Source organism: Danaus plexippus, chromosome 19 (assembly GCF_018135715.1).
Source record: "Danaus plexippus chromosome 19, MEX_DaPlex, whole genome shotgun sequence".
In the NCBI taxonomy this organism is placed as follows: domain Eukaryota; kingdom Metazoa; phylum Arthropoda; class Insecta; order Lepidoptera; family Nymphalidae; genus Danaus; species Danaus plexippus.
This window is the reverse complement of record NC_083549.1, coordinates 2,694,938-2,757,219: the sequence shown is the minus strand read 5'-3', so window position 1 is coordinate 2,757,219 and position 62,282 is coordinate 2,694,938. Positions and strand designations below refer to the sequence as shown.

General features: G+C 29.6%; 1 protein-coding gene across 5 annotated transcripts; it reads right to left on the bottom strand.

Moving 5' to 3' along the window:
* Positions 1 to 4,407: 4,407 nt before the first annotated feature.
* LOC116768150 (uncharacterized) lies at positions 4,408 to 29,310 on the bottom strand. 5 transcript variants are annotated; one of them, XM_032658803.2, is made up of 5 exons: positions 29,159 to 29,303; positions 28,880 to 28,975; positions 28,619 to 28,809; positions 28,421 to 28,521; positions 4,408 to 4,562 (listed from the first exon to the last, which is right to left on the bottom strand). In XM_032658803.2, the coding sequence occupies exons 1-5, from the start codon at positions 29,235 to 29,237 to the stop codon at positions 4,526 to 4,528; spliced, it is 504 nt and encodes a 167-aa protein (XP_032514694.2). In that variant the 5' UTR covers positions 29,238 to 29,303; the 3' UTR covers positions 4,408 to 4,525. The 5 variants fall into 5 exon arrangements, with proteins under 5 accessions (XP_032514694.2, XP_032514698.2, XP_032514699.2 ...); XM_032658807.2 differs by lacking the exon at positions 4,408 to 4,562 and adding an exon at positions 25,510 to 25,969 and having other exon boundaries at positions 29,159 to 29,301; XM_032658804.2 differs by lacking the exon at positions 4,408 to 4,562 and having other exon boundaries at positions 28,270 to 28,521; positions 28,916 to 28,975; positions 29,159 to 29,309.
* Positions 29,311 to 62,282: the final 32,972 nt, after the last annotated feature.

Sequence of the window (62,282 nt, the reverse complement as noted above, 5' to 3'; positions counted from 1 at the left end):
TTGATAAATATACAACACCAGCATATTGCCCTCCTTGATAAATATACAACACTAGCATATAGCCTTCTTTGATAAATATACAACATTAGCATATAGCCCCCCTTGATAAATATACAACACCAGCATATTGCCCTCCTTGATAAATATACAACACCAGCATATTGCCCTCCTTGATAAATATACAACACTAGCATATAGCCTTCTTTGATAAATATACAACATTAGCATATAGCCCCCCTTGATAAATATACAACACCAGCATATTGCCCTCCTTGATAAATATACAACACTAGCATATAGCCTTCTTTGATAAATATACAACATTAGCATATAGCCCCCCTTGATAAATATACAACACCAGCATATTGCCCTCCTTGATAAATATACAACACCAGCATATTGCCCTCCTTGATAAATATACAACACTAGCATACAGCCTTCCTTGATAAATATACAACACTAGCATATAGCCTTCTTTGATAAATATACAACATTAGCATATAGCCCCCCTTGATAAATATACAACACCAGCATATTGCCCTCCTTGATAAATATACAACACCAGCATATTGCCCTCCTTGATAAATATACAACACTAGCATATAGCCCCCCTTGATAAATATACAACACCAGCATATTGCCCTCCTTGATAAATATACAACACCAGCATATTGCCCTCCTTGATAAATATACAACACTAGCATATAGCCTTCTTTGATAAATATACAACATTAGCATATAGCCCCCCTTGATAAATATACAACACCAGCATATTGCCCTCCTTGATAAATATACAACACTAGCATATTGCCCTCCTTGATAAATATACAACACCAGCATATTGCCCTCCTTGATAAATATACAACACCAGCATATAGCCCTCCTTGATAAATATACAACACTAGCATATAGCCTTCCTTGATAAATATACAACACTAGCATATAGCCTTCCTTGATAAATATACAACATTAGCATATAGCCCTCCTTGATAAATATACAACACTAGCATATAGCCCTCCTTGATAAATATACAACACTAGCACATAGCCCTCCTTGATAAATATACAACCCTGGAAGAATTTTCCGAATTGGACCTGCAGTTCCTTAGATAAGTGCTTTCAAACAAACACACAAACAAACTCTTCAGATTTATGATATAAGTAGAGATTCCATAACTTGAGCATATATTTAATGTTCGTATTTGTATATTACATACTATATGGTTTACATTATATATGTATATAATAATTTTTATTATTATTTAAGTCGTATTTAGTGTTTTTTTATAATTTGTTTTTTGTATTTATTAGACACTATTTAGATATTCAATACCTAAACTGTATCAAAGTAGAATGTAGTTGTACTTATTCCTATTTTTCTTAGTACCATATACTTTGTATTTTTTACAGATTATGTACCAGAAATGTGTACTTAATAATTTGATATTGATGTAAGATTGTACCAATTTTCACTTGGCACCGACTAAAGTAGCAGATACGTCGCCGACCATGATTGCGGGAGAAGGAGAAGAAAAGATGGGAAAAAGGAAAGGACAGGAAAGGGTGAGAAAAAGGAAAGGACAGGAAAGGGTGAGAAAAAGGAAAGGGTAACCGGCTCTTTCACTCATTAATTCTGAATTATCTCTTACGTACACGTAAATTTCATACTTATATTATTATATTCTTAATACGTACATTGTATATTAATAATAACTTAAATTATCAAAGTAAAAAAACAGACTTGTAAGATAGCTAACAAAATAACAATAAATTGTGTAAGTAACACATAGATAAATTAATATTGGTATCAAAAATCATCTTTAAGTCGATAAGATAGAACGACACACAGTATATAAATAAAAATAACTAATCAATTTACCACTACTCTTGATAAAATCGATCGTAGATTGACCGCTCTCGGACAGTTTTCGGCAACGGGATGGACATTATCTGCTCTTAACGCAGCGTGCGGTTTATGTAGCCATGAGATAAATACATATCCGATATAAATTTAACATTTGACAGTAATGATGTATGTGAAATAGGCTGTTTTAGGAATTTTCATATTATTAAAAGCGATTCTCATGGATTTTACATTAAGACCTGTTCGGTCTTGTTGACTTAAAAAAAACTAAATTCAATAAATAAGAAAAGGAATAAAAGAAAATCTCATAATCTTTTTTTCCTGAACTACAAATGATTAAAAAAAATACTAGGTATTTAGTAAGATGGGCCAAAGGTATCGAAAAAACTTGCTTCATCTGGGGGGAGGCAGTTGGAACTGCTAAGCATTTGCTGGTGGGATGTAGGGTACTCCTAGATAGCGGTCAATACTCTCGTCGTCGCGATAGGATTTTAGAAATCTTACGTGAAGCGGTTAGTCTATCGGTAGCAAGAGCGCAAAAAGAAATAACCACGAACTGACGATCAATATGTTTTGTAAGAGAAGGCACTAGGACTACAAAATAAAAGTTCAAACCTTACTCAATTATTAATGCGGCTTCAGATTGGACTTTAATGATGGACACGTATGAGATGCAATATAAGATACCAGAGGATATTTGTGCGTCGGCCTCCAGACCGGACATATTCTATATTCGTGGATTTTAAAGCACGTTGTATTAATAGAGCTCTCGGTTGGGCTTGGGAAACCACCATATCCAAAGACCATGCCATCAAGGTCAATAAGTATTACGAGCTCACTAACTAACTCACTAAGAATATGTTCGTTGTAAACTTGTACGCGGTAGAAATAGGAGCCAAATCTCTCTACAACCTGCTAAGAAACTAAGGCCTGCAAAAAACTAACATCAGTTTATTCTTGGAAGGTGCGACGAAGGCAGTCCTAGCAGGTTCGTTTCATATTTGGTTAGGTAGAGGGAGGAGCTCGGACAGTGGAGGTGAGTGATAACGCGCGTTAGGTAGGGGCTCCTTAAACCTACACCTGGGTCGCAAGTCCCAGGCACTGTTGAAGCTCCTCTCCCTGCAACGCGATGGACCCGGCACCCTCACGGCGAATCCATGGAATGCTGAGAGGTTTCATATTTTTGAGTTTATACATACAGACGGTGAAGGAAAACATCGTGAGAAAACCTGGTCTTATAATTTCAAATTATTGCTTTGAAATTGCCAATCCGCTTTGAGCAGGCGTAGTGATTAATGCTCTAACCTTTTCCATATGAGGCCTTTGCTCAACAGTGGGATAGGCTGATGATGATGATGATAATGAGTTTATAACAAATAGAGCAAACCACTTGTTTTATGTTTTAGTGGTTAATGTTCAAATGTACAATGATTAACGTCTTATGTATAATTATTCTTCACTATAGTGTTTCGTCATTATATGACTATTATATTTTTTAACATCAATTAATTTATAATATCTGTTTGAATATGCTTGAACTATTTTGGGTATTATAAAAAGAAAAGACGAATATTCTCTTACTGTTATAAAAGAGGCTTTTACTTTGTCATTGTAAATAGCACAAAGTAAAACGATCTTGAGAATGATTTATTCGAGAGGCTGTCGACCCACAAGACTGACCTTTATTACATAAAATTTGAATTTCATATTATACGGCTCTGTCCGAATACCGGGTCATCATTATTTATGTTCAGGTTATATTTAAAAGCCCTGAGATCAAGGACTGTGACAAATATACGAAAAAACATATTTTTATTACGCTTACAAACTTTATGAATTGTATTCTTTGCGTAAGTTATAAATGTAATATAAGAAAGTTCTTAAAATATATGATATAGTTGAAAACAGGAAATTTTATTTTTTTCTATAGTTTGGACTAACTTAAATTTAAATTAAAAAAATAGAAATCAACTTTGCAGCAGAATCTGTTGTTAATTAACCTAAATCTATATTGGGACCTATTTAAAACAAATAAATGTACTGTTCTAATAGCCTTATTTTATTTAGTTTTATGAAGTCTAGGCTTACTGTAACAGAATTGGGGACAATTTTGAAAAATATTCTTATGTTTGTTTAAGACGTTTTAATACCTTGAAAATGAACAATGTCTTACAAAAGGGTTGTGCAAATATCTATCTGTCCAAACTGTCTTGGCAGCACTCCAATGAATTGTTCTTGCAATTTATGTGTCACAAAATAAAACACATTACCACTTGCGAAACCGAAATCTTCTCAATATTTTTATGTAGCAATCGTTTTGTAACTTATAACAGTATAGTTCTTTGTAATTTAACTTAAAAAATAGCCCTAAATTATTCAATAACACACTGTTATAAAATGCATTAAGTAAACTTCCAAATAACAAAACAATTTAGTTAATCGGAAGTTGTTCCATTTTTATTCAATTTATTATAGAAATATTGTACAATACTTAATTATATTACACTAAATTATAAATCAAAGTTAATAATTCATTGAGATTTAATTTAAAGAAATCAAAATAAACATGTCTCAAAAACTTAGCCATAATTTAAGTAGTTTGAGGCGGAGACTTTCCTATCTTATTGCAACTGCAATACTCTTAGGGTATAGCGGTCGCAGTTAAGCTCTCATGCAGGATTGTAGGGTTATTTTATGACTGAAACAAAGATACAGTTCTTAAATAGTTATATAGTATTGTTATTATTTTATCATTTATTCCGTTATATTAAACATTTATTTATTATGTAATAGAAAAATTGCTGCAAAATAGGGCGGTACCCCATTTCATGCTTATGAAATATTTACCCAGCTATATAAATTCCAAAATTAGCAGCAATTAAGTGTAGCAGCAATAATTGCAGACCAATTTTCACTACATTAATTTAGTAGGAACTGAAGGTTAAGAAGAGTTGGAATTAAATTTTAAATAAAAGTGTTTTCATCGAAATGGCATTGTTATGAGGTAGTTTCTCTGTCATTAAATCAGGATGTGATGAAGGGATCTTCTAGAAATTGGAAGAAGCCTCATAAGGATGATAATGTGTATCTTAAAGTAAGTTTAGCGTGATGGAAAAGCCGCCGGCAACAGTTAGTTGAAAATATCAATGCTATCTGTTGCAAAGACTTTTTAATTTCATGTAAGTAATTAACATTCCTTATCTGGATAAGCGTGATTATTTTTGAACATGTTGTTATTCCTGATAATTAGTTGTATGTAATAAAAATAATATTCAATATACAAGTGGAAGTGAAAGTGCCAGCAGAAGTAGAGTAATATTAAAATTTCGTAATATTCATACATATATAGAAAAATATTTTTTTGAACTTAGTTTCCTTATCTTTTAAAAAATACTATTATAAAACGAGCATATAACTTACCTTAACATCTTATGATTCCATAGTAGTTAAAACAATTTTCATAACATCCCGACTAACCGCTACATGTAATTTCAGACGATAAATTGCTATGGATTATATAACTACAGTCCATTGGGATTCAGGACATTTTACACAAATGAATTTGATATTACGAAAATATTAGATATATTCTTAAATTTAAATAGCAACGAATAGTGGCGGGATCTCCTATGATACGTATACATAAATTATTATTAACATTAAAAAATAATTTTTCATGAGGGTACATAAAAACAAGGGAAAATGAAATTAAACACAAAGTTTCCTAAATACCGACAAAATCCTCAAGTAGCGGGTCAAACAAAAAAGTCCTTTATTTCAACATAATGAAAATCATAATGGGAACACTCCTCTGACAATAACTTACTTTCTTCCCTTGAGAACCATTCTTTTTGTTGGATGACAGATACCCTTTATCAATTTGTTTACAATTGATATTATGAATTTTAAAAAAAGCTTTATACGATCATATAAATCCCAAATAAATATGACACAGTTACGTAGAAATTCGGGTTCATATTTTTTTTATTGATTGAATAAAGATTAAAATACAGAAGTATTACAAGTCTGTATCGGTACGTATTGGGTTATTGATTTGAACTAATTTATTTTATCTGTGTACATTTATTTTGTTAATTTACACAGGGCTAAGTCAAAAAAGAAAATTTTCTTCACTGTTTTGATTTAATTAATCGATTAAGAAATTACATAAAGAGGATCGTTATAAATATATTGAGTATATTTCATTTAATTATCGTTATATTTTACAACAAGTGTCATAAGATCATGGCATAACCAAATTATTATTGATTATTAATGGTTGGCCACTAATTAAAATGAATCTGGGACTGACCAATGTTGAGCAACTGTTATCACATTTCCATAGCCAAGGCAGGGAAATTTTTAATATGTTACCAGTTTTCAATATATTTGAAAACCCTTACTTCCCAATAAATAAAAACAGATATTGATGGCACTGGGTGTATAAAAGAGATACAGGCAAATAATATTTTCCTATAATTACACACGTAACTACGGAAAGTTGAGGAAAAGTAAAGAAATACTAGACTGAATAGTGCTTGATTTTTTTAGTTAAAATGAAATAGATGCAAGAAAAATATTTGAATCGTTTGCTCTGCACATTAATACGGAGGAAGGTTATTACTTCGTCAGAATGAGAAAAAAGTTTGCAATGAAAGGATAGAGGCTCCAACGTGTTTCTTGTAGAGGCTAGCTACTTTTCATGTGTGTTCAAGGCTGTCTAGATTGGTTTAACCTAAGTTTTAGTTTCCCTCTCTCCACGGAGTCCTAGCCAGTAAGGTAATATTTGGCAGCTCCAGCCCGTATGTGACAAAAGTATTCCACACAGACCGGATCTGTACTTGGTATAAATAAAGACCCTCTCTTGACGTGAAGTACTACCACACTTTTGCACCTCCTCCACCTCCCAAAGTTATGGTTCGAAGATATATCGGTACCTAATAATAGAAGGCGGTCCAGGTATTCCAAAGATGTATTGTGAAAAATTGAAGTCTAGGTGAACGAACACCTTTTACGGGAAAAAGACAAGCAGGTCGTGTTATTGCAGCAAAGATAGAGTAAAACCAGACACAACGAATGTGATGACGTTTTGGACTTAGCTCAAATCATAAGGCTTCGTAAGACGAATTAGTTGCCTGCATGAATTTTCTGATGGGTCGTAAATAAGCCAGACGATGTTGTGGCCTCCCAGCGAGAAAAAGCTTAAAACTAGGAGTAAGTTGTGTAATATGGAAAAAATGTTTAAAGAAACCTACTCCTTTTTTTGTCATTACACAACAACACACTTTCATATACGTTAGTAAGGATTTCAATCTTTATATATAAACCTATTAGGTAAAACCAAATAAATTCTTTAAATAGTAGTAATTTTCTTATGATCGGTTTGCGTTTAAATAATCCATGGTCACTTATGTAAAATATTTAATACCCTTGTATTTACTGACTACTAAAAGGCTTAAAGTTTCTGTATGATGTTTTTTAGGTGTATCTCATTTATGTTTCCAAAATTTAAACGAAATTATTTTAAACTACATATTAATATACATAAAACAACTTATAAAATTGTCCAAATATTTACATTTTTTTAGTTTTCTTTTCTTCCATATTAATGATTTCGCTAGTTTTTGGTATGTTAATACAGAAAAAGTTAATGTTTTTTTTTAGATTATATCTTACTTCACATTTTGACTTATAATTTTCGGTCACCTGTAAAAGTGCGAAGTTACTTTATAGTCAAGAGTAAAAAAGGAAAACTAAACGGATGCCCCGTAAAATTGCTTACAAAATATTTTTGTAAACATTGGACAAGGCAATTAGTAATACGAATGTGTAGTCTTGTGGAAGATCTAATTTGAGTTAAGGATAACTTTCGGAGTTTCATAATAAGCCAATCAATGATAATTCCTTAGGAAGTTAGAGCCTTATTAATAATATTCATCATTTATTACCATAAGAATTGTAAGCATAAGTTTAATTAATCTAATTTATTGTTATTACTATAATTTTTCTAAAAAAATTATTTAATATTCATATAACCTCTAAATAAAATTAAATGTAAAGAAACAAGCGTTCTTGTTAGAAAAACTCTTAAATTTAACAACTCCGACCCCGTTTTCTTCATTCCTTATTTTATTTTTCATTAAAAATAAATACACTTTCCCGTTTTAAGTTCTCGAGAAAATATTTCATATTTTGTTATATATTCTACAAGAAATATATTTACATAGTAGCAATTTTGAAATTATTAAATATACATTATTACGTTATTACTTACGTTTTCATCTTTTAATTCGTTGGAAAGAAAACAGTTCTTTTTAAATTATATATCATTAGATCTTTGAATTTTTTATTTTAAAAAGTTCTAACAAAAATCTCTGAAATCTCTAAAAAATCTGAAGTCGTATTCGAAGAAATATTTTTGACTAAAAAATAACGACAGCGACAGTGTTGAAAAAAAAAACATTTTCTATCTTAAAGAGGTTTTTTTTTCAACACTTTAAGAAGACTTAGAACAAGATATGGATATTAAGTGATAAAAAAAATCCAAGAATAGCTGCAATAAAATTTAAAAATGTTCCAATCAATAAAATATATATATATATATATATATATGTAAGTTACCAAAGTTGTCTAAAGTATTAGTCAATGTCCCTGTTAATAAGACATTAATTTTCAAAGTCTTAGAGTAAAGGAACCAAAAGCCAACTTATAAATAATCAATTTATGATTTTAACAGTTATTCTAAAAGAAATGCTATTATGACTTACGTAAACCAAAAATTCAGGACATCAGTTTTTCTTTTCATCTTTACTTCATCATTAATCGCAATTTATAAAGACAATATGATCACATTTTTCTAAACTATAAGAACAGAAAAATGTAAAAGTTATTTACCTAATTAGATAATTGTATGTTACACCAGATAAATTATTAATTTACCTCAACCGTAAACACAGACATTCGAGAGTGGTACGATCCAAATAAATAATAATTCCTTGAATTTATTGACTTATGCCCATGTTCCATCATTCGTCATGGAAGCTTTTCTGAAATAACTAATTTGGAGTTAATTTTATCTACATGTAATTTATAATTAGGTCAATAAAATGTTCTCAAACATTCCTAAAATGCATGTTAAAGTAATAAAAATGAACACTTAAAAAGGGACAAGCTTTTATGTATTGGTGCTGAAAAATAATGTACTCGTATGTTAAAGTTTATTTGTCTGTGGAGATTTCAACTACTATAAAATAAAACAATTATAACCGTTTGCCTTATAATGAATACGATACAATTTCAAGCAACAAATTATATTTCATTGCAGCAATTCAGATTCTATTTTAAAATGAAAATATAATAAAATCTCGAATATGAAAGTTTTATATTACAATTTCATTAATCTTTTCCTATCGAAGCCCTTTCAATATTTCAATAAAATGTTAGATAATAGTTATTGGCTTTATTACAACGTAGTTTCAAGACTGGCTAATTAAGCAACAATGAAACTTGAACAAGATACTCTTAAGAAAACTTGATGTTGTTGAAACATCGTCGTAAGATTTCGATATCAAAATAACCAACTGTGATATTTAGTGACTCGTATTGTTTTACTATTATGCAATAAAATAGCTTTTTTTCAGCTAAGTTAGGAAACAACGAACTATGTAACATACAATTTAAACTTCAAAAAATAATTGAAAACAAATAATTCGTAAACACGGAAATAGAAACTTTCCTTCAGCGAGGCATTTGTTTCGAATCCTTTTCTTTTTGCAGACATACTCTGGGTTCTTGCTTTACCTTTTAATCGAGTTTAAGGCGAAACTACTTTACTGAGAGTTTGGAAATACAATGCCAACGTTTTAGTTTCTAACTTTGTATTTGTTTTGTAAGTACATTCTTGTTCTTTTCATTTTATAGTAATATAACAAATCAAAAAAAAATACTGTGTAATGAATCTCCCGTGACCTGCCACTTTATTATATAATTTACTATTTTATTAATCTTAATTTTATCATATGATTTTTTGACTAGCCTTATACTAAAAAAATATATCACTCTCAGTGGGTTTTTTATGAATCTTAAAAATATCCCATATAAATCTGTTACCTCAATTTATATCGACTGCTACAATAAATATAAATGGAATACATACCGTTTGTATTATTAAATTATAATTACAAATACACGAAGACGTGACTAATACATGAGAACACAAAAAGGTGGAACCCAAATTATAGGTCTCTGAACCAAAGGTAGGGTTTAAATTAAAGAGGGTTGACATAATTAAATTTGAAAACTTTTAGCTTGTTTCTAGCCATTAATGAACAAACTCATTGCTAACAAGACTATGTGAATATCAATATTTATCCTATTAGTTTTTCCACAAAAGTCATTTGACACAATGTACGTATATAAGAAAAGCCAATGAACAAAAAGTCTTATGTATACTATTTAATATTTGAAAAATATATAATAGTAGCCGAAATACAAAACCTGGTGTAACATATGACGTCCTTCATATCAGATCGCCGATAAAATATTTATAAATTGCTATCAAAATTGAGAAAATTACATTTTTGGTTTAAAAATAATCTTTACAATTCTGGAAGCCTGAAATAATTTGTCACGGTTTCAGTGATGACAACAAATAGTAATTTAATATTCGACTAATTAAAAAAGAATAATAAATTATTTCTGAATTAAAAAATATATAGTGCGTTAAAAGAAATAGTTTTATAATAATGAATATCGGTTTATCGACCAGTTCGACTTATTGACAAAATACAATACTTATATTGTACTTGAATTTCATGCACAAATAAATAATTATCTGTCAAAGATACTCAAGTCGCTTTTTTTTTAAACTTATGTAGAAAAAGCATTCGAACGATTAAAGTTCTTGAAGTATATTGTATAAATATTAATATTTATGATAGTAGTAATAATTTAATGGATTTTTTTCGATACATATCAGTAATAAAAAAAAATTCAAGATAGGATAATATTTCTAACCTGAAATGTTTGATAGTACTGGAAATTATTTTTGTGTTTAACAAAAAAATTGGTCATGTTTTAGCATTTAGGACGTTACGTGAAAAACATCGAAGGATGTATCTATGTTTCACTAATAATAATAAATGGTTTTTTTTCTATTCCGAGATAAATAAATACAAAAAGAGATATAATATATTATATTTCTTTAAAAAAATAGATTACTGCATCAAATTATACCGATAACAACTTGGGCCAGAAACAAAATAAATTTTTCCATATTAACTTTGTTTGTAATTATACAACAAAAATTTTAATTGAACTTCGAACGTTTAAATTGAAAGATTATTTGATTCATTTCCTAAAAAACTCTAAGCAATCTTCTTTTTTATCAAATATCCAAAATTAATATGATGATAACTAATATTACTTTAGTTTAGGGGCTTTCACCTACAAGGCTACAATGAACTAGTGTAGTAATGTATACAGGGTGTCCCAAAATCACCACGTCCCAGTGACGCAGGAGTTAGACGAGCTCGAGATCAATCATAAAATCACAATTTGACCTCAGTAAAAATATCACGGTTTTCGAGATATTCGCACTTTTTAATTTTTTTAAAAATCGCTACCTTGAGCCGGATTTTCTGCTATTGTTGCCTAGAATAGCTTCGGATTGTAATTTTTTTTTATTGTTCTGACATCTTAAATAGCTTATCCAAATATTAAAATTATTATTGTGCCGAGAAAAACTTAAATTTCACAAAAAAAAAATTGTTTTACTGTGACTCGTGACCTTGTGAAAAGACAAACTGGTGTGAAAAAAAATGTATGACACCGAGTTTGCAAATAATTTTAAAAAGTCTACTTAATGTTGATTCAAGAATGATAGAACACTAGTGAGTTTTTGTCAAAAACTTTGACATAGGCAAAAATGTATATTGAATTGATTAGATATGATTGGAATTAAGCAGGAAGGATACTAATGACTGAGTTAAGTCTTTGGCTTATTTCCAACAGCTAATGAAGAAAGTCGTTACATTCATTTAATTTACATATTTAAGTTACTCTTATATAAAAGTCTACCTTAGTTTGTTGACAGTTTTTGAATCAAAAAAGCCTTTTTAATAGTCTTATCTACATTTAAGTGTGGTTTTATATAAATTAAGCTTATAGTCATTAATTAGCAATTACAGCTAGTACGGTATGATTTAAAATGAAGAATTTAATTGTAAAGATAGAAAGAATCCAATATTATATAAGTGTATTCTGAAGGAAAAAAAGTCATTAAAAATTTAAAAAAAAAATAATAACAAACAAAGATTAAATTCTGGAAACGTAAATATTTCAGTTATCAATACTATAGATTTACTTTTCCAACTTTGGAGTAAAACTATATTGTAAAAGGGAGACACTCCTTATATTCATATATAATACTACAAACATGTATCATATAATACATTAATATGTACGTATATTACCACGCTTTCCCACATTGCAGTACAAATGGAAAAAAAAGTATATACATTTTTAAATATTATAACGGTTCTAATGTTTTTTTTAAATATTCATGAGAGTACAGAATTTAATCTAGCTTTGTTGTTTGACAGCGAAAATATTTCATAGTTTAATATTATAAACAGTTGTAATACAATGAACGAATAAGAAAATTTAAAATAATATAAGATGTATTGCAATATGAACGAGTTCTAAAATATATATTTGTTCATACTACGATATTAATTATAATTTCTTTTAAATAGTAATACCAATAATATATTAATATTATTTCTCTAGATATAATATAAAGATATTTACCTTAACGCTACATCTCATTATCATCACATATAACAAATCCTAACATCAATAGACTACATCAAATAAGGAATATTCAAGAAGCTCTAAAACGAAACTTATATAACAAAATTCTCAGGCGTGACCTTAAGTTTCAAGAATATAATCAGGGATAGGATCAGTTCGAAGCATTAATGAAGAATTGAAATGTAAAAACAAAAGTGATATTGGCTGTCAAGGTCAATACAACACTATTTCTCCTTGACAGCTGTCGCCTAAAGAAAAAAGTCCAGATGTGAAATTTCTAACAGAGGTCTAGAACTAATAGGACTAAAGCAATGGGGCTTGTCAAGAAAAACGCCACTGCAAAAGCCCGATGAAATGAACATTCTACCTTAGCAGAGCACTCATTCTAATCAACAAACACCGGACGCATCAATGACGTAGAGGTTTAATGAAAAGCAACTACATGATGTGAGAGATATTCCACTTTGCTATGAAAATTATGAAGACAGGTCCATGACTGCACTTATAAAATAACATCTGACTCTAAATTTTAAAATAAAAATTAAATTTTCATAACATAAGGTTGATGTAAATACATGTTCTTAACATAAGTGCTTTATAATGTATGCAATTTCAAACACTTTAACTCACAGTAGATCATTCATGCACAATTACCTCGCACACTGTTCAAAGGAACGTAGTCTAGAACAGAGTATTATTGATTATATCTATGCACTTGTCAAATGGTGGTTATTGTTAATTTTCTATTTAAAACTATGTTAACAAAATTTCTTATTCGTCCCAATAGAGAAAAGCCCACAATAAACTAACTGAGCGTGATATTAATTTGATTACAACCGTTTCACAATGTCCCGTAAAAGTAATTAACCCAGTTTAATAAGAGCTATTCGTTATCACCCGTTCTCCTTAGGCTTTTTATCAATTAATTTATGACTTACTTTTATCTTCTTTTGACAGTTAAAATTTTATATTTAATATCAGCCTGTCATCGTTAAAAGTTTATTTTTTTATCTCAATGATTTTAGAAACCGTTTTGTTTTGTTACAACAAAGCAACCGTTATATCACGAAAAATACGAAAATTTGTGATTTATTAATGTTTTTACTATTTCTAAGGAAATCTACAGGTTAGTTTTCAACAATTTTGTGAAATTGTTGTTAATTCATGTCATGTATAAATATTTAAATAAGTCAAAGATAAATTCCCAAGATTATAAGTTTAATGAGATAATCTAAACTCACGAGAGAAGATGAGGTTGTACAAATTTATAATTACAGTATAACAATATGTCAATAAAGTAATACTGGAAATATAGATACGCTGTTATAGTTACATACTATATTAAAATTAATATTTTAATATCATATTTCGACTATAATGTTTTCGTTATCAAGAGTACGCTTTGTTTTATTAAAACAATTTTTATTTAATATCAAAAATATAGTTTATTTATCTACATCATACACAGACTTACTGAGTATCCTGCATACGATTTGTAACTGTCATAATTTTAAGTAATAAACTTCTTTATAATGGAATTTACATTTTTTTCCTTTATATAACTCACTCTCAATTTAACTGCTGATATCAGAAAGAATAAAGATTTTATCGTTTTTGTTAGAAGATATCAGTATTTCTACCCTTGGGTATATGAACACAGATATCAGGACAATTGGATTTGTATTTAAAACATTAACATAACAAATAGGAAATCCCTTTTATTTACGTTATGAGTATTGGTTTAATTTGAATAACTCTCTTCGTATAATAATCAAGCTTTAAGTAAATTACATGAATTTTTTTGTTATACATATAGGTATGTATATGACTTTGTATATATATATATATATATATATATATATATATGCATCCATCGTATATACCTATTTATAGTTACGTTATTTTACAATATATTCTATATTATTTAATTTTTCATACTTTACATAGAGGACTGTATTAAAACCCAAGTTCGTACAGTATCCTAAATATGTTTTGCACCATATGGCTACTGACCGTTAGCCCCACTGGCTACATTTTTAATTGCTTTTTGCGTCATTAACTTTACGCATGCTGGACACCGATCATATAAGCGAGTACCTGCCGCTGTTTACATATATGATACGTATTTTTATTTTTCCTTTGGATATAAATTTCTGTTAAGCATAATTATTAATAACATTACAATCCAAGAATTGTTAATTTCTGTTATTTCGTCAAAACTTTTTTTTTTATTTTAGTTTTAAATATCATTAATCTATAATCTCACATATATATATATTTGAGACGAAACCTCTCAGCATTCCATGGATTCACCGTGCGGGTGCTGGGTCCATCGCGTTGCAGGGAGAGGAGCTTCAACAGTGCCTGGGACTTGCGACCCAGGTATAGGTTTAAGGGGCCCCTATCAAACGCGCGTTAAACGCTCACCTCCACTGTCCAAGCTCCTCTCTTTACCTAACCAAATTTGAAACGAACTTGCTAGATCTACCTTCGACGCACGTTCCAAGAATGAACTGATGTTAGTTATTGACAGGCCTAAGTCTTTTCGCAGGTTGTAGAGAGATTTGGCTGTTATACCTCTCGCTCCTACTTCTACCGAGTACAAATTTACAACGAACGTATACTTAGTGAGTTCGTTAGTGAGCTCGTCATACTTGTGGACCTTGATAGTATGGTCTTTGGGGATGTTGGTTTCCATAGGATCCGTGAGCTCTATTAGTACAACGCGCTTTAAAATTCGCGAATATAAAATCATGTCCGGTCTGGAGGCCGACGCACAAATATCCTCTGGGATTTTATATTATTTCTCACTCGCTCGTTTAATAATTGTTATATATATATATAATATAATATATACAACAATTATTAAACGACCTAACTAGTACAACAGCTATTAAATGGCAGAAGTCCCAAGACTTCCGTTTCGTTCAAATTTATTTAAATCTCCATTTCCTTTCCTTCCAAATCCTGCAAGTTCCTAGAGAGTCACAATATCTATATATTTAAAAAATACCTACCCAACTGCCTCTGTATGCGTGACTGTAACCCCGGAATGGTTAATCGTCTGCTCACTTTTTCAATGAAAAGAGAAAAAATAAAATTAAAGGACTTAATGTAATGAAGCATTAAAATGTCGTCTAATAAAAGAGGCGATTACAATCACAGGAAAGATGGAAAAGTCAGCAACTCTACGACGCTTTTAAACCTATTTAAAGTATGTAAATACATTCAACAATGATAACTTTAAAAAGTGTCTAGAGAGAAATCTAATGAAAACTTGAAAAAGTTAAATATAGATAGAGGTTAATAACAAGTCAGTGACGGACTTGAAATTCTTATATAAAATTTTACATTATTCAAAAGGAAATAAATTACACAGTGGTATAATAAAATTAACTATAATGTAATCAAATGTGCTCGATTCGAAGCGCTTGTAATGAGCTTAAATTTATTTCATACTCAAATCTCCCCAGTAATTACATTGTTAAGAACAGCGGTGTTTCAATATATTGTTGTTACCCTGAATATACAGTCTTAAAATTAGTTTTGCTACATAATCAAACCTTTGATGATTACGTTTCAATCAAACAAATCCCCGAGGTTCTACAAACATTAATCCCAAGTATTCAAGATTGGACTTAATGATAAGGACATGACACGGGTATAATATAAGGATGTAAATTGTAATTAATATGTTTATTTAGGAGCCTTGTTAGATTTATGTATACTGCATAATTTTATTAATTACGTCGAAGTCATTACTTCATGAATAATATAAAATCCACTGCAATATTTGTTGAATAATCTCGTAACACGTAATGCAATTAATGTCTTTGAGTATCTTTATTAACGTAAATAATATTTTTGCTGATCCATAAGTTGGGGGATAACTTTTGTAACTGATTTATTAAATAAAGTTTTATTACACATTGAGCACATTGAGTATTTTATAATTATATATACATGTTATTATAAAGAAAAAAAAATTATCAACCTCTTATATGATTATGTATATAGGTATATATGGTGAGCACACAATTTTACATAATCATTACTATTAACAAAGTTGAAATGTATTTTTTCACTGATAAAATACTTACTAGTTTTAAATAAAATATTTTACGATTCCTGATTAGCGTAAAACTTAAAGCTTATAATAAACGAAATATATAAAAATAAAGTAGAATTCTTGATTCCATACTACAATGCAAACGTTCTGATATTACTATTATAATAAAATAAGCCGCTGCGGGCACGTCGCCACATCGAACAGATTTCTATTTTACTATTTCCATTCTCAAATTTTCGCCTCTCTCTATTTCGATTTGGACCATCTGTGACTTATATCCCTCTTATATCAGACTTTATAACAATGATTCTTTGCGAAAGACAGTCTGAGCAGAATCTGAATTATAAGAGGCTTATTAGGAATTGGGTTATAAATTCGAAGAGATGCGATTCTGTTGAAATTTTGTTCAATTTAAGGTTATATTAAATTTATTATTACTTTGTTGTGCTGATTTCTATTGCTACATTAAACGGCAGCTGTAACAAATTTATTTTAAAATATCTAAAAAGATATTCAAGTACTATTTGTAATAATATATTCCAGACTCAAATACAGTGCGCTATAATACAATGCGTGTTCATGGTTTTAAAAGTTCTAATAAGAAATGATCAAGTGTAAAAACTTAAAGCAATAAAAAATTAAACGATATTAAATTACACACGTACGCATTTTCAAAACGCTCATAAGCGAAACATTATAGCAAAATGAAATTAATCTGAAAGTCTTCTTTTACACTGTATGCTTTTTAAGATTTGATTGATAAAACAATTAATCAAAAAGAAATATCAGTTATGGTTGAAAAAAAATCCAATAATAATCAAAATTACAATAAAAAAACCAAAATTGGTCTGAAAGTGAGTTATCAAATCGACTTTAAATAATATTATAATCGACCAATTGCAATTTCAGAACAAGTAGAATTCTCAGGGGTATTCGCAAAATTATTCAATACTATTTTATATAGTCTTATACTACTACATATACTCGTATACATTATGCATGACATTTGTGTGGATTATTTTAGTCTCTACAATACCACAATATACACGTGGGAGGCATAGATAACAAAGAATGGTTGAAAATATAAAATCTTAGTTTTATTTGGCCAACACAACAGTCGTCTTCACATCGTCCTTTATTCTCTATTGACATTTCTTTAGTGTTGCCATAGCAAAACTCTGGGTTAACTTACAAAAATACAAAGTGGTAGAAAATAATTTAAAAAAAAACTTAAAAATAAAATCCTCTTCCCATATAAATAATAATAATTACAAATCTACTGTCAATAGTAACAAGCAATATCTATTGCCTTTATTTTACTGTTCTGTCTATTTTAACAAACTAACTCTTCAATTTCAAGATCAGGAGTGATTAAATATCATCCAATATGTTTCTTTTCATGCTTGCTTTATATATTTGATGTATTTGTTATATAATGTCTTAATATGCTAATCTGTAACAATTCATAATAAATGATTAACCTTCCTTTAGTTTCATAAGACTATATGTCGGATTTATTTCGTCTCCGGCTTTTGAAGGATACCACGTAAATCTTTTGACGAATCCTTTCTTTCGAAGAGGTCTGAGCCCTGCAACGGCTGGAGCGTGAATGTATATAATGCTTTTTTTAGTTTTGACTCGACTGTAACTAACAAGCCCTAATGGCTTTGACACCGTCACCCGAACGAGTGGGTTGTTCGATGGGACCTATCCGTTAAATTCGGGCCTAAAGAGCCCGGGGGGTAATGCCCATCCCAAGGCTGCCTGTTAGAGGCCAGAACTCGGCTTAGGACTTCGTTGAAGGAGCGGGTGGCACAGGGTGATGAAACTGCATGACGCCCCCGACGGCAGAACGCCAGGGCGACTTGTATGAAGCCTGATTTCGTCTTCACCGGCGAAGACGGTGTGTGTTGATGTAGTAATTTGGTGTAATGGTGGTATTTGTGTCTGTATTGTCGGTTGTTATTTTGTTATCAGGGTCTAAGAATACGTCTTTAGGACGTCTCTTGCCTATCGGGGAGTTTGGAGAAGGGAAAAGGGAAATAGTCGCACGCTTTGCACGCACGGCACGCACGCTAGAGTTCTTGGCTCTGAAGCCGAACTGTTCATTTAGAAGAAGTTTTATATTCTCCACTGCCTGCTTTAGCCTGTTCGATATGATCCTTTCGTAAATCTTTCCGAGAGTGTTGACCAGACTAATCGGCGGGTAGATTTTTCTGTTTACTCGATTTCGGAATTCCTATTACCATGGGCTCTTTCCATTCGTCGGGGTAGGCACATCCATTCAGAAGGGCGTTGAAGATGAGGACTAATAGGTATATTATTTGCGCCGAAAGGATTGTCAGGACCTTGTTCATGATGCAATCTGCCCCGAAACTTTTTTGCGTTTCACGCGTGGAATATGTCTGTCACTTCCGAAGTGACGTTTGTTTTATTGCATCGTCTACGTGTGGTTGTGCAAGTCTTTGAGCTACGTACTCATCAGCTTTATCTACGTGACCCCGGTCACACGGTTGCAGATTTGAAATACATTGCCTCTCTAGACTGTTTGCTAGACATTCGACTTTCTCTCTATCATCGAAAGCGGGTGGTCAGTTCGGTCTAACCAATGGAAACATTACTGAGACAGTATCGCTCTTTATCGCTTTCTGCAGCATCCAGAATGACTGGTGCACTGGAGAGAGAAATCAGAGTTTTTTGCCCCAGCCGTCATCTCGAGAGAAAGAAATTGCATCTCACACTTGCTTTTGGATACTAGTGACTTGGGACATGGGGATCTTCGCATCTGCTCAGACTATGTAGTCAGGGATTTGGGTTAGATGCGAAGAGTCTGACTGTAACTGCTGTTTCAGGAGCTTCAAATCGATAATATTTTTAGTTTGGATTGCTGCGGTTTGGGGGTGGGGGGTCCAAGCTGGATTAGTACTGGTCTTGGTTTGAATCTAGCTCAGATAGTACCTCGATCGAATGCAACTGGAGTATTACGTTCTTCAGGAGGACTATGTTGAGCACGCCAGGTCTGTTCTTTGAGACGTCATGGAAGGGTTATCACGTCGGATTAAGAGGAGCGGTGATCTCTATAGATTACCGCTCCTCTTAATCAACCAACTGACCAACTGACAGATAATTTAATCATAGGATTAAATTATCTGTCAGTTGGTCAAAATCGCGTTCTCTAGCGTTTGCTCGTCATGAGTTCCAGCAGGGTTGCTTGCAGTAAAGTCCCGGCCAGAATAACCAAGTTCCCTAATAAGAGGACTGACTGAAGATCGGCTGATCGGCTGATAGAAGGCCATACTCACCTGACAGATTGATGCTTCTATGTTTTGTAGTTGAGGAGAAGAGCCCGTCTGTAGTTAATAACTGTACCCCCTCTGGCGGAAAGGCGGTTTTTTCTTATTACGTTATAGTTCTCAGTTCGTGGGTTATATTTACATGTTTTCAAGAAAGACTCTTGCCCTAAAAGTATATTTGTCTGATGATTTACTACGAAGTACCGCAACAGATCTATCTGAGGAGAGAGGCCGTACGCATTGTACGTAGCGACAGTTAGAGAACATGGCTTTAGTCTGCTAGTAGCCATTGGCTCGGTACGCACCGACGGAACTCTACATGCCCGCGTGCTGACACGTTGCCAGCAAGCGAGCCTGAGGGTTGCCGTCGGGAGTCTTTGACTTGGCGCCGAAGGTCTGCACCTCTGCGGGCTGTATGAGACGCACAAAGTTGCAGACAAATTGTAGATCGGCAGCTAGCCCAACTGCCGGTGGTTGCGCGGGTACCTTGGCGGCCTTTGGTATCTGAAGAGCAAGGGGCACCTAAAGGGCTTCCGAGCCTAATATAACGCTGGGCCATAGCCAAGCGTTGGTTATCGCAGGTGCAACAGGGGTGGGAGCTGGCTCAGGAGCTTTATTGGGGCGTCATCCAACTTTCGCCCAGTGCGGGGCCTTGAGGCATTCTCATTGGCCTTGGTTATGCAAGTGACCCCAGATTATTTTATCCATCCATAATTATTAATTAAGTACTCGTATATAAAAGATATTCTTTCCGATTTAAATGTGCTATTTTATTTTCATCTTTGAAATGTAGATTATAAATTTGTACACAGCATTGTATATATACATATACATATATATATATATACATATATATACATATATATATATACATATATATATATACATATACATATATATATATATGTATATACATATATAAGTGTGTAACAGCTCCCAAACTCTAAACTAGTATCCGTTGACATATGAAACTAAAACGATAGGGAATTATTTAATCCGAAACGGAGTTAAGGTTACATAATATATTTAATATTAATTGCCTTTTACAAAACAATAATTATTAGGTTAGGGAATAAGTTCTGAGTGTTTGTTTATTTAGTCTTAATTTTTTTTGTCACATTGACAGTTTTGCTGCTTACCATTGAATATGCTTTTTATTCCACAGAATAATTTTTATTTTAAACAACTTGCCAAATGGGACTTTTTTTATGAAGTATAATTTTTTTTTATTAAGCTCGAAACTTCAAATAGATATTTAAAGTAATAAAAATCAACTTTACTAAAACCTCCTTTTCTCCGCTTTTATCGACACTTTGTATTAATTGAATTATTGACAACAAAGAATAATGACTAAAAATGCAGCAAATTACCGAATTTGGAAGATGTCAGCAAAAAAGTTTACATTGAGAAATTACTGTGATCGTAAAACAATTTGATTACATAAAAAAAAAAAAAACATTTTTCAAGCATTGAAATTTCATAAACAGAACAGAAATTCTTGAACAGACTATACATCAGAACATAAACCAAAATCAAGAAACAAACGTCAACCCTCAAAGCCTCAACCTCACCCACACATATTTTTTTTGTTATAATTATGAATTTTTGTTAAAAATAAATCTGATAAAAGCTATTTTGACCGTAGCCTTTTAAGTGAGGAATCATTACATTTCCATATTTAATTGTTTATTTTTGTATTAAAATGGTTTTATATTTAAATGTTTATATTTATTTAAAGTACTTTTAATACTGCCCTTTAAATATAGCAAAAAATAAAGTATTTGCTTAAGAATATAATCAATCATTTAAATATCGATCATTACTTTTACATTTTGAACGATTTTACTGAAGATGTCCACTATTGATTTAATAGCATTTTAGGTAGTATATCAGATTTCGATTCGTACAAATTGAATTCGTTCCTATAACTTTTAAAAAACAAGTGCGAGACGGACTCGTCCATGAAGGGTTCCGTAGCAGCAGGTAGATAACATAATATAATGATATAATATAAATATAAAAGCTATTGTAGTGCAGTGTAACTTTGAACGATGTTTTATACAAAAAATAGCTTGGTTTTACATAGTGTTTGTATGAACGACAAAGTTGCATATGCGTTTTTTCAAAATATATTATTTCTTAAAAACTAATAATGATATCTCATTCAAACAAATTTTCGTTGAATGTTTCTATTGAAATCTACAGCATATATTTTTTTTACCATAGTTTTCTCACTCTCTTATTTTAAAAGTTGGAGTGGGGGACACTCATTTTTCCACTTTGGAAGCGTCTATCATTCTAACAATTGATTTTGAGGAAACATGGTTGTTGTAACCTTAATGTTTTTTTTTTTTAAAGCTCTATCCATCGACACCCATCACGTATAGGTTAACTAGAAATTTTTTTTTTTTGAATCTGTTCCATGTATGGAATGCCCGCCTTTAATTTTTAAATTTATTAATTGTTATTCAAAATTCAAATAGCGATTACCAGAATACATCACCCTACAAAGTTTCAAATGTTCAGGCTCCACAGTTTCGGAAATAAATGGCTGTGACATACGGACGGACAGACAGACATGACGAAACTATAAGGGTTCCGTTTTTTGCCATTTGGCTACGGAACCCTAAAAAGCAACAAGAAGAATGTTTCTTTAATGAACATAAAATTTAAATATAAAAATTTTCTCATGTCAGAGCAGTTCCTGAAACTTTCAAACCCAGATTGCAATATAAGCAATAAAAGATTGCGTCACCACGCTTTTTTAAATTTTCTATCAAAACTGACCGGCAAAATCTTCCTAGTATCATATAATCTAATTCAAAGAGAGACTTCTCTTGAAACTTTGTCTCACAAGTCGAAAACTGTATTCGGTTATTGAACGGACGTTATCCGTTGCAGTAAGATACTACACAAACTTTGTTCGGTAAGAAAATTAAAGCAAGCCATACATATCAAGACCTGTTTGAACAAGATAACAGTAAAATAATAAGCTACTCACTACATATTTTAAACGTATATAAAATTTAAGCAAGTGATAAAAAACCTTCGTATCCAATTACCGGGCTATCTCCTTTTTTCATATATGTGTGTACATTCTCTTTGAATAATCACTCTGAAAAACTATTTCCGCAAAAAAGGCATTATTTTTAGGTTAAATATTCGAATTCAATTTAATTATTAAATTTCATTTCGTTATAAATCCTTTTGGTTGAATTACACATGTACCTCATTATATTAAAGCTCATTAAACTAAGCCTGATATCTGACGTATATGATCTTCAAAGCGGGATATCTTGTTGTGGTATTAGCAGACCAAAAACGGACTAAATACACATCACTGAAACACTACTATTTTCATTATTACAAATGGACGAACTTTCGGGACTCCATTATTTTGAAGTAAAACCTTTAACCCAGATATTTTATTAGCTTATCTTCAATGCATTTCCACGATAAAATAGGTTAAAACAAGTACAACTTGAGATTGTAGGTTTTATTGAAGACACCGAAATTGTGATTGGAAGAAGACAAACACGAGCAAACCGTTCCAACCCTTAACTGCGCATGGGGAAGATAATAACGGATTGCTTCATCTGGATGTAAGGACGTCGACAACAACAAATGAAGAGTACATTGGTTTTAACTAAGTTGTAGTCATGAACTTTTATGCACTTCTCTCCACAGAGTCGATATCAGCGAGGTGATATTTGGAAGAGCCTATCTAAATGTAACACTAGAATTTCGCTCTTGACCATACCAATTTTATTTAATCCAGCTGGCTTTGGCGAGCTATGGGTTGTATAATAATATGGGTTTTTTAGATGTTCTCCGTGGTGTCATTGACCATAGCACATATAGTCAGTGGTCTATGAAAATAAACTTCTATTCTTCTTATTCCATTTTTTGCTGTGGTCGTAAAAAGTTATTCGATGAGTAATTTCTTGAATATGAGATTTGATCGGAATTAAAAAAAAAATATCCTGTCTTTCAAAATCAGTTCTAACAAAGAGCACTATTGTTTAAGATTAACCCAGACAAGATATGTAGATAGCAAACATTTTTTAAGAAAAATAAACTCTTTTCTACTCGTATATTAAAACGTATACGATATCACTTCTATATTTTTTTAATTTTTCGATACTATTTAAAACATTCTCATTATGAAAACAGATCAATATCTTGAAATTGTAAAAAGTCACTTTAGGCTCTAAATGCGCAATTTTTTTTAATACTATCACATACATTTTAGAATAAAATACAAATAAACTTGAAACCATGCTGAGTAACTCAGCATTTAATAAAATTATATCTGCTTCAGTTAAAAGGCTGATATTATTCCGAAAAACTAACATTCCAGTGTATAAAATAAATAAACGTAAAAACTACTCCATACACTAAATATACAGATATATATAATCTTCATTTCAGTCAACACGAACTGAAATAACAACTGAACATCAAAAAGAATGGATATTTTACTACTATTATACAATTATGAGAACACTATTCCGTGAGGCAGAATGGCTTACGTTAACGAAGTTCAAATGATTTTATAGCTAGCTAACGTTAGCGACATCTTATTGGATATCTGCCAAACACGATACGGATCACTCAAGTTTCATATACATAATATATGTATGTTCCATTCATATAAAATATACACAATACCTTTGTGAAAGTGTCAGATTTGGTATTTTTTTTTGTTGTTTATCTATATTTTGTGAATAATATAGTAAAATCTAAGTTTAATGTCTAAATAAAATAACCGTATTAATTGCACATGACACAATGAATATAATTAATATAGAGAATTCCCTTTATAAAATAAAATCAAATTTATTAATATAACTGTATACATAATTTATCAATATAATATTGAGGAACTTACAAGGGTCACTAGGATTAACGTTGCAAGTTTGAGAATACATCCCACATCCCATAGAAAGATAAAAGCAAGATTTCAAGAATCGGGTAGCTTTTTCTTTCTGAAGAAAAGTGCATAAGTGAAAGGAAATGGCTATACACACATAGTAAGGTTATTTTGTGCTACCAACAAAATAAGACATCATTACTTCCAAAATTTAAGAACCAAAATATAAAATGTGGAGAATGTGGGTTTTCAATTAGGATCCCCTTCGATTGAGTGTGAAACATCTTACAAGGTTGTATAACCAAAGATCCAATAAAGAACAAGCATACAAGTTTATATACTCTCAATTTTACTTAAACCGCAAAAGCGTTTAGTAAACAAAATAAATTTTATGAATTCAATAGTGTTCAACCAGTGCACCCTTACAGAAATTACAAATGGTACGGAATAAACAGTCTAGAAACTTAAACGCCACCTTGTGGGACACCGGTCTCACTTGTTTATCGAAGAGTCATTCTAGTAACGGACGTTCACTACTCCTGGTGACATATATATATATATATATATATATATAGGTTAGTTTAAAGAAGTTTATAGTAAACAATTTTAACACATCCCCATGTACAATTCGTGGTTGATAGAATTATATTGCATTGTGTGGTTTCATGAATAACATGCATTAAAATTAACATTAAAATTAAATTCTTTTATAAAAGAGCTATTTCGTTTAATTATTACTGTAGTTGTAGTGCCTTTAATTGTGTCGGTATACAAAAAGAAGCCTTTTTATTTTATTTTCACTAAACAGAAAAGTATATCATAGAATTACATTTTGTTTCTTTACTGGGTACAAAAATATTGAATAAACATTGAGTGTCAAAGATACTTTCAAATTTGAATTACTCTCGATCACATAATTACCAAAGCATTCACATAAACATGAATATCTGTAGATTGAGGCACAAAAGAAGTGGGCCAGCTTCAGGAGGCTCTTACCATTACAGAGCCCTTTTGGTCTTGTCGAGAGCTCTTGATTCTTCACAAGACCGGAATCTTACCTTTGAAACCTTTTAGTATTACTATTATAAAATATTTGTTACAATATTTAAGATTAAAAATGTCAAACATGTTTTAATACTTTTTTTTCTAAAATAGTCAATGTCATATAGTAAATAGTCGAGTCCACAAATTTTTATATCTTTTTAGTAATTTGTTTTCTTGTTAATTATTTAAAGGATTAATCCTGTTTATTTATAGAACTTTTTTTTTTCAGAATATAATTATAAAAATATATATTTTTTTACTTAGGAGAGTTGAAAGTATCTTGCCTGTGAATTAGTGTATCCACGTTGAATATAGAACGGGTGAATTAAAATAATTAAAGTAATATGCACTGTCTCGGGCACGTCGCCAGTTTAAACACATTTGTGTCTTAATTTCTTTGTACAATCACACGGCAACTAGAGTATATGAGGACAAAGTATACACTGTTTAAATAAGACTGGGAAAGTATAAACTAATCCTAAATATCGTTATTATAACCCGCAAAAATTATAATAACAGTTGAAGGTTTTATGTTCTGTTAATATTAATATTAAATGTACTTAATTGTTAATAAAGTAATTTAAATGTTGTTGACATAAAATATAATATTTCTAGATAATTAATAATTACTATTTTTCACGTTCCTTCATTTTTTTTTTATTTACGCATTTCTAAATCCTAAATGTTTTTGTATTTTATATAGTATCGGAATCTATTTTATTAGTTATTACATTTACTGTTACTTGAACTATATTATACATACAACTTGGTTTATTTTTCATATTCTTTGAAAGAAAATATTATAAGACGAACAATGTGGGCTTATAATGAGACGGTAATTCATTTTCTTGTATTTTCGTTAAGTAATTATATAACATATTGTGATACCAGACTACGTTTTCTTTATAATGTGACCAAATTATCATAATAATATTTTTCATCGTGTCTGTGAGATGCTATATTGTGAAACTCTTAAAATACTTGAAATTGAAAATTAAAATAAAGGTTTATACTCCTCGTTGTCAAGAAAAATCCTTTAATATGTTTAAAAAGTATGACTGTCCAAACTTTGACATTGGCGAAATAATCCACGATTCCAGTGCGAATGAAGCCATAGCATAATAATAAAAGTTCGTTCGTAATCTCTGTAATCGTAAACCAATTTTTATAAAATGTATATGTATTATACGCTCTTATTCCTCAGATTTTAAATAAAATTTCAATTGAAAAAGATATATACTGAACTTCAATTTGAAATGAAGTTTTCTCCAATATACATCAATCAATACATATTATAAAACCCGCGTTTGTCTGTTTGCGATAAACGGAAAAACTACTGCATCGATTAACAAGTAGTTATCACCACTCGATAGCGTGATTTTCGAGGAAGGTTTTAGTGTATAATTTGTTAAATTGTTGTATTTACTTGGGTGTACAAACATGAGCTGTCTTAGATCTTTTAACGAAAACGCTGCCTAAACTCTGCCTAAAGTCTTTGAGATATAACAAAAAATATATTGTGGAATTGTGTATCTTATATAGGTCTACAGGAAAGTCCGCGGTGGCATATGACTATACCTTAACCTTATTTTCTTAAACACCCCATACTTTTTTTAATAAAAATGGAATAATAATTTAAAAGTTACATTGAAATTATACATTAAAAATTATTTTAATTTTCTGAAATCACAGTACTTAGCTGGTCCACTAAATTAATGTTTTAAACTTTGGCCAAAAATAGGGCTCTTTCTTCCGGCAAGAAACAATGGAGTAGACGGGCGTCTTTGTATTAGACGTCCGAAACGTACTTAAGACCTTGGTATAAAGTAATTAAACCACTACATTTAAGAGCTCCGAAATACAATTACGTCAGGGTAGAGTTGTTTGGCGACTTTACAAGGCGATGCGGTCAATTCTGAGTGGACTCAGTAATGAACAATGCCATTCCTTTAGATAAAATTACGCCTCTACGAGTAAATAAATGTTCATTGTTTATTTCTATTACCCGCCAGCATTTGCCCACTTCTTCGTTCCTTATATGATATGTGTATCATATATTCAATCTAATACTACTTTCTCATTATGCGATAAGACTTAAAAATCTCCCTCCTTTCTTCTACTTACAATACATTGGCAATATATATTAAAGACATGTAGACAAATAAATTGAACTAAACAAATTTATATTTTAAATTTCTTTAAGCGGTATTTGAAAGTGTATAATTAAATAAAATTATAATTTTCTTTCAATATTGTACAAATATACATTAAGAGATATCAAAATATTAACTTATTTTTATATCATGTACAAATAATTCAATTATATACTACTACTAGTAATAGTCTACATTTATGGACTTGATTAAGGTAAAGGACATCAAACAAATATTATAATTTAAATAGCACTATATTTAGACACCATACGCGTACAATTAATTGGAAATAGGACTTTAATTGCACTGTACCTTGTAAAAGGTTCCTTTTTTCTATGATTCAGTCCCATAGCATGAAGAATTGCATGCGCGGTCTCTGCTGGTGACGTGCACAGTGGTGTTATTAATACAATCTGTAATTAACAAACTTTATTTATTTATTTAATTTAATTGTACAATTCACATTTGTTCGTAAGATATAAACGAAATATAGACTTAGATTTTGCTTACTCGTCTCTGTAAATAAGAACTTGAGAAAGACAAACAGCAATTTTCTAAGACATCAGAGTATGTAAAATAGAGATACGTTGGAATGCCAACAGTAGCAACTTTTGTGGGCTTTTCTTCATTGAATGTTAAACATGATCGATCTTGTATGTATTTGATGCCTCTATATACAATGCTTATCAAGCGTCTGGGGCCTGAAAGAAAAATACAAAAACGTTTATTCAAATTTAAATTTAACATTAATTTGTAAACCTCAGTACTCACTGTATAAAAAAAAGTTTAGAGTATACGGTATTGTACCATTGTTCCATTCGCATGGCCAATTTAAAGGCAAATCCTGTAGATTTTTAGTTGTTGAATCTGTTGTGGACAGCAAAAAATATTTTAGGCAGGACAACAATTGTATGCTCTAACAAGTCATTTACACAGTTTGTCTTCGACCAAATTCCTTATAATTTTATTTTTAAACTACTGTTTGGTACTTTTGTTACCTTTATTTTCATAAATAAATTTTTATACGATCGATTGTAACATAACACTTACTTTCACAGAAACATAATATTAGTTTGAATTCATAGCTCAACAGAAATATTGCACAACGTCCTATATAGTTACGTAGCATACTGTGAAATAAAATATTTTATGTACATAAATGTATAGCTATTTCTGTTCTCTAAGTAGAAATTTAAATAAATTATGGAAGGTTTTTTATCCTATTCATAGTACCGCAGGTTTAGCGACAAAAACCACTGGTAAGTCAGTAGCAGTACACAAACTCGTACTTTGAGTAATAAACATATTCAAAAAATGTGATAAAATAATTACAAAATTATTAAATTGCACATAAGAATCTTGATTTTTCAAATAAATAGTCTAACAAGAAAATAAATAGGTATTATATAAGTTTAATCCATATACCAATACACGAGTTTCGGAAATGGTCTAAATATTTTATCTAGTTGTCTATAAAAAGACTACTAAAGGAGTTTTACTAGTAAGTTTTGAAAGCAAAGTGTAGTGACGCAATCTTCTATTGGAACCACTTAATGTGTTTAGATTCTTCTTTGGAAAATTTCGATAAAGTTCTGTCTTGTGTCGGAGGAAAGCTTTTGTAGGTATTATAAATTTAAACTATAAAGTTGTATTATATTTTAATTGCTGACATAAAGTTAACAATACATGGAATATACGTACATAATATACAGAATAAATATATTCTTTTATATATTTTAATATTATGATCATCATCATCAGCCTATGGAAGCCCACTGCTGAGCAAAGGCCTCTTCTTCTTCGTATATTATGATGATAAAGTATTATTAGTTTGTTAGTTTAGTCATTCAATGAGTTCTTTCTTTAGATGAACTCGTAAATTTTAAAATCTTGTGGTTTTATAAAAAAAAAAAAAACAAGTACTCTTCTAACTATAATGATCTTATATGGTCATATAAAGATAGTTAACTTTACTTTGTAAATAATGAGGACAATGAGGATATTTATGGAAAAATCTTTTTAATAAGACAAGCCTAATCTAATAAACGTTTCTAAAATAATAAATGTGTAACTTAGTTTCGGAAATGGAGATAGAACTTCAATATATGCATTTCAGAACATATTATGATGATTTTAATTTTTTATCTAATTTGATGTTCTTACGAAAATGTAAAATGAGGTTATTCTTTCAAATACATAAATTAGGTTAAGTCTATGGCGCGAAAAAATCTGTTGTTTAGGCTATACCTATTTTAATTTTGATATTTCTATGAAATAAATTAACGAAACGTCGGGAGTATGTAGTTTTTTACAAAAATAAAGCACGCGTAGTATATCCGAAAAATATTAGTTTCATTTGAATGAATAAAACTCGTTAAAGTCTTAGATCTCGTTAAATTACCGATAGTCAAAAAAAGAACTTTTATTTAAACTTTAACACAATGACGAAATGGCAGTCACGCAATAATATTGTTACAAATAATTAAGTGTGTACTCACCTTTAGTTTTAGATATCATGTAACTTAAATAGAAGGATACGACAAAGGATACGATTTCACTGTTACAAAAGCTATTCAAATCTTATTCAAATATTAGAGGGTTTTAAGTGAATTTGTAATTTGGTTTAGGAGGACAAAGTATTTGTTTGTGCTAGGTTAACACTATTTTCTATTTATTGCTTTAAATAATTATTTTAAACATACAAATATAAAGTGAATTGTTTGATACTAACATTTAATAATAGTTCTGCGCAAAGAAAAATAAGATATTCACATAGAGGCATGTTTGTATATGTATCAAAATATTAAAATTGGTCAAAATTAAAACCTTTTTTTTTATTTTTATTTTATTAGATCCTTATTACTAAAAGATATGTCAAAACAAAACTTTGTCATCTATGACGATAGAGAACAGACGTACTCAAATCAGAAACATTATGTATTATTGTTTAATGTATAAAACGATGTTTATATTATTTACTTTACTTTTAAGTTGCCCAAAATTTAATATAAGGTTGAATGGCGATGATGTTAGCTATGATAATGTTAGCCATACATAGCTCGTAACGTTCTCAAGGAAATGTTTAGTATTATAAATGAGATTCCACTGTCCGGTTGTTTTGGCAAAAATCCAAGACTTGCCACTACCTCTTATTTGCAATAAAACGGTTTCTGCTTAGCATAAAGTGTGGGTGACATAAAATAATATTATTATATTTATAGCTCTGTATCGTATATTTAATTACTAGTTATATATTTTTCTAAAAATGTACAGTGTATTTATAGATAGCTATCAAGAGAAAATTTATTGTATATTTGTAAGTTGATATGAAAAATAATATAGCCAGAATTGACAACTTTGATTTCAATTATTGATAGTTAAAATTTCATTGAAAATTAATATATTAATAAATGAATGTTAGAAAAATATAAAAGTTAAGGAAAGAAAACAAAACATAAACAAAAATATAACGGATATTGATTTTTTTTTAAATAATTATTGTTGTTTTTTTATCATTAAATATTGCATATTATAACTTATATATATAACCACGAAAAACTAATATTTAGATCTATAATGATTACCGACGAATTTATAGTTTGGTTGTTTCGCTTCAGAGGCAAATGCGTCTTTACATGATTTTTCGATTTAAGTAAGAATAAAATATATTTTATTGCCTAACGAATAAATACCCGTAAAAATACTTTGGGACGTTGCCAACACTTGCTACAGATAAATCTTTACATCACCTCCAGATACGATTGCAGAGCGAGCTGTCTAGTGGCTCTGTGACGAAAAAATGGACTTTACTCTGAGACTCTTTTAAAATGGCATTAAACTAACATTTATTGCTCATGGCTTACTACATTCAACTAAGAAATACTTCAAAAACATTATTTTTTAATTTTATTAGCAAAGAAGAAATAAACACGTAAAACCCTTAGCTTATAGTTGTGACTTGAAATACTTACAGTGAAACAAAGCTAAATTAATATGTCGTGAAACAAAAAAATAGTGATAATTTTGAATATGTTTATAAATTAAATCAATATTTTCCTCAGGATAATTAAAAACAAAGATTTTGTAAATAACATTACTCTTTACCGAGAAAACTTTTATATTTATTTGCATACATAACAGTGTAAAGTTAAGTGTAAAGTTAAACATAAAACGAAACATCGTTTTGCTAAGAATCACAAACAACTTTCGGCGGAAGCATGTAGATTACGAATATGCACAACTTTCTACATTACCATGACAAACAAATAAGAGAAACCACATCTGCTTATGTACATTGAGATAGGGTTCACACATTATATCACAGGCCAATTTCAAAGATTGCCATGCAATCTTTAGCAATATAATTAATTTGAGCATAATCTTTTTAATGATTCGAGATTCAAGTTTTAAAGTACGTGTACGCCACACTGATGGATATAACATATATTAGAGAAACCTCATGGCAGGTTAAAACTTAAACACAGTGTTATCAACCTTCTTTATTTAGTTTACCCTGTGATGTAAAATTAAATTGCCTAAAAGTCCACAGTGCCGTGTTCTTGAATATATAATAATAGTAATTTATGACAAAAAATGCCACCTCATAGTGTTTATTATCGAACTACGTTGAAATGGGTTCGATCGTAACATCTTTTTTTAAGCAAGAGAATCGGTTGTTAACTATTTCTCAGACGTTTATGGACTATTGGTCAAATTATAATGATTTTTTAATTTTATTTTTGTCCCACTTTGAAACATTTATACAACCTATTTATTACAAATACTTGCTATAACCAAGCCCTTTTTTTTATCTAGTTGATAACTAATCTATCTATCTTTAGCTTTACACATAATAAAAATTCTGCGGATCGCTATCTGTACATGGAAGATGATGGTACCCGATGATCATACGTCTAATATCGTGTAGTAAATTGTTATTTTAAAGCATTTTAAACACAAAATTTACGGTGTTTATAATTAAAAAAAATCAGAAAAGAAAAACCGACCCAATTCAGTTTTCTAAGTAGAAAAAATCACGGGTGCAGCTCGCTATCACTAAATCAGTTATTCTTTCTAGGAGCTATAAGGTATTCTATTTTATTATTTAGAACACATTATTGATTTTTTGGAAAGACAATTCGGAGGTCCCCGTAAAAAAATTCGAAGACTATTACTATGAAATTCTATTTTAGAGTTGTTGCCTTTTCAGAGATTAAACCGTACATATTTTTTTACAAATAAAATTTAATGAACTATGAATAAAATCTGTTGCCGTTGAAGAAATATTCTCTATTATATGGAAAATATAGTTTTTCCTTAATACGATTTATTATCAACTTATTTTATGTTTACTCAGCAGATGTATGATTTAAAATAAACTCATAAAATCAAATGATATGAAAATTAAGTGATAACTGATAGGGAACCTCATGAAACATAGGATTAGGAAACTTTTGAATAAATTATCCAGTGAGAGTCCCTTTAAAATTTCTAAGAAATATTGTATCAAAATTTAGATAGACGTCTTGTTGTATTTTAAGATGGCTTTAAAAAAAATGTATGATTACGAGTTTTTATCATATGAAACTGATACATAACATTAATACATTTTTGATTTTTATCTACTTTGATACTACTTTGATTATACTTTGATACTACTTTGATACTTGATATTTGAAATTAATTTATCGAATATATTGTCTCGTAAACGGGAAATTTATATGAGAAGTGACTGAAACATTTATGTTTAATTCATCTGCAATTTAATTGTATATTTTCTTCATTCTTTCAAAAATTGCTCGTCCTTATATTGAAAGTTTTCAATTTAAAATGACCATTTATTGTTAATCAATCTGTTCATAAGTAAAAGGTAATACAAAACGATACAATAACAACACTTATATAAACAATAACAAACAACAAAGAAGGAATTATATGATACGACAATACTGAAGCTGTCATTTGAAACTTAATAAAGTTCAAACATCTGGCACTCCGGCATACTTAAGTTGTTCAGATTAATTAATTAGAATTAACCTCTTGTGTTGTTTATTACAAAATTAGAAATAGTATCCATTTTTTTTAATTCGATGATCAAAAAAAAAACTCGTTTAAGACATTTTTAAAGTAAAAGTAACTTGAATTTAAAATAAAGTAGGTATTCATATTATATTATATTAAATTAATATTATATCATTTTGAAGGTTTCATAATTTCAACGTTTTCTAAATCCTAGATTATGCGACGCTAATTTTATTAAAATTTTTACTTTATTTATTGTACTTGAAGGTTGAAAACAAATTTTTTTGACAAAAATACGATCGAGCGACTGAAACAAACTTAGTTTGTTTTGCTGTTTCATACAATCGAAGTAGGTACATGAAAAATACCTACTGCAAAAAGAGCCGACACCTCGCAACGACAACATTTTTACATGAAAACCACCCAACCAATGTTTTGTCCGGCAAGCTAACCTTATTTTTATAAAAAAACGTGACAGAACTTTACTAAAATAATTAGTAATTATACGAAAATTACTGTAGGAAAGTATACAACATTCCCTTGAAATTACTGACTCAAATAATCTTAATTAAAATAATTAATTTCACAGTAGTCTACCACATACTCAACAAAAACTTAACCTTTTTCCCTTTGATTTTCTTTTGTCACTCTTGAAACTATATACAAATCAATGTTACATACTTATGAATAGTTGCTTAAATTACTAAGACAGTACTTAAATTTCCCTTGCCTACATTTTTATTACGTGAACATAATGTTCATAACAATCTAAATTAAGAATAATGGTAGAAATAATGAAAATAATAGCGATCATTATTAAGAACAACGAATGAATTGCAACTTGTGATGAGAATGTCCTTCGTGAAAATAACATTCCCGTGAAACCGGAACAATATTAATGATTCGTTTTCCTAAATATATCATTCTCATATTCCGACGGGAAAAAGATATACATTTTCATACATTAATTCCAATCTCAGTCTATCAAAGTAATACTTCGTTAGTAAAAACTAACACATGCTTATAGAACAGGATGATGTTTAAAACTTTGTTATAATATATTTAAGTATAGATATCTTTTTCTTAATCAGATATTTGTTTTATTTAGGTGATTTTTTTATTTAACGAAACACACACACTCTGTAATATCCACCTTATAATTCCAAGGAACCCAAATAAAATGTTTACTGAATAACTAAATCTTACAATCTATGCCCGGGAGAAGTAGGAATTTAATATTCATTTAATACAAAGATAACGCTCCAGGTGTACAATCGGCGTTTTGAATTTTCAAGTACGGTATGAAATAGTTTGGTTATATTTTATTCAGATATTTTTATAAGGAATACCAAATATTGCGAAAGGAAAATAACTAATTATATATTTAAAGGGTCGCAAAATGGAACACTCTACGGACCACGGACCTAGGTGTTTTCAATTTATAAATATTTTATGTAAATTCAGGTAAATAATATTAAAATAAATATATAAAAACACCTGTTTCTAGTACCAAGACAATATTGGTGTTAGTTATATGTGTACACAATATATATTGACATCTAAGATTTTCGCTAGTGTTATTCATTTATCCGAAACTATTATGATTAAACTAGTTTCACAATATATATTGTTTCCTAAATTCGTATAAAGAACGTAATATTTATTTTTTATATGATAAGAGACTAAAACCAGAAAGTTATGTTTTTACAACTGACAATTTCCGATAACCACGTTAATATTAAGAAATATTTTAAAACTTATGTATGTATGCTTTCATGAATTGTTTAAAGAACTCAAAAGTACAATAACACCTTTTCAAATTATAAGTAAATGATTTTTAAATGTAAAACATGTCCATGATCAAATTAAATGAAAATCCTAATTATGTTAATTGTTTTTCTTTATCTTAAACAGTAACAGAAGTGTATAATTTTACCTAATGTTATTTTAAATTATAATATAAATTGTCTTATGTTAATAATATCTTTTTCCTGAAAAAATACTTTTTTGAAAAAAATGTTTTTACTTGAAAAAATGTCACACCAACTCTTATACTAATTTTATTAAAATTAAGTTTTTTAGCATGCAACACATATTATTTACAACATTTACTAGTGAAAAGGTTTTCTAATTCTTATCACTTAAACTGGTACAATTTATATATTTTTTTATTGTAATAATAAAGTAATAATATGAGACACTATTTAAACCATTTATGTATTTTTATTTCTGTGTAAAAATAAGTCTAAAATAATGTTTCCAAAACCCTCAAGACTCCACTATTCTCTTGAAGCTTTTATTCAACAGTTATTGAAAAAGGAATATTTCTTTCATTGAAACCATTTTATACTCAATGAAAGAAAAAAATATTATTTATTGTTCTCATTCTAAACTATAACGTAGTTTAGAGTGTGCTTGAATTTTATATTCCTTTAAAAATTTAAATGAACTTAAATTCCTATAAAAGAAATAGAACAACATTCAAATGACCTCTGTATATATAAAATGCGATAAAAAAAAATCGTTTCTCTTCATATGATATTACGCTTATATTTAAGTGATCATACATACATATGACATGTGACTATTATTTGAATATAATCCTATAATCTCGTAAGCACTACTACGTAAACAATATTTAGCGAGACAATTTTTTGCGAACTCATTGTTGCTTATGAATTTGTAATTTCAATATTTTAAGAGAAATGGTTATCATCTTAAGATACGTATACACTTGTTTTTTATAGAATAATATGCTATTGTATAACATAACTCCATGTTTAGAATTACTATGGACATTTACATACATTTTTATGACATATTTAACATATTATATGAACCATTCTCTAAAAATTGATATTTTTTCTAAATTAACTTTTCATTGTAGTTGTTTGTTTTTGTTGTTAGAAAATAAAATGTAAGCAACTTATTATTTATCATTGAATCGATTTTTGATTCAATACGAAATTGTGCTGTAAAAAGAATAAAAGAGTTCATCACACTGTAGAGTAGTAACTTGGTATGAAAAAGCCTCAAACAATGTTGACCAAAGCAAATATAAAAAGAAAAAGGTTATCGATTTGTTGAGTACTTATTTTGTTTATGAGCACGAATTACTTTTTAGTGTTGAAAGATTTTAGTATTTTTTTATTGGCAAGGCTAGATTTCAAAATTGGTCCCATAAAGTTTTTAGTTAAAAAATACTATCCTAAGGATATAAAAACAAGGAATATTTTTATAGTTCACTAGTAAGTAATTCATAGATTGTTATGTTTGACCACATAAAACTTTCTTCTTGGAAATCACATTTTAAAACTCTTCTTTAAATATACCTCAAATCTGTTTCCATGTTATAAATTTGTAATAAATCCCGACAACAAATAAGTATCTAATTTTATATTGTTAACGTCTTATTTAATAGATTATTGGCAAAAAAATATATATAAAATAGATTTTAAAAAAACTTTAAACGAAGAAGAATTGGAAAAATAAACAAATCTGTCGAACAAAGACCACAAAAAAATATTTTAACCAACATTAATAGCGGAACACCAAAAGCCTTCACGTATGGGTTTGGGTTGCCAGATCCCTGTCTTTAACTTCGTGCACGCTCTACATTAACTACTCGTTGCGTATAGAGCTGCTCCACCGTTATTCATCACGTTTTACGTAATTAATTAATTTGCTTGTTTTGCGTACCCTCAAAATAACTTAAGTACATTTATGTTATTTTAATAACAGATCAGTTATTGAGATTTTATAAAATAGATTAATTAATTTTTACTAAGCGTTAGTTTTGGGTGAAAAAAGTTTTATAATAAGAATTTTTTTATATAATATATACTTAACAATACTAGTACAGTTATAGGTAGGTTTCAATGAAATTAGATACCTAGAGACACAATACGTAATTAACAGGTTAAAACTACAGTAGATTACCATCAAATTGAAATGTTGGTTCTTACGAAAATATACTCACCAGATAACAATATCTACAAAATATAGGCCAAGTTTTTAATTTTTGTTTGCTCACCACTACAAGAGACGATATGTCAGCAATACTAGGGAAATGTTGGGAAGGTGGGTCTCTGTTTAGGAAAGTTTTATATATACCTAACTATTTGGCATGTTCCCTCAATTTTTGCAAAAACTACACCGGGATAAAAAAAATATCCATGAAACATATGATTTTTTAAACAGTTAGCGGACCTAAAAACAACCGCTCCACAAGACTACAACACGACATGTCACAAAATTTTAATAATAGAATAATATTTCCAAACTTGTACGTATAATACGATACATTAAAATATATTTAATTTCATGGTTTCATCCTTTCTTTTCTCTTTTGTTTTGTGTTTGTTCCAACATGTGTCACTTTTGATATATGCGTGTGAATTACTAATTGAAAAACATCTACCCTAATTATCATCATGAAAGATAATTACCATATGGGATATAAGACATTATATGAGAATTACCAATATACTTTCGTACTATTTACGTGACATTTTAGGCACTATTTTTGGTATGCAAGAAAGTATTTTATTTTCAAACTTTATTTTTCATTGTGTGTATGTAGCTTCTAAACAGAAGGTAAAGAAAAACAAGTTAGTATGAATAAAGCCCTCAAAAAGATATGTCCTCAGTTTTTGGAGCATAAATTATGAAGAAGAGTTAAAGGATCGATAATTATTAAATATGTTTTAAGTGAATATTTATAATTCTCTTTCAAATTTAACTCGACATTTTGGAGTTTCAAGCCGCGGACTTGTAGAATTCGAAATTTTGTTTCTTATGGGCCTTGTTCAATAAGAGGAGTTGCAATACTTCTACAGTGAAAAAATAAAATAATAATAAATGTTAAATATATATTTTTTTTTACTTTGATGTAATCATTTATTATCTTACTTTCATTGACATAAACAAATAGTTAATATAGATTAATTTAAATCACTGCTTAATTATAGCCCAAAGTGTTTTTTGTTACGAATTATAAGAGAACTATCTCATTTTGTATTTCATTTAAAACTAGTGAATATTAAACACCATATACTCTTAAATAACAGAATTACTTTTAGAAAAAAATATTTTTGTCTAATCCATCTCAACAACCACGAATGAATTGTAACTTACGATGAGAAAAATATCTGTCTCCTTACAGCAACATGATTAATGAAGTGGCTTCGCGTTTGAAAAAACAACGTTTTGTAACAAATATCTTCTGAAAATGTTCACAAAATGCTCAGCGAAATTTTATTTAATGATTTCATTCGAGAATCGAAAATCTACTTACCGAAAAAGAAACACAAAGTATAAATGAGAACCTCATCCGCTTAGAATAAGGATATTCTCTTGGAGAAAATGTTGATGTTTGTGTGTATGTACAGACACATGTATCGTTGTAGTAGTAGTTCCTAATGACTTCAGTTTTATATAGACATTCTTGAGTTAAGTATGTTTCCAAATGCTCGATAGATACAACACCAACGAGACTACTGGTTGCCTCACAAGTCTCAAAACTAAGGAGGTGAGCTCAAAACAGTGGTCTTGTTAGTCAAAATTAATTTTATTTATATTTTGAATAGTGTAAAGGATATACGAAATTATATTCTTAACTCATTGTATCTAGTATCTTTGAATTTTGTTGATTACGGACTTAATGTCAAACATGCTTCCTGTATTTGTGTGTATAAATTGCAAATTGAAATACAACTTTCCACATTACCATAACAAACGTGGGGAGGATGATACGAATTGCGCATAATTAAGTCCCTTTATCAGTATTACTCCATTTGACTCCATTTAACATTACAATATTTTGTCGATAGATAAAAACTTTAAAGTATCCTTTGTTGGTTCTTAATATCCTTTATTGTTTTTATTATGTAATCGGATCTTAATTGGCACATTATTCTAAAAGTATAGTATACATTGTACAAGTCTGGCCGAAAGCCACACTAATAATAGACATTGTACAAGGTATTGTATTTGTGTCTATGAATTGCAAACTAAATAAAATCACATTTAAATAAAACAGTTGAATAAAAGTTGAGGTTTGCGTAACAATTTAATAGGCCTCTTTTAAAAGATGTTACAAATAAATAATCAGAAGCAATAAAATAAATTCATTTCCAAACTGATAACAATAAATCTTATTAAATGAACTTGTTCCTTATTGTATTCGTCTGGTACAGAGCCCCTCTTCTTCTGAAATCCTTGATGGATCTCAGCCTAAATTTAGCCGCAGTCGAGACGTAATTAAATTACGACTGTAACAAACTAGGAAAAGTGTCTCGTTTCTTACAACCAATTTTAAATTCCTTAAGGGGAGTAGAATTCACTTTAGAAAATTTGTGCAAATAAATATTGTTCAACAAGATGAAAAACATTGATTCTATTTTTAGTTTTTATATTTTAAAACTAAATTTCTAAAAGTGTATTTCGTTCACAATAATAGACAAATCAAAATAATTTTTTACTCACAAAATAATCCACACAAATATTTTATAACTTGGATGGTTTAAAACAATGTTATTCTACGTTTCTATTCCAATGATCTTCAACGAATTTTATAAAAATAATAACAATTATTATGACATTTTATTTTTGTTTAGTCTAAATTATAGAAAATTATATTTTTTTCTTTTGGTTAGCGGTTCACTATTCGTTAAAAGGCTTTCTTAAATAAGCATAATTTGCTAGTTAAAAAATGTTAGTATAATAAACATTTATTTCTATATTAATGACATTTTACAAAGATATATTGGAATCCCTTTGTTCTGTGATAAAATTATTTACTTTGTCAATCTCTACTAAAGTCCTCAGGACCCCTTCAAAAGTAATTTTCGTTATTCAGCTATAGATATATATATATAGAAACTTGTCATCGAATCATATATATATGTATATATTTACATATATCCATTTTTTAAATCCGATACAAGAAAAAAAATATAAATCCATACTATATAAAATAATTACACAACTCGATTGTGCTATATATTTATTTAAACTATTTTTCTTAATTCCACTTTAGACGAAAAAATCTAACAGCCTTAATATCATTACAATATATGGTTTATGTAAATGGTATATGTTAATGACATCCGTGTTTTGATATGATTCCTAACATAAATAGATTACTTAATTTAATTTAGCACAGGAAGCCGCCGGATTAAGTGGATATTAAATTATTTTGAACATTGTTACTACAATGTTTTCAATAGTATCTTGTTCACTGCAAGTGAAGCAGGAACAGTCCTAAAATTTGCTTCAGAAATTTATGAATTGCAGAGGAAAGTATTTTTATTATTTAACTTCGAAGTAAAAAAGACACCCCGAGCCATATTCAGTTTTATCAAAAAAATATTTCCCTCGAAATTTAATAATGGTTATATTGTATTCGATTTCACTTTACATTGGGAATAAAAGAATTGTAATAGCTCGTATATAAGAAAAGCTAAACGCTTCTGCCAAAATGACGTCAGTAGTTTTACATAGACAGGTAAATTTACATTTTATATTATATTTATTAACGTGATAATACAGTAGTTCCCTTCTGTAAAATTATCTTTTTATTCAAATTGTTCTTAAAAAAATCCAATATCGGTATTGTTAGGATAATGTAACATTATTTAAAATAAGTAAAATACACAGTTATATTCAATTATATATAACTCACTTTTTATTGGTAATTAAATACATAATTAAGTCAATAAAAGTTTTATCATCTCTCATTTCATATAGAACAGTCTCGTGTAATATAGAAACAATTACAACAAGTTCTGAGTGTATCTGTTATTTTTGTCACGTTTCTCATTATATCACATAGTAACTGTTTTATGTTTCATTTGCTATTTCAGATATAAAATACAATAGAAAGGTTAATATGTAATCAAGCAAGCAATAAAAATGTTATGTTTTGATTTGAATAATATGTTGTACATTACACAGAAGCACATACTACTTTCAATTAGAGACTACCCAAAAATAATAACATAAGTAAAAATGATTACCACAACGATAACATATGATTTTAAGCCATACAATCCCAATAATTGGTAACCAAGAAACGTAGGTTTATATATACACTAGACACTAGTTACAGCATTGTTTCATCATTGCAAGTTTGTTCGAAAAATTAATCTCATTTCAGACAACCACTAAGATAACTTGGTCGGAAATCAAATCTTTAAAAGGCAGTTATACCTCTTTTTGCTTTTAATGATTCTCAATGACGAATAATTTTAAGACTAGAAAAAGGAGAACAGTTTTCACGTACAAGATTAGTATCCAAGAGAACATAAATTTAATAACTTACAATCATTTATTTATCCATTAACCATCATTAGGAGCGACGCTGAATTGTGCAGTGTAGTAAACTAACTTAAGTTTAAGATGGTATGACGGAACTCTACTCGTCGTTGTCATTTTGTTGTTAAAACAAGTTTAACGATGTTATTATAAAATGATTCAAGTCAATTTAGTCATTTTGATTTGTATTTTATTGAATATCATTAAGTATATTTTAGCAAGCATTGATATTTCTATCTACTTTTCAGTATTCCACGACTGTATTTCTACTAATAACTAGCCCTCCAGGTGATGATGTTGATCCTAGAGTGACTAGGTGTTGTTCTTACCAATATTACCTATTTGAAAATGACTGATCAGGAACAGCCTGAAACAATAATCCGACGTCGTGGTTGTGGATCATGACAGTTGATAGAATTTGTAAAAGATAAACTAAACTAAACTTACCTATACTTTTCTGAACGAAAGAATCATAATAGCTTGTTTTAATTTGTGAGTTCTCAAGCCAATCCAAACATAAGAGATTTTGTTAATTACCTTTACATAAGCGAATAAGTAGCATACAGACACACGAATCTTTTCTTTTATATGCATTGTTAGTAATTTTGTATTTTTGTATGGCAGTAATATAAAAAGAAATTAATATTAGTAATAATATTTCAACTAAACAAGTTCAGGAACAGGTAAATATAGATACAAAAAGTTCTTATGACGAAAAACATTGCACAAAAAATAAATTACTTAAAGCCAAGCCCACATAGAGCACTTGATTACTTGTAATTTTGTACACGTCTTAAATCCCACACTTGCAACGAGTTTGTTCATTAACCGTCGTAAATAAGTCGCAAACTTTCGCTAACTTAATTATATCGTCGAGTCAGGAATTAGTCCGTTAAGCTCGGAACGTATTTAGGCTTTTGCCAACTTCATCTTTGCTATCTATGATTTACGTAGCCTCAAAAATTAATTGCCAAAAATTGAAACCAAACTTCTCTCATTTTTTTTTTGCTTTTAAGTTCCTTGACGTGCCCCATTTTAGATATGGTACATAGCTCAAATCAGGGAAAGACAATTGGAATTAGAAACATTAGAGGAATAATACTAAAATATTTAAAACTAAGTAAAAATTCGACATATCATTTGCTGTTCATGCAGTATTATATCTGCATGAACAGCAAAACCACACCTTACACATACCAGCACACCACGTTTGATAATAGTTACTGTTATACATCTTATAAGCAATTTCTCTACCCAACTTCTACAACAAGTTTAAAGTGTAATGAATTTTCAAAATATTTTTTTTTGTTATATCATGTAACCTTCACGCGTATTTATTAGTAACAAGTACAGTTAATTACTAAAACAAAACTTTCTGAAATCAGTTTGTTATTACATTACATATATAAATCTATGCTTTTCAGCAACCAAATTACGATATAACTCCGCTGTCTGATTATAATTACAGTCAGTGCATTTAACTCATTTTATTTCATTGTGATCAACATTTAAACAAAATTTAGGAAGTGGGTTTGCGGTTCGTGCTTAGTCATTTATTTGCTAAGCAAACTGTTTTATTAAATGAATTGGTTTCATTTTGTCAGATACACTTACATTATAAAAGTAACTATGTTTTTACTTATTTATGTTGTTATTAATAAAACAGATGTATTCTTTCATACATATTTAGAATAATTCATGAAAATTAAATACATTAAATGTACCTATTGTTTTATAACCAGGGCCACAACCGTGAATGTTTTATAAACACGCTTCTGTTATGAAAGAAGTTATAAAGATCAAAACAAGGTGAAACTTTGTTAAAGACATTGTTTGTACATATTAAAAAAATATACCGCAAAACATTGTAAGAAACACAGAAAAGATAACAGACTCTCATTATTTTGAAACAAGCACACGAATTATACTTATTATATATAATGACAGTTTTCATGAAAATATTTTTATAATTCGCATTCAACAGGCTCAAAAGAAGAGGTATTTCTAAAAATATATACGTTATAAATTATATTATGAAACAGCAAAGAAATAAATAAATAATTTATTTATTTACGAATGGTTTATATGTTTTATAACAGTTGATTTAGAATTTGAAAAATAAAATTATTATCAAAATGTAAACCAATTTCGTATGAAAATTATAAATATCATACGATTTTAAAAAGTTAAGTATAAAATCTAATATTACTCTAATAATCAAATGTTAAAAATTAAAAAAAAATACCAAACATATAAAGCCTCTTTAAAAACAAAACTGTGGAGATTGAAAAAAAAATGCTTCGTCAAAACACCCTGTGCTAGCAAAATTTTTGTTAATACACGATACTTTAGACTTGGGCAATAAATACAAGCTTGCGCGTCGTAAACCTCTACTAAACCGCTTAAGTGTGACGTGAAATTAACCCCAAACATTGCTTGCAACGTTTCCGTTTAAGTTCATAGTAAATCTCTAACACACCGGCTCACCGAAGACCAAACATCGCTATAAAAACTGAAATTGAATTAACATTTAAATGAAACTAATATTTTTCGGATAAGCTACGCATGCTTTATTTTTGTAAAAAACTACATGCTCCCGACGTTTCGGTTACTTTTCAGTCTGATCATTGTTACACGGTAACATGACAGCGAACAAGAGTATTGTTTTGTGATCTGTACGTCAGCTACTTTAAAGGAATATTTAGCTTACTAAAAATTATTTTCACTATCAAACTTTTAAAAATGAAAAGTGTTTAAAATTAATATTTTTAGCGTAAATATGAAAATGCTAGTTTCAAAAAGAAAACTGTATAATCAGAAGTGATATACAAACACAGGTTTATTTAATTTCGTAGAAAGAGAGAGAAATGAGTTCGTAATTTGTGAAAAAGATTCTTAAAAATGTATGCTTAAAAATTTATATTTAGAGATATCTCTAATATTATATATAAATATATAGTTAGTAATAATAAATCTTTATAACAATTTAAAATGTAATATACTTTATAATTCTAAGCTTAACGTTATTTATATTCTGATATTTATTAGGAATTCTTATGATAGTTACCTAGCGCCATCTGTATTTGTGTTATAATAGTGTAAACTAATGTTAATAATGTTTCTGTACAGTAATATATATATCGTTTTAATAGTGTAAATTAATGTTTTAGTATTTAAATGACGGCGATGGTAAATTTGTCTCAATGAAGTAATTCTTTAGATCGTTCATTATTTTCTAGTAAAACAAAGAATCTGCAATTACATTCATTGAATTCTTCCGTATTTTTTATATTAATTCTTACAAATAATAATCCTTTAGGAGGTTACTTTGATGGAGTTCTTTGTTAAAAACTATATTTAATATCTTAAATCTCTATATGAAAGACGCTTTATGTGTATTATAGCTTAATTAAAAATAAGACAACACTATTTTATCTCGTCCTTTAAATTATGATTTTATTAATTGTTGATACAACTTCGTCGTTACGTTTTTTCATGTAGTTGTCATCATAACAATGATTTTATAGTTTAAATAAAACTATCAAAGGTGCAAATAAAATTAACGCAATCCATTATGTTACTACAAAATATACATTTACCATTCCTGAAACTTTATATTCTATGAAAAATTTTGTATTGGCACTTTCTCTTATTTTGTTTTGTCTATAAGACTTTTAGAAGTGCCATATTTTTATCTCCACTCGTCTGACAGACTGAAAACTTTCAAGTGAACTCGTACAAAACATGTGGCAACTGTAACATAACTTTAAACTCAACCGTTACTTTTGACAAACATATATTGCACAAGCTTTCCTCGTAACTTAAAGGTAACCATAAACTAAGAAAATGTTTATTTCAGAATATGTAATATTGAAATAAATAAATTGCAATAGCAGTAATCTTACCTTTACTCTAGAATCAGTATTGCATGGCTGTCTATTTCTTTAACTTTTAATGTTATCCATATGTATGATTCAATTTTATTTATCGAAATACTTATTCGGAGTATAATTATGTTTAATAGTTTTAAAACGCTAACCATCAGTATCATCATCATCATCATCATCATCATCATCATCATCAGCCTATAGGAGCTCACTGTTGAGCAAAGGCCTCTACTCACTTGGAGAAGGTTAGAGCATTAATCACCACGCTTGCTCAAGACGGGTTGGCGATTTCAATTTTATGATTTGAAATTATAAGACCAAGTTTCCTCACGATGTTTTCCTTCACCATCACGTATGAGAGGCGGGCCTTTTAACCTCCAGGCCACTACGACTTTTTACAATTTCAATTCAATCAGTAAAGTAAAATTAAATCAGTATAATATACAAGAATTTTTTATTAAATTGCTGTTAAATTATGATCATTGCTTTCATTTACCATTGAAAATAAAAGTCCTTAATAAAAAGTAAAAAAAATTACATTAACTAGCCAACTAAATGATAAGAACAAAAGTTGATTGAATTAGCAATCGGAGCCTGGACATTTTGCTACCATCCTTGTATATATGCTCAAAAATATTTCATAAGTAAAATTACTTAATTGGTACATATAAAACATTTTAATTGCATAAACATTGACGTGGCTGTTCATTTGGACATACCAAATATATACATAATTGAAATTAAAATTAGTAACCTACTTAACATGTTCACTTACAGGAATTTATAGCCTTTTCCTTTTTTCAACAAATTTATTGTTAATCCTAATTCAAACATGAAACAGGATCAAAATAAATAAATAAAATTAGAATAACATAATAAATAAGCGCCGATACTTGTACAGGAAATGCTTTTAAAGACGAACTGAAAAAGGTTACAAACGCCGTTGTAAAGGGATATTGTTATAATAATTTTAATAAATAAATCAAAAAAAGGTTGATTTAATATCTTAAAAAAAAAAACATTTGTACCGCTTTATAAAATCCTACATCGAAGGAATATTACATATACAGTAATTATTTGCTCAATTGTTTCGTTTGAAATGTTTTAACAGATAAAAACATTTTTTCTAAGAAATGTAAGATACACTTACAATCAGAATAGAAAATTCTAAATTCTGAAAATGGAAGAAGTATTCTGAGGTGCTCCAGTATTTACAGATACCAAACCATCTCTTTTTATTAATGGTCAAATTCTTACTTAAATAAAAATTACCTTTTCATTTTATATTTTGATTTACTTTTTCTTTTCGAATAATAAATAAGTAATAAATTGATTGTAAATTTAATACGTATGTTACAAAGCGTCTTTTAATAAAGTTAGAAGCGTTTGACATAATGACTTTTAAAGCCTTTTAGCACAAATTAGACAATTTTAATGGAAAGATACTTGACATATGACGTATAATTTCCAGTTACCTGAATATCTCTTGGAGTTTCATTTCAGGTGATGCTTTATAGAAAGTGTGTGTATTAGAAATGGTAAGCATGTGTATTGTAAAAGCTTTATTTATATTAAAGTTATAACATGCCGCTTTCATTTGAGAAATATTTTTTTTGCCGTATTTGTAATAACTATAAGACATTTCCTATGTAAGTACAAAGTTAAATAAAACCATGACTTTTCGTATTTGATTTTTGTTTTTATTCTGCTACACTTTAATAGTGACCACGAACAGACGATAGGAAATTACGGTCGGGTAATATGTGTCATAATAAAATTGCATACTAAATCTAAATAACTTAATTTTATTTCAGATAGTAAGTTCTTATTTTGCTCAAGTGTTTTTTTTATATTAAATATATTTAAACTTAAATTTTTAACCAATCAAGACGGTAGAATAGCTATATAATATTAATTTTATAAATGCATGTTTCTTTTCTAAACTTTTAATACTAATTGTTAATAAATATTTTTTCTATAACTACATATCTTAATAGGACATTAAATTAAAATATAAAAAGATCAAACTATATTTTTTATGAAGCACCAATTAATTTCTGTAAAATATATTTTACAAAAATTAAGCAAGTTTGTACATGATTTGTTAATATAGTTATGCATTTGTAGTAGTTGTGGTCTTTGTAAATTGAGGCTTTCCCAAATGGAATCTTCATTGTCATTGTCAGGACCAAACGGTAATTATTATCCAACGGAAATATACTTCAATATATTGGACACAGATATTTCTAATCTGTACACAGCAATATTCACTCGTACATATAAATTCTGGCACAAGAAAGCTTAACAATAAACAACACGACAACCTACTTTAATTTAAAGCAAGAAGAACGCGTAAGCGGAAAACCTAATAACTTAATATATGTTATATTAAAAAATTCCCTAATAATAAAATTTTACAGATAATCCTTATAATAAATCTTTAGGATACTCAAAAATCCATATTTGTATAAACCAATTCCGCTCCAAAAACAAATGTTGTATAATAATATTGTGACTTTATTATTAGCCTTTATCTTAAAAGGGACCTTTAATCTTTAACATTCTGAATGATCTTTTTTTCCTATTGTTATACAAACCATATACTTTAAATGTAAAGTATCGTAAAAGCGTTTTCCTCAACCTTTTATTTGAAAATACCTTCAGTATTAACACATGAAAAGTATTTTGCATAAATATACATTGGTACTTTAGATTTTCCTTTTTATGTCAATTTCACAACAAAAACGCCTACGCTAAGAAGTCAAAAAATTTTAATATTTTGAAAACATGTTCATTATTTTCTCTTAATTCTTCATATTATATTTATAACAATTATAATTCTGTATAAAAAAAATGCACAAAAGTATCAATTAATAAGTAAAATTTTATTCGTTTAATTAGGCATTCTATGCATTTTATATAACGATTTTGATCCACTGCAGCATGTCATTGTGGTTTTTGAATTTTTAATTTTATTATACAAATTATTTCCATTTAATTTTTTGTATAACTGTAATATTAAGTAATTATTCCTAAGCTAAATTATAATTGATATGGCGTAAATTGATAAAGCGCCTAAGACGCTTAAAGTTTCTTTGAAATTCTAATTTATTTATTTTTTTAACCTGAACTGAAATGCATCAGCTTAATATTAACAATATAGAGACGAAACCTCTTAGCATTCAATGAATCCATCACATTGCAGAGAGAGGAACCTCAACAATGCCTGGAACTTGCGACCCAAGTGTAGTTTTTAGGCGACCCCTATCTAAACCCTATAAACGCTCACCTTCACCGTCCAAGCTTCTCCCTCCACCTAACCAAATTTGAAAAAAACTACTAGGGCTGCCTTCGACATACGTTTCAAGAATTAATTGATATTAGTTCTAGACAGGCCCAAGTCTTTTAATAGGTTGTACAAAGGTTTAGCCATTATACCTCTCGCCCCCACTTCTATCGCGTACAAACCCACGACGAACTTATGTCTAGTGAAATCGTTAGTAAGCTCGTAATATTTATTGACCTTGATGGTATGGTCTTTAGAGATGTTTGTTTCCCAAGAAACCGTAAGATCTATTATCGAATTAAAATTCGCGAATACATCAATATGTCTGGTCTGGAGGCCGAAGAACAAATATCCTCTGGGATTTTGTATTGTTTCTCATACGTATTCATCATTATAGTACAATCCAAAGCTGCTTTACGTATAGAGTAAGGCTTGACGTTTGATTTTATAACTCTAGTGCTTTCTCTCAAAAAACATACTGATCGCTCGTTTGTGATTATTTCCCTTTGCGTTCTGGCTACCGAAAGACTAACCGCTTCACATATGATTTCCAGAACCCTATCGTGACGACGCCGGTATTGACCGCTATCCAGGAGTACCTTACATCCTACCAGCAAATGTTTAGCAGTTCCAACTGCCTTTCCACAGATATAGCAAGTTTTTCGGTACCTTTACCCCATCTTACGAAATTACTCTGATCTAGGAGAGTCATTTGGAACGCATTGCGATAAAATATTAGCAATGTTGGTGACCAATCATGAATTAAGGTGCGCCATTTTAGCGATAATAGGATGCAAACATCTCGTTGTCTAACCACTCGTTTTGCATCTCTAAATTCATTGTATGGATCTTATATTTAGCATTCTCGTCTTGCCGAATTAAAGATTTCAATATATCCTTATCTTGGGCCTTCCTAGTTGATCCTCACTATACTCTGTTATTTTGTGCTCCTACATAAACTACTTATGGAATTGAAGCTTCGACTCTAACTCTGTGGCATCTTTGTCTTTTGGAAGCGATGTAACGACTTTATCATGGGATTTCCCTAGGATATATATCGTGGAAACACTGAGATGTTTATTGAGCTCCGATGGCCTTTTTACCTACGCTGTTACTTTGCGCTCCTATCGTAGATTCGAGCTTTTTTTATTTATTGATCGGTTGGTTATCTTCCTTGTTGAAATCGGTTAAAAAGTTATCTACTATTCCTTCTAAGGATGGGGTACTATCTATTTTATCAATCTTACGACCGAGAAATTTAAATAGTGCCTGTTCCGTACGTATCCACCTAAAGATAATCCCGGATCGTATGAAGTATATTTTGTATTCTCCCCACCGAGACAGATACAGTGACATTTATTTGGTTTTGTCCTCAATCCATCCGTCCACTCACAGAATTTATCCACTTCATCCATTTGACATTGTTTGGGGTTACGTGTCAGTATTGCGAGATCGTCAGCTAAGGCTAAAATGGATTTCGTGTATTTATTATTAAACTTGAACGGTTACCCCTTTTTTTTCTCGTTGCTGATTAATTTATCTACTAAGATTTTAATTACAATATTAAACACTATTGGACATAAACAACAACTTTAAAAAAGTCCTTCATTTTAACTCAAAGTTTTTGAAGGGGCCTCTTTAGTTAATATAGAAAACTTTAATGTTTAGTAATATGACGCGATCATATCACAAACTAGTGTTGGAAAGTTATACCATCTTAGCGCGAATAGCATCAATTCATGTTGTATCGACCCGGACGCGTTCTCTAAATCTATCCAACAAACTGTAATTTGCCTGCCGTCTTTTCCTAGTATCTTTTAAACTCTCTGACAGCAAAGCCTTGTGTTCTAAGCATCCAGAAATCCCGGGTAAAAACCCTTCTGGTGATTTAGCTTCAATACTTGTTGCTGAGCATGAATCGCATCATTCTCGTTTGTAGAACTGAGAAAAAGATATTAGATATACATATAAATAAAGATTTTTATAGCGCAAATAAATATTATTATACCGTTACTATTATTCTACAGCTTATGTTGTACATTGGATATAATATAAGACAAAAAGTAGCTAACTTTTTCTAATGAAATATCACATATGCAATAATCAACCACTCATCAATAATAAAAAAGTATATTTTAACATTTTTGATATTTTTTTGCTAAAGGGAGCAACTGAACTGACGGCCCACCTGATGGAGGTAGTACCGTCGCCCATGAACAACCGCAATATAGATTTGCGGATGTGTTGTCACCCTTGATTGAGGAAGTGGGGGAGGAAAAGGCGGAAAAAGGGAAAGGGCAGGAAAGGGTGAAAAAATGGAAAGGACAACCGACTCTCTCATTCAGTGGAGGAAACGTAGCTAAAGACTATTTCACGCCGGTCTTCTGTGAGAGGGTGGTACTTCCCCGATCGAGCCAGCCCATGTTCGAGCTGCAATAACTTGACCACAGCTAGGTCCGCCATTTTCAATATACTATATTTTTTATGGATTTAGTCATATATTATAGACTTATCTAGCAAACGATGCCAAAACGTGTGTAATAATGTCTGCTTTGTGTTCTATCTTAGTCATACAAAGTACCTTCCTAAATGTAAAGAATATATACAATACAAATAATTTACATATCCCCTGCAAGTATTTAGAAAAGTCAGTATAATGAAATGAAAATAATATTGGAACGAATAGATACATAGTTATTTAAAAAGTATATGAGTACAACTTACACATTATTATTATTACTTTATATTAGATATGAGTTATTGGATACTAAGCATACATTGTTATAACGATTCGTATTTATGTAAAGAGTTTAACATTAATTGCCACAATACCTTTAGATCTTTAATACGGCTTTTGTTCCTATTTATTTCAACCAAAACTTGTAGCTTGACCCAAAATTTAAATAATCCGATACATTTTACCTCAAACAGCAAAACTATAATGACCTCTTCTGTTCCAATACAGTCATTGACAGAATTATAATAGAATATGTGTCAAAATCAGCGGCCTTTTGTTATAAAAAATAGAATATCCAGTTAATAAAACGAGGTCAATTTCTATGACAGTACAGTAAAAACAAAAAAAAATATGTTTATAAAAAGGATTTTATCCAGTGGTTGGTAAAAAACATTGGAAATGGAATTCTAAAACATTATCAGAGTTCGTTGACAATTCTGCAATTGCATATCAATTGCTTAAAATTCGAACCCTAAATCATGCGCTATATAAAGTTATTGTTGCTGCTATGGGATTATACTAACATTAAATTGAGGTCGTAATTAAATGCCACTGAGGTTGTAATTAAATCGTAACTAAATGCAAAACATTACTATAAAATGACCAATTTTATGCAGAACAGACAACATTTAGAAACATAGTGTATAATTATGGTGGTAGAGCCTAGCTGTGGTCAAACTGCTGCAGCTCGAACATGGGCTGGCTCAACCGAGGAAGTATCACCCTCTCACATAAAATCGGAGTGAAGCAATCTTTAATGGCTGCGTTTCATCCGATGAGTGAGAGAGCCGGTTGCCCTTTCCTTTTTCCCAACCTTTCCTCTCTCTCTTCCCCAAACAAGGGTGGCAACGCATCCCCAAAATTATTTTGCGGATGTCCATGGGTGACGGTACTTTCTCCATCAGGTAGGCTGTCTGCTCGTTTTCCCCCCTTTATCATTAAAAAAATCATTAAAAAAAATCAGATCTTTGAAAATTTAAGATAAATTGTTATTTTAAAAGCAGAATAATTACAATATAATAAAATTTAATCCGAACATCTTAAAGATTCCTAATTTATTAAGAAAAAGTTTCTCCATGAACGTACTAATATTCTTGTAACACTTTTGAGATGATTAATCAGAAGAGTCTCCTAACAATGGTTCTGCAGAATTCGCTTTAATACTTGCAAATCATATTTATCACTTACAATTAAAAAAAAGGTTCATATTGAAATATTTAAGTACAACATATAAGTTTTGCTAAAATAACCAAGTATGTAAAATAGCAAAATTGTAAATTAATAGTTTTCACAAGTCATTTCCCACATCATAGCTGATTGTCTTTGTTAGGTTGATTTAAAAAGAGAATCATTTTATAAACAACTCATTTGAGAAATGTGTAAATATTAAAAATAAAATATTAAATGAAATGACATTATAATAAATAAAACCAGTGAGGTCAACAAAAATCATCCTTCCTGTGAGCAAATCTATTTGCGTATTATTTGAATACAATATTGCATATGCACACGTATTCACGTGTAAACACAATACTCTCAGCTACTTGTGTTTTCCCATTAAACTTACTTTTTATACACAAATAATAAACATGGAATTGAAACTGATATCTTATTTATTTAGCTAATACCTATATATAAATTTCTCTCTATGATAAACCGACGTGAAAGCTACATATGAAAAATGATAATCAATTTTATTGGTATACCACTTTTTAAATCTGAGTGAGACAAAAAATATATAAAACACAATTTACTCAACTCAGTTTAATCTTTTTAATCAAACGAGTATAAATTGCATTTATTAATTGCTATAATTGAAACATTAATTGAGGTACCCAAGGATAATCAAGCCTATAAACTTTTCTAGAATACTAAAGCACAAAATAAATAATTTATCGCTTCTTTGCCTTACTTAAACAAAGTATGCCATATTTCACATTGGCAGCTATGTCCTTCGTAAATATGTATGACATAAAATACAGTCGAAGTAATCCTATCCATCCAAGATTTATACATAGGGTCAATAATATACAATCTTATTTTATGCGATTTATCAACTTTTCATTGATAATTTATATATTCATTATTCAGTCCAGTTAAACAAAATGATTGGTAATCAATTTTTACCAAACTATTTGGCAGATAAATGTTATTTACTATAGATATAAGAGGGACCAAAAGGAATCGGTTTAAACCTTCGCCTATACCGTTTACCGATTTCGAGATTTCTGTCTGTAAAGTTTTCCTTTGACAAAACTTTGAACAGGTTTTACGACGATTGTTATTTCACTTGGAAAGTTAAATTTCAAAAATAACTAAGTTTAGAAACTGTGAAATTTTCAATTAATTGTTAATCAAAATCCAACGAAACTATAACATTACCCTTTGTAATTATAGCGAGTGGGTTCAACAAGAGGGGCTTGTGGTAGCGACTCAAAGAGCAAAGGATGGTCCGGAGTAATTTTATTATTAGTAATTTTGTTCTTGAGTGTAATTAATTATACCTGCATCGTTCTTTAAAATAAGGTACAGATATAGTATCATTTCATGAAAATATGTTGTGATTTAAAAAATACAAACTATCAGTCGAAGAGATTACTCGTGATTTAAAAATACAAGCTAGAAAAAATTTAAGCAATGCGAAATATAACATCCCAACGAACAGAATAACACAGTTTTTTATGCATAAACTATAAACACGTAATTTTAATTTATTGAAAGCAAGTACATCAGGTTTTTCGTTTAGAAATCTCTTCCGCTTACTACATGTCTAGACTAGACAGGTTTACTGATATATTCAGTAAAATTTTAAAATTCAGCAAACATCATAAACATAAAGCCGTAAGAGCGAAAAGTTCGCTCCCGTTGTGGGAAATACTTTAAAATTCGGAGTTTTCAATTTATTTTTAGACATGATATGTGTGAATTTAAAAGTGTACATAGGTAATCAAAGTGTAATTAACAAATTATTCTTCAAGATCTCATTGATTTCGAATCAATAAAAACGTTTATGCTACGAAAATCTTGCGTTCTAATTAACAGCGATGTCTGAACGTGGGATATGTCAATGGAATTGGAATCGTAGATAAATTTTATTAATTTTGCTTTACCTAATCTAAAAATTTTTGGTACACCACATGACTTTTTAACGAACCATTACATTTATTGTGAATTATATAAATTTTAACATTAAAATTAAATACCTCATGTGTATAATCCTAGCATTTACAAAACTAGTATCAACACAATAAATACAAAGTAAAATAAGTAAAGAACTAACAAATGTAGATAAAATTGTACGAGATTAATGAAATAAAAGTAAAGTGTTATCGTAATCGAATCATTCGAGCTTATTGGTAGTTTCTAAAACAAATCATTTAAAAGATATAATTAACAACGTGCTTACGCTTAAATGAATTTGTGAATCGAGTTCTGTATTAATTGAAAATTTCCAAGGGTAAGGTTCTGTGAAATCAGATAAAATCAGAGTAAACACGACAGTTCAGTGTTCCAATGTTTTATTTAGATCAAACAACGAAATTTCTTTGCGGAAAAAATATTGAATAATCATCAAAAATATATATTTTTATAATGTATGTTTGTAATATGTTTCTATAAACAAAGATTATGTAAAATAAAGAGGCATGAACTGTGGTGTAACCTAATTATAGTCAGTAGGCTGTAATTCATTATTGGGCTGGCTGCACCAGGATAGGTACTGCCCTCATCACTTTATGTAGCATTTTGCGATGCTTACACAGGAATAAGTAAGAGTTCTGGCTGTCCTGCCAATCTTTTTGGCTTTTTCTGTACTTGGATAAAGTTGTACACTGTGGTGTTTTGCTTTGTATCGGCTTAATTCATTCAAAGCGGTTGAGCATGTTCACTTGACATGAGGTCTAGCGAGACCAATCAAATGATGTTCCACTACATACTCGTTGCTCTGAAGAGGAACTGATCCTAAATTATCCTGATTTAAGCAACTTATTTGTTTTTTATACCAGATTGAGAGACAGTTGAACAATCTAGCTTGCAACAGCGGGTCGGAGTGGGCGTCCATAAATCTGGAAACTAAACTCAGACTAAGGACGATAAGCCTTGACAAAAATATCACGGTATCTCTGGAGGTATTTGTTTATCTGCTCAGAACTGAGACCCCGGAGGAAAACACTTGCAGACCTCATGGTCAGCATTTTAACAGCGAAACTCATTTACAATCTATTGAAATTCGAAGAACTGAAGCTACGTAGCTAACCAATAGATGTATGACACATAATTCCGGTACTTAAATACTTAAAACCGTCTACGTAATCCATCGCAAATGCTAGCGAAAAAGCCTTAAGGGCTATATTGAGAAGAATAATATTTTAGAACTCATAAATCTGAGAAATTTGAATAAATTAATTTATTTTTTTTATTTACGTCACAAAACGGTTACTCCTTTGTGTTACCAATTTATTGTCACTGAAATGAAATAAATTATATGACGAAATGAAAATTAAATTTAAGTCCTATTACCAAACCCGTCTCTATCTGTAGATTTAAAAATACTGATAAAAAATTTAAGATGTAAAAATTTTCTAATTATCTAGAATTATTTCTTTTATATAAAAGATAGGTAAATAAATAAAAAAAAATTAGAAGGTCGTTTCTACTAAATATACTGCTATTTTCTTGTTTGTTTTATATTACCGAGGTTCAGTTCATGCAAAGGGAATAATGTTTCTCAAAATTAGACAATCTTTAATGATCAGGTACATTACTAGGACTTTTTTATGGATCCTAAATCAATACTCGTCGAATTTGTGACACAAATATAATATCAACAATTTCACGCCTAAAATCCTCTTAAATATAAGAACGTTTTTATAAGTAAAGTCTTTACTTTAAATCTGAGACACATATTTATATTTATTCATAAAAAACAAGATGTTAAGGATATACATACTTCATTAATGATTAGCAACAAAAATATTATAAAAGCGCAAAGAGGGCTAAATTGTCCCCTTACTTTTGATTGCCGCTGTACTTTATTTAATTCTTTCTAGAATACTCAATATCCCACTTAAAAATAATAAGGAAAGGAAAAGAACTCATGATTTGTATTTAAATTTTACTCTTTTGATGTTTTTTAATTTCTTCTTACGCTATTTTTATAATTACAAACCCAACTAATGGATTTATTACTATAAAATGGAATGTAATAACATATTTTTAAATCGTATTTGAACTTTTCTTGTTCTGTATTTAATATTTAAAAATAATATTTAAAAAAGATTATATTGTAGGTTTTGAAAAATCGTTTGATTTGACGCAGTGTGAAATGTGTATTACCACGCTTTTGACTGGACACTTAGATTAAATCTAGAAACTAGCATAAAATCTATATTCTCAATAATAAAATCAAAAAAATATTATTTAACAACAATTCATTTTTTCTAACAATGTTAGAGTTAAACCATGTTAATAATGAAACAACGACAGAGACCTTGCGAAAGTCGAAAAGATTTATAAAATAATCGTATTAACAATAATACTTTATTTTAGAATTAAAGATTTTATTTTAATATGTAAGAAGTGCTGAAGAATTGTTAGAACACATATCATTATTGTTATAAACTATAATATATATATAAACTACAACTATAACATATCATCATTGTTATAAACTATATATGGCATCATATAAAAGTTACTGGAACACGAACAAGGTTACGATTATATTTATAAGTAAATTTTATTAGAATTGCCACCCATTATGTTATAATATACGTAATTTTCTTCATTTTCATTATATTCAAAACTATAATAATAATATAAAAATTTTACCTTTACAATAAAATTTGTATTATGCTTCCAAAGACTTCGCCTCGCTTGGTCGCTATATGTCGCTACTAATGGTCGGTAACAGATTACCGACCACCCTTCATGTCACTTCCAGTCCGGACCGTAATCTAACTTTTAAATACAAGACACCAATTTCTTCTAAGGATTTTTTAATTTACAAGCATATCGCTCTGGATGCCGGCAGAATCCCTTTACTGTGTCCCGAGTTCCTGCAGTGTGGTTACGGATGGACAGATTTTATATCTTTTTATGAGGGGGTTTCCAGGTTTTATATAGATTCCAGCCATCTTCTCTATTGAAAGTGGGATGTTTTTTTTTTTATTTCTATGGCCTCGCGGATTTATCTCGGTATCTACCTGTCTTCACAATCGTGAATCTGTAGTTTATCACAGTGAATGTAGGGGCCTGGTTTGTCCTTTGTGTGTTCACAAACTGGGACATCACAAACCATGAGCTTGTGAAATCAAATTTTGTAATAATGTTGCTCTTCGTTGACATTCACGTAATATTCCAAATTAAGTGTAAATGAATCTATACATCTAGTTGAATTTTGTGCTGTTTTAGATCCACTAACAAAATTCCTAATTGTGAGTCGAAGCTGTTAAATTTTATTACATTCCTAAGTTAATACCGAATCGTGTGTCCTCCATTCTGAGGACACTGACAGAATATACTGTGCAAGTCTCTGCATGGATGAAGGTCACATTTAAGACAACCAACTATGAAGCCATAGCTTGAGTTATGTTAAAAATTCTGCTGACTCAAAACATTTTCGAAAAGTGTTGCTCTTAAATTCCATATGTAAGTATGAAACACATCAGTCACATTGTGTTTTAAAGTCGTAAACGTGTGACAGCTGAAAAATTCAACTTGTTTTGTTCTAGTGATAGTTGGGTTTAATAATGCATTCTTGATAATAAAAATAGTTTGTCAAATTATAGTTTCCAAAGCAGCTTCTTCAGATTGCAATTTTTTAAATGAGTTATAATTTTTTTACTTAATTTTTCAAAAATATAAATGAGTTTACTAAGTAAGAATTAAATCACTACCTTTATATACAAGAAAACTTTTTTTTTATTTCGTATTAAAAAATATTAAATTTATTTAAAACTGTATTTTTATGCGTAAAGAAACCATATTTATACATTTTTCGAACGACGACTCATCAAGCATATAAAATATTTGAATCATTAGAAGTAGGAAGTCCTAATTGCCTATGGAGGGGATTTATAAACAAGGAAACTGAATCCAATGATTGATTCCTGCATTCAGAATATATTGTTTTATTGCTAATTTACTTGTTAGTTTTTCACTGCTGCAATATGTTCTTTGTGCCTTTACACGATTGTACGCTCCTTGTAATCTATATAGGAACTTCTGCAGCTTCAGACTATTTTGTGGACATTTTTCGGTTATAGTATTCCTCCTTCAGGTTTCCCACCATGTTACTTACTATGACCCCCGTCGCGTAGACAGTTGTTGGTATTTCCAATTCTTGTTTTTTGGATATATCGTGAATAATTAAGAATATATTATTATAATTTATACTATAAATTCCTATGTCTATATTTCCAAAGTTAGAATCCTATTAATCTATCTCTTCTTCTTACTTAAGACTGGAACTGTAATTTAGTACAACCTCGTGTGCAAGCTTGGTGTGCTAAGGGTTATTGTGGTTAGTCCTCTTAAAGAGTGAAACGTTTACTACTTTTAACAAAAGATTCAACCCTGTCCATAGTACAAGAAATCTTTTTTGATTCTTGTGATACCTGCTGACATTTATTTTTTCTTTTTTATTTGTAGAAGAACTCATCTATATGTCAAGTCTGATGCCCTGGTTTGTATTTTATTGAATCAGTGCCATGAAAAAACATTTTGCTCATAGAATGATAAACTGTATATGTTCCTGATTCAAAGAATACCAAAGAAATATATACTTGCATTAAGGCCTAGAAATCATAAAATTATCTCAATCGATACCCAACCGCTGACTTATAGTGCAATAACATCAAAAATGTGCATTTCAAGGCCAAATACATGTCGAGACGGTTCATATTTAAGGATATTAATCAAATCAAATATAGATATATGTCTATTAAATCTAAAGAAAAATAACAACATACCTCGTTATTTTTCAAATAATTGACAATAATATATTTTAAAATGTATATTAAATAGCAATTGGCTGTAAAAAGATATTTGTTAATCAATCTCAATCTTCTATGAGTTTATGCCTCTAACCATAACTCTAGTAACAGTCGAACAATCAAAGGCTTATTTTTATTCTCCAAGTTTTTTATTGAAATTGCATTTGCGGATATTTGTGTGATGAGTATGTTTGGGCACGTGACCTGATTCATAGATTAAATATCTGGATGTCATCTTAAAGAGTTTTGTGTCATATTTTTTATTTCTAATATATTTATTCTGAGTTGAATAAATAAGATACATTCTTGTTTTATGTTCGGACCATGTACAAAATTATTATTATTATTCTTTTATGCATACATATAATATATTCAAACATAAAAATATTGTAGTAATAGAACAAAATATTTTACTAAATCATTTTTACTTTCTACATTTCAACATTTGGCAAGCATGTTGCGCTATTTTCATAAAACCCGTGCAGGCGGACAACGGCTTGTCACTGTCGACACGTGAAAGCTCAGTACAGAATACACAACGAAGGGAAATCTCGGTTAATTCAGTCATGATAATATTTTTATCAACTGTAGATATAAAATCGCGTGTCACAAGTTGTTATTTAAAATTGTTTTAGTTTCAGCTGTAACAATATTAAATAGAACTCTTATTATTAGTAATGCACCAAAATTTATTTTCAAATTCAAAATGTTATCAACAATTTATTATAACAAAGTATTGAATACAATAGTATAGATATATATTTTTTTAAACAGTAAGATATTTTTAAATCGATCTATAGATTAATATTAAAATCAGAGTATAAATCAGCGTAGTGTACTAGATTTTGGAATAAGTAACAAACACAATATTCATTTAAATTTGGTATCAAAACACAAAATCCATGTCATCTGATACGAGTTACTACTACCGCCATATCAAACTTGGCTCTTCCTACCACTTTGCTCTTACTCTATTCCCACCTATATATGTGACATGCTATAGGTGGACCAAAAAATGCTCAAATGATTTAATAATAGAGCTGAGGAGAGAAATATAAGAACAATTAATTGACCACGTTATATTTTCTATATTTTAATAATATTTGTTAGTACTAAACAATCTCTGTGCAATAGTATTATTATATAATAGTATTATTATCTATTTATATAATTTATTATTTATTTATAACCGTTCCCAATCATCCTTTTCATCACTTGCACCATATTTTACTATGGTCATAGACATTGAGTATTCATGATAACGTTTACTGTTATGTTTGCTGGCCACGTTCAGTATTGTTTCACCCCTATCAAAGCTATAAAATAAACAAATTTCAATCTGAATATATACGTTTACATTTTAAATATAATTCACTTATATTTATTAAATCGCAAAAGTCATATACTTGTTAATTAAATGATAATTTGATTCGCTGTTTAATGCACTGTTTTTTTTTCCTTTTGCAATATTTTGTTTATTCAAAAAGTATGTTGTTTTTTAATTATTTCTAACGGTCTTTTCATTTTCTTCCGCGTGGACTAGTATTTTTTTATTATTTATATCAATGAAAATGAATAAAAATTTAAATAAGCTAAGTTACTTCTTGCAACACCAACCAGTGAAAATCATTCAAAATAAGTCCCTTCGTTTTAAAAAGTGGCCTAAATAAACAGATAGATAGATAAAATATTAAACAATGTTATTGTCCATTCATGTAGCAAAAAGCAATTATTTTAATGTTCCAAACACATATTAATTTCATTTATTTGCAAAAATAATATTTGACATATGCCTTTGTTTTTCTCACATATGTACATATTTGTTAATATTACAAGCAAATTACTTATAAATTCGCAATTAGCATACCTTTCAAGGTATACAAATTAATCCTGTCAAATTGAAAAGTGATTTCCGATAAGTGTCGACACAGCG

Coding starts and splice junctions, on each gene's coding strand:
- LOC116768150 (XM_032658801.2), bottom strand. CDS start 29,237: ATGCTACGTAACTATATAGGACGTTGTGCAATATTTCTGTTGAGCTAT. Junction 28,976..29,158: donor AATATTATGTTTCTGTGAAA/GTAAGTGTTATG, acceptor TGTCCACAACAG/ATTCAACAACTAAAAATCTA. Junction 28,522..28,618: donor GTTCTTATTTACAGAGACGA/GTAAGCAAAATC, acceptor TGTTAATTACAG/ATTGTATTAATAACACCACT.